At 41.5% G+C, this 72,089-nt stretch overlaps 1 protein-coding gene across 3 annotated transcripts; it reads right to left on the minus strand.

Annotated features, from left to right (window-relative positions):
* Nucleotides 1-507: 507 nt before the first annotated feature.
* Nucleotides 508-32,288, minus strand: LOC122556491. 3 transcript variants are annotated; one of them, XM_043703182.1, is made up of 7 exons: nucleotides 32,201-32,288; nucleotides 27,802-27,866; nucleotides 26,018-26,113; nucleotides 14,910-15,251; nucleotides 9,839-10,114; nucleotides 1,084-1,422; nucleotides 508-1,004 (listed from the first exon to the last, which is right to left on the minus strand). In XM_043703182.1, exons 1-7 carry the CDS (start codon nucleotides 32,215-32,217, stop codon nucleotides 727-729), a joined length of 1,413 nt encoding a protein of 470 aa, XP_043559117.1. In that variant the 5' UTR covers nucleotides 32,218-32,288; the 3' UTR covers nucleotides 508-726. The 3 variants fall into 3 exon arrangements, with proteins under 3 accessions (XP_043559117.1, XP_043559116.1, XP_043559118.1); XM_043703181.1 differs by lacking the exon at nucleotides 26,018-26,113 and having other exon boundaries at nucleotides 712-1,004; nucleotides 27,802-27,909; XM_043703183.1 differs by lacking the exons at nucleotides 26,018-26,113; nucleotides 27,802-27,866 and having other exon boundaries at nucleotides 712-1,004.
* Nucleotides 32,289-72,089: the final 39,801 nt, after the last annotated feature.

A 72,089-nucleotide genomic window follows, 5' to 3' on the forward strand; every position in this document is an offset into this window, starting at 1 on the left:
TTAAATGTTTTTGACAGAAAGTTTAGTATCTGTTCTGAGAGGTCTCCATTCTGTTCGTGTGACAGAAACACAAAAGTCAGAGAAAGACTCAAGTTGAACTTTCTCACCTTCCCTATGGTTAGGGGAATATTCCAGAAAATTTCAACCCATTGCCAAAGGACAATCTATCCTGACCATTCTACTGTTGGCTGGGTCATTGGAACTTCTCCTGCTCAAACATTGGCCTAGCCATCAGATGTCCCTTCCACAACCTTCATTATGATGCTTGATAATTATTAAAAATATTCCTGGACTATTTTGCTCGAAATCAGTGTGGCCTCAGTAGCTTCTAACACATGGTTCTGCGATACCATGAGTTAAAGAGAAGCACATTTGTTAATGTCCCAAAGTTTGCAAAGGTAAGCTGCTTCTAACTTTACCTTCATTTACAATTTTACCTTTTATACACATTATTAGCTTTCACTGAAAATTTGATAGAGCATTATGTCTGAACGTTTACCACTCTGACAAATTTTCACCCACTTTCCAAATTCACATCAATGTGATAATTGACTGATTGTACAATTTGTCTTACAGACAGTAAGGTGTTATCTCAGGGAAAGTTGCTGATAAGCTGCACCATTGTAGAAGTTCATCCACAAGATCTTGTAGTTACGGCTGCCACTAAATGCAATAAGTGGTAAGAACATTTCCTTTGAATTTTATGTATTAAGAGCAAGATCTGAGTCACTTACCACTGACTTCCAAATAGTATGGGACTGAAACCTGAGGCATGTTTTGTTGAAACAAAACACACATCCACTTTCCTCTGCCTCTGTCAGCTTTCTCAATAATCAGCCTCAATGATTTCTCTTTCCTATTCCTCTTATTCAATGTCTTTTCTTCAATAATTTTACCATCGTTATTGATCCAAACAAGTCTGATTGATTCAGTTACATGAGAGACAGAGCAGGTCAGGGTAATGGAGTCTTCCTCAATCTCTGCATCAGAGGGTTCCGCTGTGACTGTGTAAACCAGAAAATCATTTTAAGTTTTAAACAATGACTTAATCAACGAAAGCAGCATCAATATTTTGTCCCCTACCTTTAACTGTGATTAATGTAATGGTCACTATTTTATTTGATTGCAGGAAACATGTATAAACTCCTGCATCTTCAAACAGGACTGGGACAATCTTCGCATTGAAGTTCACACCATTAAACTTTGATGTTGTGGGGACCAGTCGATTCCCAAAGTGAGTGCGATCTATATTGATGGGCTGAGATCTCGTAGCAGATGCTATTATTTTCTCCTGATTCTGAGCAGCTGACCTCCATCTCCATGCAGCAGTTTCAAATTGGTTATCAAAGTGCTGACAAACCAGTTTGAGCTCACTGTGATCTGTGTCTGAGCGATAAAGAGTATAACTCTTTATAAATAAATCTACAAAAGAAAGACAGAGAACCACATGTTGGAACATTATGTGGAAGGACAGGGAAAAGGTAAAAAAATGATTATTATTGTATTGAAATACTAGTGTTGATCATTGAAACGTTGTATCATCACATTTTTGTCAAAACAATGTACTACTTGAACATTGCCAACTTAGATGAGATCAATATTAGAAAAGACCGACTTTGAATGATTTTTCAATAATCTTTTCTAGTTTTAATATGTTGGCTCCCTTTGAATGATATCAAGATTTTCTTAGGTTAGATTGCCTACATTGTGGAAACAGGCCATTCAGCCCAACAAGTCCACACAGACCCTCCAAAGAGTAACCCACCCAGATCCCTACATTTACCCCTGACTAATGCACCTATCACTATGGGCAATTTACCAAGGCTAATTCAACTGGCTTGCACATCTTTTGGATTGGGGGAGAAAACTGGAGCACCCGGATGAAACCCACACAGGTATGGGGAGAATGTGCAAACTCCACACAGACAGTTGCCCGAAGTGGGAAATCGAACCCGGGTCCCTGGTGCGGTGAGACAGCAGTGCTAACCACTGAGTCACTGTGCCACCCATGGGACACTGGGAAATTTCATAAGATCAATAGTGGACAACTGAGTGGAATAGGCTGCAGATTAGTGTGATAAACCCCAAGTGATGTATTGGACAGGAAGTTCAAAGGGAGAGCAAGATGGGACATTTGATTTAAGAAGCATCCTGACAGAAATAGGAATAGACAGGGAAAAGAAGGATTCAGAATGCGTAGATACAAAAGGTTTCAGATTTCACAAGGCACCCTGTGTCAGTATAGTCATGGTGGGCTGAAGGGCCTATTCCTGTGCTTTTCTGTTCTTTGCTTTTTGTGCTAAGACATCAAATTCCCAATATCTTAACACTGAGCAACAACATGTCATAATTGGGTTGCTGAAAGGAACAACACGATATTCCAGTATCAGAAATGGCAAGGGGAATATCAGGCAGGGTGGAATTATTTAAACAACAGGCAAAAGAAATCAGATTCTCATCATAGAGTTAAACGCCACTGAATAAGTTCTGCCTCCTCACTTATTGGATCGACCATCTCACCTGCAGGTATTGCAATGTTTATCTGCATTTCATTCAAACCATAACCACACATTGCAGCCCTGATTCCCTCCTACATTTATTGGCTACACTCCCAATCCTGTCCCCAATCTCTTGATACTCCCAACTGTTCGCTCCACTGCCAAATTCCCAAGAACCTACCTGCCACTGCCTGACTCCCACAAACATGCTCACCTTGGCTTCTGTGCCCAATACTGTCCTCTGTTCGATGTGCTCAACTTTTACCCTCTTTTGACAGTTGCCCTCATTCCAAATCCTGCAGATATAAGTCCAGGATCTGTCAAAAGCCCCTTCTAACTTCGTTGAAAGGCTACCCAACAAAGAAGACAATTAGTACGAGTGCACGTTTTGGCATTCTGGCTGGATGTCCAAAGGAGAACGTGTGAGAAGAGATGGGCATAAGGGGAAGGATGCAGGGAGATGATGGCCTTATGGTATTATCACCTGAGTCAAGATTAGAGTGGTGCTGGCAAAGCACAGTAGGTCAGGCAGCATCCGATGAGCAGGAAAATTGACGTTTTGGGCAAAAGCCCTTCAGCAGGAAGCCCTTCATGATAAAGAGCTTTTGCCCGAAATATCGATTTTCCTGCTCCTCGGATGCTGCCTGACCTGCTGTGCTTTTCTGGAACCACTCTAATCTTGACTCTAATCTCCAGCGTCTGCAGTACCCACTTCTGCCGTATTATCACCTGAATATCAATCCAGACACCCACCTTAATCGCCGACAGATATGCAGCCGCCGCAGGATCCACGGCCACTGGGACCAGCTCCATTTCTGCCCGGCGCGCCACTTCCACCCCCGGAGTTGCCGTCGCCACAGCCACTTCCGCCCTCGGAGCTGCCGTTGCCATAGCAACTTCCACCCCCAGTGATGCCACTCACCTGCTCAAAGACCACACCGCACGCTACACTGCCCCCACGTTGATCTCTGCCCCCTGTTAATCTCCGCCCCATGACTAACTCCGCCCACACGACCAACTCCACCCCCATGACTAACTCCGCCCCATGACTAACTCCACCTCCATGCCTAACTCCGCCCCCACTCCCAGCTCCAGCCCCACACCCGGTCCTAGCTCCCAGCCCTGCCATATTTTCACCATCCCTCCAGATCTCCCCCTCTCTGAGGATGAACGATTCCTGAAGAAAGGCTTATGCCTGAAATGTCGATTCTCCTGCTCCTCGGATGCTGCCTGTCCTGCTGCGCTTTTTCATCACCACATTTTTTTCAACCCAAATTATGATCCAGATTCAAATCCCACGATGGCAGATGTTGAAATTTGAATTCTAATAAAAATCAAGAATTTAGCATGCAATGATGACCATGAGACCAATGATCAAGCCAGGAGGGTGGCAAGAGAGTGAGAGTGAGGCTTTTTGAAGAGGGTAAATGTTCAAAGCAGTATTTTGGAGTAGACAATAAGCATTTGTAATGATGGACTGGTTAGCTCAGCTGGTAGGGCATCTGATTTACAATGCACAGGGATGTAAACAGAGCAGACTCAATTCCTGCATTAGCTAAGGTTCCACAAATGTTCCATCCACAGGAGGGAGGTGAGAACCAAAACAAATGGGCAATGTTTCCTATTCCCTTTCGCCTAATCGACACTGAAATAGTGAAAACAAGTGAGATAATTTAAAAAAAAACAGAATATCTGATATTGAGCAATTAAGTCCATAATATAAAGTCAAACCAGTAAAGGCGCTTTGAAAAAAGGCAGAAATAAAATATGATGAAACTGGGAGACATATATATGGTTGTTTGCTGCAAATCTGGGTTCTTGGAGTTCTAGACTGAAGGTACCTTACAATAAGTGCAAACATCCTGCCCTGATTTGCCTTCCCAAAATGCAGCACCTCACATTTTTCGAAATTTAAATTCCATCTGTCACTCCTCAGCCCCTTGGCCCATCTGATCAAGGTCCCATTGAACTCTGAGGTAACCTTCTTCACTGTCCATTACACTTCCAATTTTGGTGTTATCTACAAACTTACTAAGCGCACCTCCTATGTTCACATCCAAGTGATATATATAAATGACGAAACTGAGTGTTTGGAGTTGACAATTGGCTTTTGAGGGAAATATTGTAGTATCCATAATTGTGAGATGAAGCTGGGAAGAGTATTCCACATTTAATGATATGGTGAAGCAGTCTGGGAAGAGGGTCAAAACGTGACATGGGCAAGAGGAAGCAATTGATTGGCTGACTAAGGTTATGTTGAGTATTTCATTTTTCTCACTTATAATTTGTAGACTTTTAGGTTGAATTTAGAATTTCTAAGTGATATAGTACACAGGTCTAGAAATGTAATTTGATATTCAGGCAATCTAAATAGTCATGATCATTGTCATGGCATAGAGACATACAGTCAGAAAGATTTAATTTAAAGGGGTAAGTCTTGGAAGGAGCGCTCAAGGCCGAAACGTGCTCCACTTGCCCCATGTGGAAACTTAGAGTCATAGAGTCCTGGAATTGTACAAAATGGCAACAGACCCTTCGATCCAACTCATCCATGCTGACCAGATATCTTAAATTAACCTAATCCCATTTTCCAGCATTTGACCCATATCCCTCTAAAGCCTTTCTAATTCTATACCTATCCAGATGCCTTTTAAATATTATAGTTACACCAACCTTCACCACTTCCTCTGGCAGCTTGTTCCATGCATGCATCACCCTCTGTATGAAAAAGTTGCTTCTGAGGTCCCTTTTTAATATTTCCCCTCTCACCCTAACCTATGCCCTCTAATTTTGGACTCCCCCACCCCAGGGAAAAGACCTTGACTATTCACGTTATCCATGCCCCTCATGTTTTCATAAACTTCTTTAAGGCCACCCCTCAGCCTCCGTGCTCCAGGGACAATTGCCCCAGCCTACTCAACCACTCCCGATAGCTCAAATCCTCGAACCCTGGCAATATCCTTATAAATATTTTCTGAATCCTTTCAAGTTTCACAAGATCCTTTCTATAGCAAGGAGGCCAGAACTGCACTCAGTATTTCAAAAGTTGCCTAACCAATGTCCTCTAGAACCACAATACGATCTCCCAACTCCTATATTCAATTCTCTGACCAATAAAGGGAAGCATACCAAATGCCTTCTTCACTATCCTATCTACCTAGAACTCCACTTTCAAGGAGCTATGAACCTGCACTCTGAGTTCTCCTTGTTCAGCAATACTCCACAAGACCTTACAATAAGTGCATACATCCTGCCCTGATTTGCTGGGCCAAAATGCAGCACCTCACATTTTTCCAAATTTAAATTCCATCTGTCACTCCTCAGCCCCTTGGCCCATCTGATCAAGGTCCCATTGAACTCTGAGGTAACCTTTTTCACTGTCCACTACACTTCCAATTTTGGTGTCATCTACAAACTTACTAAGCACACCTCCTATGTTCACATCCAAGTGATTTATTTAAATGATGAAAAGCAGTGGACCCAGCATGATTCTTGTGGCACACTGCTGGTCACAGGCCTCCAGTATGAAAAACAACCCTCCACCACCAACTTCTGTCTTCTACCTTTGAACCAGTTCTGTATCTAAATGACTAGTTCTCCCTGTATTCCATGTGATCTAACCTTGCTAACCAGTCTACCACAAGGAACCTTATCAAATGCCTTATTGGAAACAATATAGATCACATCCACTGCTCTGCACTTATCAGTCCTCTTTGTTAGTTCTTCAAAAAACTTAATAAAGTTAGTGAGACATGATTTCCCACTTGGACACAGTTCCAGTGCCTGGGACCAGAATGTGTGCAAGAAGTGTATACCAGTACAGCTCCTGGAAGCCTGAGTTTTGAAGATGGACTGATGGGTAGGGACTGTGTGGAGCATCAGACAGGCTGAGAGTACTATTGATGACATGTACAGAGGGATGGTCATACTGGAGGCTAAAACTCCACAGGCAGGGAGGGGATGAATGACCACCAGCTGAGAAAGCAAACTAGGCAGGCAGTGCAGGAGTCCCTTGTGCCCATTCCCCTGCAAAACCAATGTACCACTTTGGATAGTGTTGGTGGAAAAGGCTTCTCAGAGGAAATATCAGCTGCCAGATTCTTAGAGTCACAGAATCCCTACATTGTGGAAACAGGCCATTCAGCCCAGTGAGTCCACACCAACCCACCAAAGAGCATCCCACCTAGACCCACTCTATCCCCAAAACCCTACATTTTTCATGGCCAATACATGCACAGTATGGATAATACATGCACAGTATGGGTAATACTTGCACAGTATGGGTAATACATGCACAGTATGGATAATACATGCACAGTTAGGGCGGCACGGTGGCACAGTGGTTAGCACTGCTGCCTCTCAACGCCAAAGACCTGGGTTCAATTCCCACCTTGGGCCACTGTCTGTGTGGAGGTTGCACATTCTCCCCGTGTCTGCGTGGGCTTCCTCCGGGTGCTCCGGTTTCCTCCCACAGTCCAAAGATGTGCAGGTCCAAGTGAATTGGCCACGCTAAATTGCCCGTAGTGTTAGATGAATGGGTAAATATAAGGGAATGGGTCTAGGTGGGTTGCTCTTCGGAGGGTCGGTGTGGACTTGTTGGGCCGAAGGGCCTGTTTCCACACTAAGTAATCTAATCTAAAAGTATGGGTAATACATGCACAGTATGGATAATACATGCACAGTATGGGTAATACATGCACAGTATGGATAATTTAGCATGTCCAATCCACCTAACCTGCCCATCTTTGGGCAGTGGAGGGAACCGGAACACTAGGAGGAAATGAATGCTGACACACGGAGGACATGCAACCTCCACACAGACAGTCTCCCAAGGGTGGAATTGAACCCAGGTCCCTGGTGCTATGAGGCAGCGGTGCTAATCACTGAGCCACCATGCTGCACCAAATTGGTTGCATCACAAAATACCAACAAAGAGCCAGGGATGATGGAGATCTCAAACAAAATCAGAAATTGCTGGCAAAACTCTGTAGGTCTGGCAGAATCAGAGGGAAGAAAGTGGAGTTGATGAATTGAGTCCAGTGAGTCTTCATTGGCTCTGTGCCAGTCAGAGGAGAAGCAGTAGAATGTGGTAGATAAATATGCAACTGGAGAGATGGTGCAAGGGGTGGAAGGCTTCAGATTCCTGGAATACTGGGAACAGTTCCACACTGAACAGTTTGCACCTGGCTAGAGCTGGAACTGATGTCCCAGGGGAGTATTTGGTGTTATGGTTGGTGAGGGTTTAATCTAAAATGGTTGGGGAAACAGCACCCTATAGAGGGAGACAGAACAAAGGGAAACAGAGACAGAAACAAAATGAAAAATGGAAAATAAGAAAAGTGATAGGCAGAGAATTCAAGGGCAAGAGTCAAACAGAACTGCAGTGAAAAGTAATATAAACAGGACTAAACATGTTTCAAAAAAGGATTTCCGAGTTTGTCTCTCACTGCATGAATATTCACAATCAAGTCAATGAATTATGCAAATAGATATAAAAAAGGTTTGATGTAGTTAGGATTATGGAGACCAGAGAAGGGAACTGAATATTCAAGGATATTCAGTTTTCAGAAAGGACAGATAAAGAGGAAAACAAGGTGGGGTAGCATTGCTAGTTAAAGAGTATTGATAAATAGTGAGGAAGGATATTCTCTTTGGTGAAGTGGAATCTGTGTAGGTGGTGCTTAGAAACACATTAAACTGCAGTGATTCTTTAGAGAAGACACTAAACGGGAAATTAAAGATGCAAGCAGGCAAGGTACTGCTGTAATTGTGGGTGATTTTAATCAGCATACAGTTTGGGCATCAACAAATCTATTGAGGAGGAATGCCTAGACTGTGAACAAGATGGTTTTCTGGGTGAAGAATTTAAGAAATCTACAAGAGAACAGGCCATCCTAAACTGGGCAAAAGTGAGGACTGCAGATGCTAGAGATCAGAGTCTAGATTAGAGTGGTGCTGGAAAAGCACGGCAGGTCAGGCAGCATCCGAGGAGAAGGAAAATCGATGTTCCGGGTATAAGCCCTTCAGGAATCGAAACACCGATTTTCCTGCTCCTCGGATGCTGCCTGACCTGCTGTGCTTTTCCAGCACCACTCTCATCCTAAACTGGGTATTGTGCAGTGAGAAAGGAATAATAAGCAATCTGTCTGTGTGAGGTCTGTTGGGGAAAGGTGATCATAATATGACAGGATTCTTCACTAAGATACATAGTGATGTAATTGATGCAGAGATTAGCATTTTAAATCTAAATAAAGAAAAGTATAGTGGTGTGAGAGATGATACATTGGCGAACATTACTTAAAGGGATGACAGTGGATAAGCTGCAGCAAATACTTAAAGAGTGTTTGAGGAACTTCAAAACCGTTCCTTATGTGGCCCAAAAATAAAATGGGAAAGTTGGCCTGACCATGGCAATGAAGGAAAAATGGAATAGTAATAGATACAAGGATGGGAAGTACAGGAACAGATTTTGCAGCTATTGTACAGGGGCTTGTGAAGACTATATCTGGAATATTGTGTGCAGCATTGTCTTCATTGTCTGAGGAGGGCAGTCTGGATTTCAAGGGAGTGCAAAGAAGGTTAACTAGACTGATTCTGGTGGTGGAAGGACTAAAGAATGAAGAGAATTGGATCAGTTAAAGTTACATTCACTGCAGTTTAGGAAAATGAAAGGTGGCGTTCATAGAAACTTATATAATTCTAACAGGACTAGACAGGGGAAATGCAGGAGGTACGTTCCTGACGGCTGGGGAATCCAAAAGTGGGGTCACAGTGTAAGGGTATGATGAAGGTCATTTAGGACTCAGAGACAAGAAATGTTTTCACCCAATGAGTGATAAGCCTGTGGAATTCTGTCACAGAAAGCATTTGATGCTTAACTACTGAATGTTATTAAGTTGTACTTAGGGCTGAAGGGATCAAAGGGTAAGGGGGGGAAAGTATGAACAGGGTACTGAGTTGGATGATTAACCATGACAGCATGGAATGGCCAAGTAGGCTGGAAGGTCAGAATGGCCTATTCCTGCTCTTGCATTCTATGTTTCTATATTTCCCTCTCCATTCACAGCCATTGATTCCCTGCCATTCCCTGTTCCCTTAGTTCTGCTCCAAACTCAACATTTATTTGAAGCAACTGGAATCATTGTGAATAGCAGAAGAACTCAGTGAAAAGTGTCAATGACAGGAGAGAAGTCAGATTTAGATCAATGTTGAAATGTGCAGTGGGAGCCCTCATTCTGACTGACAACATGAATGATAATTGGCATACATGGATTCACGTTATATGTAACAGTTTTATACCAGTAAATCTTTAATATTTGCAATGAGGAAATGGCACTTACACTTGGAAACATGAAAATCTCGATTCACTTTGAGAACCATGGATCCATTTTCCTGTACTTCACACGCATACATCTTCTTATCCTCCATGGTAACGTGTTTGACCATCAGATAGACTGTGTTATTCACTCGGATCTGATCAGTTTTCCCATTGCTCTGCTGAGATGAATCTCTCCGTTTCCATTGGAGACAGACTGTATCTGAGTGTTTGGAGATGGTACAGCTGAGGGTAACATCACTGTTCACCCTGTGGTGATGGTACTGGGGACCTGATGCAACTGTGGAAAATATATCAGGAATGATTAGTGTTATCCAATGCAGGTACAATCCAATGATGAACGTTTAATTAACCTTCATGAGCACTGGATCTTTTCTGCATTAAGAACAAATTACACACGGATAATCTCATCAGTAGAATATCACAAACATTCAGAGTCCTCCTCCGATAGTGTGAGAGAGAGCAGAGGCAATGAATTGTTGGAGTGTTTGGGGTCACGGTATGGTTATATCATTTGGATGGTATTTGTGGATGTTGACAGAAGGTGATGGTAGAGCATTGTTTTTCCAGACTGGAGACCTGGGATCAGTGGAGTGCCACAAGGATTGGTGCTAGGTTCACTACTTTTCATCATTTATATCATGATTTGGATATGAGCATAGGAGGTATAGTTAGTAAGTTTGCAGATGACACCAAAATTGCGGGTGTAGTGGACAGCGAAGAAGGTGCCTCAGATTACAACACGATCTTGATCAGATGGGCCAATAGGCTGAGGAGTGGCAGATGGAGTTTAATTGAGATAAATGTGAGGTGCTGCATTTTTGGAAAATCTTTGAAGGACTTCTACACTTAATGGTAATAACCTAGGGAGTGTTGCTGAACAAAGAGACCTTGGAATGCAGGTTCATAGCTCCTTGAAACTAGAGTCGCAAGTAGATAGGATAGTGAAGAAGACATTTGGTAAACTTTCCTTTATTTGTCAGAGCATTGAGTATAAGAGTTGGGAGGTCCTGTTACGGCTGTGGGCGGCACGGTGGCACAGTGGTTAGCACTGCTGCCTCACAGCGCTGGAGACCCGGGTTCAATTCCCGCCTCAAGCGACTGACTGTGTGGAGTTTGCACGTTCTCCCCGTGTCTGCGTGGGTTTCCTCCGGGTGCTCCGGTTTCCTCCCACAGTCCAAAGATGTGCAGGTCAGGTGAATTGGCCATGATAAATTGCCCGTAGTGTTAGGTAAGGGGTAAATGTAGGGGTATGGGTGGGTTGCGCTTCGGCGGGTCAGTGTGGACTTGTTGGGCCGAAGGGCCTGTTTCCACACTGTAATGTAATCTAATCTGTACAGGACATTGTTTAGGTCACTTTTAGAATACTGTGTTCAATTTTGGTCTCCTTCCTATTGGAAGGATATTGTGAAACTTGTAAAGGTTCATAAAAGAATTACAAGGATGTTGCCAGGGTTGGAGGATTTGAGCTAATCTCTGAATCAATTACATCTCTCTATCTTACTGAAGAATTCTGTCATACTATGATCACTTTTCTCCAAGTGATCTCACACAGACAGATTGCTTATTATTCCTTTCTCATTGCACAATACCCAGTTGGAGGCTGAGGGTGACCTCATTGAGGTTTATAAAACATGAGTGGCATGGATAGGATAAATACACACAGTCTTTTCCCTGGGGTGGGGGAGTCCAGAACTAGAGGGCATAGGTTGAGGGTGAGAGGGGAAAGATATAAAAGGGGCGTAAGGGGCAACTTTTTCATGCAGGGAATGGTGCATGTATGGAATGAGCTGCCAGAGGAAATGGTAGAGACTGGTACAATTGCAATATTTAAAAGGTATTTGGATGGGTATATGAGTAAGAAGAGTTTAGAGGCATATGGGCCAAGTGCTGGCAAATGGAACGAGATTAGGTTGGGATATCTGGTTAGCATGGACAAGTTGGATGGAAGGGCTGTTTCTGTGTTGTTCATCTCTGACTCCATGTTTCTATGTTGAGAGCATCATTGACTGTGGAAGATGAGGTTGTGATTGAAAGGTAGCACCACATCATCAGGCATGGAGAGGTCTCCTGTTCTATTCTGTGATGAATACACAAACCCACACAGGAACTGGACACCTGTGCAATAATCCAAATCAGGGCCATCACAGCTCTAGAAGCAACTTCAATCAGCCTCCCAAAATGTTCCTGAGCATGGCTCCATTTATTGGCCTCCATGATGAATGGCCTTTGACAAGAGTCTTGTTCTAAAACTGCTCTCCATCACATGCAGTCTCACTTGCCAAATGACAATAATAATCAGATCTTAGTAAAGACATTGTAAATAGAACCATCCATTAGCTCCTAACTTTCAAACACTCTGGTTCCTCACCCCTGTGAGCCATGTGAAACTCTGGGACTGGGCTCTGATCAGTGTTCCTAGTGTGTGAAATCTGACCTAAATGGGGCAGTGTTTGATCATTGATCTGGGAGAGAAAATCCAATTCACATCATTGTTGTTGTAATGATGAGCCATGTAACTACAATTAAAGTGAGGACATACTGAATGTAACGTTCTAATGTAGAGACCAAGTTTGAAGTCATCCATGGAAGTAAGCATTGTTTCGGCTTGGGGTAGGTCAGTGTTTCTTGCAAGGTTATGTCATTGACAGCTCATTATATATGCGAGGAGTTTGCAAATCTTGTGGCAGGGTTGTTGAAATACTTGATGTCCCCACCTGACTTGTTCAGAGTCAACAAACCATTGTTAAACTGGGTTTGGACAGACTATCATTCCCTGCAAACAACAGGGATCACACAGGATCTTGGAGTGTCTGACTGTCATAGAATACTGCCCCGGTCAGCCTACCTCCCCATGAAGGGCAGCAACTGAATCTCCCAAGAACTCCAGATCTCTGTTGGAGAAACGTGGCAATATTCTCCTTTTCTCTGGCGGCTTTGGAATTACTGTCCTTCGACAGGCAGGGCAGATTTAAAATGCCAAAGCTCATCTGAGTGCACAATGAATTTTAAAATATGGCACATGGGCCATGGACATGGGCGTTTGGTGAGTCATAAATTTTTTTGGAAAGGGCAGGTGGTAAGTTGGGGTTATATTCAGGCAAAGGGGTGGCATGAAGGGTGGGCAAAGTCATTATTTTATTGAGTTAGGTAAGATACAGTGAAAGATTTCACTTGGTCTCAAAAAAAGAAACCTTCCACCAAATAAATGAAACCAACATTCCGACAAAAATCATATGATTCAGCCCCAGGCACCTTTGGCTAGTGAAAGGAAACTGCCCAACAACATCTTTTGGATTGGTTTCATGTGGTAGTTTGTCACTGAAGTGAGCGAAGAGATATCAATTGATTCCCAAACCTTCCAAAGTAAGTGAGACCACTCTTTCTCTCTCCCTCTGAGAGTCCAACACAGATATCATTCAAATACTAAGAAAAACGCTGCTAACTCAAGCTAAAACCGAGGTCCAACTGAATGGCTTCTGAATGAAACATCATCAAAGTTCACAACCGCATGATACCATCACCAAAAAAAAACAGAATGTGGGAAAGTCATTTAATTTCCCATTTTTGGGTTAGGGTCTGTTGCACAGACTTTGTGTCATTTTACTGATATTTTCCTTCATGATATTCCTTTGAAAACTTTGTCTTGTATGTTCTGTGAATCCAATTTGCTTAGATTTAAATTGGGCATAGTTTAAGTTTGCATATTTTATAATTATTAATCTCTTCTTGCCATTGTAAATTTGTTGGAATAAAGACTTTTTTTGCTTATTAATGAAACTTGGTGTGAATTTCTCTTTTTTTAAAAAGAGGGAATGTGATGGCCTTGTGCGATTATTGCTAGACTATTACTCTGGTGACCAGGTAATGTTCTGTGGACCTGGGTTTGAATCCTGCCGTGGCAGATGGTGAAATTTCACTTCAATAAAAGTCTGGAATTAAGGCTCTAATGATGAACATGGAACTGTTCTTGGTTATCTAGGGAAATCTATCTTGTTTATTAATGCCATTTAGTGAATGAAACTGTCATCCTTACTTGGTCTGGCCCACATGTAACTCATAACCCAAAGCAATGTGGTTGACTCTTAACTGTCTGCTAGGAAATTAACGCTGGGCAATATAATGCCAGTAACATACACATACTTTGAATGAATAAAAGAAAGATAGCAATCATAGTCAGATGTGAACCATTATTGGATTAAACTGGTCATCTTTCACAGTTATAATAATCATGAAGTTGATTGCCAGCTTGATTGCCAATGCACTCTTCCCATCAGCTTGTCACACTTAAATTGTAGCTGCCCTCTTTACAATTGAAACACTAAATGAAGAAATTTAATTCAATCACAGGATTGATGGCAGGGGAGGTGATCAGTAAGATGACCCACCAACCAAGCCAAAAATCTGTTGGCACTGAGCCAACAAAGTATCACATTGACTGCAGCAATTCAAGAAGATAGTTCGCCATCACCTTCCCAAGGGGAACCAGGGATGGGCAAAAAATGTTGACCCATTCACTTACTGAATAAAATATTAGTCTTGGTGGGAACAGGAGCAGGGGAAGATAAATTCCAGGATCAGGGCAGGACTGAAAGCAAATATGACAGCTTGAGTGAGACGGAAATTCGGTGGAAGGAGAACAATGTAAGAGTTTTCCATGTTGCAATGATCCCAACAGTGACGGCAGAAATGAGAAAGAAAATGCCACATGCTCTTGTGGATGTGCAGATCACAGAACAGAAATATGTAACAATCAATACCACAGTGAAAATTACTGTAAGTAATCAAATAGTTTGGTTAAAAGCTTAAGCACATGTTACAGAGAGTATGACTTGTGCACAGACTCATGTAAATTGTTCCAATGGCCATTTCTGCTGAAATTGTCAACATGGTTTTGCTCATTTTGACAATTTCAAAAGGAATGATGAACAGAATGTATCCCCTTGTATTTCAGAGAGGGGTGCACTCTTTGCACTGTGTAATAAAAGCTCATATGTAATGAAACCTCTTCATTACATATGCAATTATTTACAGACAGTCAGTTTATTGAATCTTTCTAAAAATGTCTCACTCACCTTTGATCCCGAAAACATTGTATTCTTTCAGGATGATTTTAATCAGCTGTGTCTGAAACAGGGTGAACAATCCAGCAAAATTAAATGTGAGATTTGTAAGCCGCAGATTAATGGAATCATAATCCCAATTTATCCACTGGTGCAACTTCTTATTTTGATAGTATTTACTCTGTTTTGAATCTCTCCAGCTCCCAGAGATTTTCTTAAAAGTAACCAGCTGCTTTTTTTCTTGCCCTGAGTGTGGTGTCCATTCCCACACAACAGGACCCCGTCCAGGATTGTCTGGTCCTTTTAATGAAATGTCATTTTGTCCATCCACAAAGTAAACAGTATTTGAGTTTCCTGTTGGAAAGATGAACAATGGTAGCTTCTAATATCCAATCACAATGCTTTCAACTGATTTATGTCACGATTAATTGTACAAAATATTTGCTGGAGAAAAACAATAGGCCCCACAACATGTTTTGAGAAAGACACAGAGTTAATATTTCAATTTCTCTGTAACTCTTCTTCGAATCTTCCTGTGTTTCTCTCTTGACGCTAGGTCTACAAGGAACATTGTCAGGGTGAACACCTGTGAGTGGTAGATTAATTTGTACTGGACACACTTATAATGGGTCTCTAGTTTGTTCCCCCTATATAATGGAGTTTTCTAAGGTGAGAGGAGAATAGGCATTTCCTGGGTCCACCTTCCCCCGTGTCTGGAATGTGACAGGGACAAATCCACCTCTTGAAAACAGGCTTTTAGTGTTTTATCTTGAGGATCATATCCTTTTTTGTGTAAGTGACAACTGGTGTCAATTTATTTGGCTACTCCCAGTTGGCCTTTGGCGACATAAGTCACATCATCAGCCGGACATTCATCATGATCATTGACGAGGTAGTGTTTCCACATTCAAATCATGACGCGCAAATACTTTAAGGAGAACAGCAATATAATGTGATAGATGGAATGGGAGGTCACTGTCAGGGGAAAAAGTGATTGCACTGGAGACAGGACTTTGACAAACTCAGGAACAGAAAGCCTTGCCTCAGATATATCCAACTCATTGGGATGGGAGGTTGAGGTAAGGTCTGGGTTCAAGTCCCATCTGCTCAGGGGTGTGCTATAACATGTCTGAACAAGTTAATTAAAATTATCTCAAATATTCATTATTATTTCTGTCACCTATTCTTACACAATTCTTTCCTGAAATAAAAATCAATGTCAGAGAATCCTTCAGGAACAGTGACCTAACTCCAGCTTTTTCAGGAAGAGGTGACTCCCTGTGGAGTCAATGGTTACTGTTGGGTTTATGATGGGTAGTATTAGACATTGATAGCTAGTAGCTTTGTTTTCAGTTCAGAACAATCTAGGGCTGAGCAAGTTTTTTTTATGGAAAAAATAAGTTCAGCAAAGAGAAGGATTGAGTTCAGACCAAAGTCATGGGGATATTAAAACAATTCAGGAAACCATTCACGTCAGCTGAAGTGTTTAATATATGAAGCTTCCAAAATCAGGAGATCCCATCCTGCAAGGTAGTTGAACCAAAAAAGATGAGGCTTTCAGATTTGTGGTAAGTTCACATCAGCAGTCATGCACTACAATCCACAGCAAAGAGACTATAAGGAGTCAATTAAGCAGAAACTTAGAGTTGATAAGGTGAACTTCTATCTGCAACTTTTAAAGTTAATAAGATAAACCTCTGTCCGCAATCTTTCTTCCTTTGTGTCTGAAGATCTATTTAACTGCAGTCCACAACTAGATAACTTGTATTTTAATTTATTCTTTAATTATATACTGCTCTGTTTTTAATGAAAATTTGCAAACTTGAGAGGATGTGTTTCAGTGATGAAGCACCATGATCATTAATCACAACAAATGTACCATCTAGCAAGCCAGGTTTCATTCTGGGATCTGATTTGTTCTACAAAAGCATGAGTTGGGATTCTTATTTCCAATTCTTTATAATTTTTATCTAAAATTGTTGACATAAAAATATTGTTGTACATTTTTAATTCTAGTTTACAAACATTATGGTCTTAAGTAGGTAAATATTAAATATCATGCATGGTGAGGCCACTTAATATTTAATTATTTTTATGCACTTGACTTTGAAGGATTGCAGAGAGTCATCAATTGCATGTTCAAAACATAAGTAAAAAGTGACATGAATGACAAAATTTTCATGGATGATACCTGTATTAGCAGAGAGTGTATACCTATTCCTTTGCAATGAGAGCATTTATTGTGTGACCTAATGTCTGGAAATGATAACTGCTGGGGTTGTCCATAATTTATCCATGGACAGAGTTGAATTACTTACACTGAGGGAATGATTTGACAGGAGTGGAAGTTGTAGCTTTGCCAAAAGTGACAGAAAGACCAAATGAGGTCAAGGAACAGCAGTTAAAGAAAAAGCTACCAGGAATATTTCCTTTAAATGTAAAGACACAAGTAACAGTGAAATAAAAGTCCATCTTTGGAGGGAAAAGTAGCACAGAGACAGGGATATTTTGTTTAAAAACAGAAATTATTGGGAAAAAAATCAGCAGATCTGGTAACATCTGTGAAGAGAAAACATTTAGAGTTCCACAATTCTTCATCAAAAAATCAAACTCAACAAGAGGTGAGGTTAGAAGAAGGATAGATCTTCAGGGGGCCTCCAGGCAAAGCACTGCTGATAATTCCTGCTTTCTATTTATATGTTTGGGTTTCTTAGGGTTGGTGATATCATTTCCTGTAGTGACATCATTTCCTGTGGTGATGTCATTTCCTGTTCTTTTCCCAGGGGGTGGTAGATTGGGTCTAACTCGATGTATTTGTTGATAGATTTCCAGTTGGAATGCCATGCTTCTAGGAGTTCTCATGCATATCTCTGTTTGGCTTGTCCTAGAATGGATGTGTTGTCCCAGTCGAAGTGGCGTCCTTCCTCCTCTGTATGTAAAGGTACCAGTGAGAGCGGGTCATGTTGTTTTGTGGCTACTCAGACCCCTTGGTATCATGGTAGCCCACAAACTCAGCAACACACTAAAACAGCAGCTAATGAACTTGAAAGACCCTACACAGACAACAAGCAAAACTAATGTCATTTACAAAATACCGTGCAAGGACTGCAACAAACACAAATTGGACAAACAGGCAGAAAACTAGCCACAAGGATACATGAACATCAACTAGCCACAAAACAACATGACCCTCTGTCACTGGTATCCTCAGCGTGAGTCTTCTACTAAGTGTATCAAAGACACTAAGATGGAAAGAGGATGAAACAATGGTCTCCTTTGATGTAACAGCCCTGTTTACATCAATGAACATTAACTTAGCCAAGGAAACACTGACTACAAGATTAGAAGACCCAAAAACACATACACCAAACCCAACTAACTTCATCAGCAAAGACAGTATCTTCAAGCTAGTGGACCTATGCCTTACCACATACTTCACTTTCAACAGCAAAATCTACAGAACACCCATGGGATTAGATTATTTACAGTGTGGAAACAGGCCCTTCAGCCCAACAAGTCCACACCGACCCTCTGAAGAGCAACCCACCCATACCCATATCACTACGGGCAATTTAGCATGGCCAATTCACCTAACCTACACATTTTTGGACTGTGGGAGGAAACCGGAGCACCCGGAGGAAACCCACACAGACACGGGGAGAATGTGCAAACTCCACACAGACAGTTGCCTGAGGAGGGAATTGAACCCACGTCTCTGGCGCTGTGAGGCAGCAGTGCTAACCACTGTGTCACCGTGCCGCCCATATCAGGATCTCCGATATCAGGATTCTTAGCAGAGGTAGTTCTGCAGAGACTCAAACAAACAGCTCTGCCAACCATCCAACCCAAGCTTTGGGTCCTCTACGTGGATGACACCTTTGTCATCACTAAATGAAACAAATTAGAGGAACCTTTCAAGACCATCAATAACACCATTACTGGCATAAGATTCACTAAAGAGAAGGCAAATAACAACAAACTGCCATTCCTAGATGTCACAGTAGAGCAAACAGCCAGTGGGGAACTTCAAACCAGCATCTATGGGAAACGAACACATACGGACCAAATATTGAACTACAGAAGCAATCACCCTAACATCCACAAATGAAGCTGCATCAGAACATTATTCCAATGAGCCAACACACATTGCAGCACAGAGGAACTACGCAGAGCAGAGGAAAATCACCTATACAGTGTATTCAAAAAGATCAGGTACCCAATGAACACAGCCCGCAGATGTCTCAGCAACAAACCCAAACAAGCAGACAAAACACCTCCAGAAACCCTAGCCACTCTCCCCTACATCAAAGTCATCTCAGAAATGACTGCCAGACTATTCAGACCCCTTGGTATCATGGTAGCCCATAAACCCAGTAACACACTAAAACAGCCGCTAATGAACTTGAAAGACCCTACACAGACAACAAGCAAAATTAATGTCATTTACAAAATACCATGCAAGGCCCGCAACAAACACTACAATGGACAAACAGGCAGAAAACCAGCCACCAGGATACATGAACATCAACTAGCCACAAAATGATATGACCCTGTCTCAGGATCATAAGACAGAATTTACAGCAAAAGATCATACTGTCATGTATGTAACTGATACAATATATTGAGTAAACCTAGATTGCTGTTAAGTCTAAACTTTTTTTTAGATTTCCTACAGTGTGGAATCAGTCACTTCAGCCCAACCAGTCCACACTGATTCTCTGAAGAGTAACCCACGCAGACCCATTTCCCTCTGACTAATGCATCTAACACTATGGGCAATTTAGCACAGCCAATTCAGCTAACCTGCATATCTTTGGTCTGTGGGAGGAAACTGGAGCACTCGGAGGAAACCCATACAGACACGGGGAGAATGCGCAAACTCCACAAAGACAGTCGCCCGAGGCTGGAACCAAACCAGGGACACTGGTGCTGTGAGGCAGTAGTGCTAACCACTGAGCAGCTGTGCCACCTCAAAGCAAGTAGATTTGTTTTCCTCCACTAGGGGGGCCTGCATAATTTGACAGCTAGCTCATTTTATACTGGAAATATTAGGGCATTAAATATGTTGCATTGACAGTAAAATCATATACAGAAATTATTGTAGTATGTTGTGAAAATCTTGCATTCTCTGAATTATTTAGTTTACTGTTAGCAAAATGTCAAAAAATAACAAGAAGTTTAGCCTCCTTAGTTCAGCTGCTGCAGTAATGTGGAAATACTTGTTAAAATTGTACATGTATTAGAAGGATATAATCAATTGATACCAAAATTTAAACTTGGCTTGTATTCCCTTGAGTTCAGAAAGTTGATGTCAGACCTAATCAAGATGTTTTAAGTGAGAGTAGAATTCAGCAGCGGAAATTTAACACCTGATATACACAGAAAGTATTCATTCTGAACGCGGAGTCTAGTCAATGGGGAACTATCATGAATGCCAGGGATTTTTTTTACACAAAGGGTAGTGAACATATGAAATTTTCTTCCCCAAAATATTGTGAATGTTGGGTTATTTAAAATATTCAAGGCTGTGATTAGCATTTTAGTTAGCTAAAATGTGTCAAGAGATTCAGGTTAAAATTGGATAAATGGAGTTGATCTGCTATTCAATTAGATCATGATCTAATTGAATAGCAGAACAGGCTTAAGGAACTGAATGGCATTGTCAGATTTTGATGTCCTTAATTTTACCTATCTATTTAGTTTCTAATTTTTGCTGGGTTTTTTTCTTTATCTCTCCTTTAAATTTTTATTAAAATTATTTGGGCTGGCATAAAGGCTGATTGGTTATCACTACTGCCTCACAGTGCCATGGACCAAGGTTCGTTTCCACCCTTGGGCGACTGTCTGTGTTTGTGCATTCTCTCTATGCCTGTGTGGGTTTCATCCGGATACTCGGTTCCTCTGGCAGTCCATGGATGTTCCAGTTAGATGGATTGCCAATGTTAAATTGCCCACAGTGTCCAGCGGTGTGTAGGCAAGGTGGGTTAGCGATTGGAAATGCAGTGCTATGGGGATAGGAGGTATGTCTGGTGGGCTGCTCTTAAAAGGATTGGTGTGGACTTGATGGGCTAAATGGCCTGCTTCCACACTGTACAGATTCAGTGATTTCAAATATTGTATTCCTTTTGTTTTTAGTGTTCTCAAAGACCACTTATTTTCTATGTCTCTGAACTCCCATTGTCTGTTTTGTAAGGAAAAGTAAGTTTGGAAGCATGATTGTCCAGCTGAAAGTCTACATTAAAGGCTTTTCTTTTAGAGCTGAACTTGTGCAAGGAAACCATAAGCAAGAGTACTATTTTTGCATATTTAGTTTGCACCAAAGTTACATTGAGATAATTCATCGATATTGCAGAAGTTAGATGGAATATTTTCCAATCCCAATACTTAGCTGACTATAATAAAATAAAGTTAAAAATCACACAACACCAGGTTATAGTCCAACAGGTTTAATTGGAAGCACACTAGCTTTCGGAACAACGCTCCTTCATCAGGTGATTGTGGAGGACTCGATCGTAACACATAATTTATAGCAAAAATGTGCAGTGTGATGTAACTGAAATTATACATTGAAGAATTGATTGTCTGTTAAGCCTTTCATCTGTTAGAATACAGTGATAGTTTCACTTCTTTCATGTGTAAATCACAAAACCCTTTTTTTTAAAAGTTGCATTCTCGGGTTAGCTGTTAACAATGGTGATAGCTAGACAATATGTTGAAGGTGTTAGCGCCCAGTGTTCTCTGTCTATGACCTGATGTTTAGATTGATTCCAATCTAAAAAGTGAGATAACAGAGTTTTACATAAATTCATGCAGTGAAATCTGGCTCAGAGATAGGGTCATTACTACCATGCCACAATAGTCCCAACTTCTTGGTTCCAGATTTTTTTTTAATCAACCTGTCCATGGATGTTATGGCACACATCTGTAGTGGGTGGGACTGGAACTTGAGCCTTCTAGCTCTGAGATAAGAACACTACCACAATGACACAAAAGCCATTTTACTGCACCTGTTATTCCCAAGTTTGTTCAATATATTGTATCAGTTACATGCATGACGCTTTGGATCTTTTGCTATAAATTCTGTGTCTTATGATTCTAATCCACAGCTACCTTATGAAGGAGCAGCGCTCCAAAAGCTGGTACTTCCACATAAACCTATTGGACTGTAACATGATGCTGTGTGAGTTGTAAATCAGGAAGTAGCAGGGAAAGAGGAACTTTGCAATATTACAATGACAAGTGGTATTGAGCTAACTGATATGGGTTGATATGTCTTTAGATCCAGATGAATTTCATCCTCAGCTTTTAAAAGAGAGTGCTAATGAAGTCATCAGTGTTTTGACACTAATTTCCCAAAATTCCCTCAAACCAGGAAAGTTTCCACGAGATTGAAATGAAACAAATATATTCTCCCTACTCAAGAACAGATGGAGACAGAAAACAGGAAAGTAAAGGCTCATTATGGATGAATAAATTAACCTTATTGTGACATGTACTCAAATTAGTACAGTGAAACATTTATCAGTCACCAGTTACAGCACCATCTTAGGTACAAAGGTATGTGGGTACAGCTTCTTCAGGTACAAAAGTAGTTAGTGCAACAATATCACAAACACGTGGTAGCATCTTAGGTAAAATCCTTAGTAATAGGGTAGAGACATGAAAAAAAAAGTTACATTAGAGTGATATACCGTATCACCAAAGGTAGAAAATCAAGTGACATAAATAAAACGAAAAACTTCATGGTATCTCTGTAAGGGTTTTCTACATCAGATCAGCACATGGTTTAACCACTGGCTGCTGTCAAACAACATACTGGATCACAGCTGCAACATTCCACACTGGGTCACTGCTGTCACACTCCACACTGGGTCACTGCTGCATCCACATTCCACTCTGGGTCACTGTGTCCACACTCCACACTATGTCACTGCTGTCAAACTCCACACTGGGTCACTGCTGTCACACTCCACACTGGTTCACTGCTGTCACACTGCACACTGGGTCACTGTTGCTACACTCCAACTGTGTCACGGCTGTCAAACTCCATACTGGGTCACTGCTGTCACACTCCACACTGGGTCACTGCTGTCACACTGCACACTGGGTCACTGCTGTCTCACTCCACACTGGGTCACTGCTGCATCCACATTCCACACTGGGTCACTGCTGTCTCACTCCACACTGGTTCACTGCTGTCACACAGCGTACTGGGTCACTGCTGTCTCACTCCACTCTGGGTCACTGCTGTCACACTCCACACTGGGACACTGCTGCAATACTCCACATTGGGTCACTGCTGTCACACTCCACACTGGGTCACTGCTGTCGCACTCCATACTAGGTCACTGCTGTCACACTCCACACTGGATCACTGCTGCTATACTCCACACTGGGACACTGTTGCTACACTCCACACTGGGTCACTGCTGTCACACTACACTCTTGGTCAGTGTGGCCTCCACATTCCACCCTGGGTCCCTGCTGCTACACTCCACACTGGGTCACTGCTGTCAGACTTCACACTGGGACACTGTTGCTACACTCCACACTGGGACACTGCTGTGACACTCCACCCTGGGTCACTGCTGCTATACTCCACACTGGGTCATTGCTGCTACACTCCACACTGGGTCACTGCTGTCACACTCCACTCTGGGTCACTGCTGTCGCGCTCCATACTAGGTCACCACTGTCACACTCCACACTGGATCACGGCTGCTATACTCCACACTGGGACACTGCTGCTATACTCCACACTGGAGCATTGCTGTTACACTCCACACTGGGTCACTGCTGCTACACTCCACACTGGGTAACTGCTGCTACATTCCACACTGGGTCACTGCTCTCACACTCCACACTGGGACACTGCTGCTATGCTCCACAATGGGTCACTGCTGCTACACACCACTCTGGGTCACTGCTGTCACTCTCCACTCTGGGTCACTGCTGCATCCACATTCCACCCTGGGTCACTTCTGTCACACTCCACACTGGGACACTGCTGCTATACTCTACACTGGGTCACTGCTGTCACACTCCACACTGGGTCACTGCTGCTACACTGCACACTGGGTCACTGCTGTCACACTCCACACTGGGACACCGCTGTAACACTCCACACTGGGACACTGCTGCTATACTCCACACTGGGTCACTGCTGTCACATTCCACACTGGGTCACTGCTGTCACACTCCAGACTGGGACACTGCTGCTATACTCCACACTGGGTCACCGTTGCTACACTCCACACTGGGTCACTGCTGCATCCACATTCCACTCTGGGTCACTGCTGTCACACTCCACACTGGGACACTGCTGCTACACTCCACACTGGGACACTGCTGCTATACTCCACACTGGGTCACTGCTGTCACATTCCACACTGAGTCACTGCTGTCACACTCCACACTGGGACACTGCTACTACACTCCACACTCGGTCACTGCTGCTATACTCCACACTATGTCACTGCTGCTACACCCCACACTGGGACACTGCTGCTATACTCCACACTGTGTCACTGTTGCTACACTCCACACTAGGACACTCCTGTCACACTCCACACTGCTGCTATACTACTCCCTGGGTCACTGCTGTCTCTCTCCATACTGGGTCACTGCTGCTATACTCCACACTGGGTCACTGCTGCTACACTCCACACTGGGTCACTGCTTTCACGACCACACTGGGTTACTGCTGCTACACTCCACACTGGGTCACTGCTGTCACATTTCACACTGGGTCACTGCTGTCACACTCCACACTGGGACACTGCTGTCACACTCCACACTGGGACACTGCTGCTATACTCCACACTGTGTCTCTGCTGTCACACTCCACACTGGGTCACCGCTGTCACACTCCACACTGGGTCACTGCTGTCACACTCCACACTGGGTCACTGTTGCTACACTCCACACTGGGTCACTGCTGTCACACTCCACACTGGGACACTCCCGCTATACTCCACACTGGGACACTGCTGCTACACTCCACACTGTGTCACTGCTGCTACACTCCACACTGGGTCACTGCTGTCACACTCCACACTGGGACACTGCTGTCACACTCCACACTGGGTCACTGCTGTCACACTCCACACTGGGACACTGCTGTCACACTCCACACTGGGTCACTGCTGTCACACTCCACACTGGGTCACTGTTGCTACACTCCACACTGGGTCACTGCTGTCACACTCCACACTGGGACACTCCCACTATACTCCACACTGGGACACTGCTGCTACACTCCATACTGTGTCACTGCTGCTACACTCCACACTGGGTCACTGCTGTCACACTCCACTCTGGGACACTGCTGTCACACTACTCACTGGTACACTGCTGTCACACTCCACACTGTGTCACTGCTCTCACACTCCACACTGGGACATTGCTGCTATACTCCACACTGTGTCACTGCTGTCACACTACTCACTGGGACACTGCTGTCACACTCCACACTGCGTCACTGCTGCTACACTCCACACTGGGACACTGCTGCTATACCCCACACTGGGTCTCTGCTGTCACACTCCACACTGGGTCACTGCTGTCACACTCCACACTGGGTCACTATTGCTACACTCCACACTGGGTCACTGCTGTTACACTCCACACTGGGACACTGCTGTTACACTCCACACTGGGACACTCCTGCTATACTCCACACTGGGACACTGGTGCTACACTCAGAGTGGGAGACTTGTCACTGGCATCCTTGCTTGAGGCCTCCGATAGTCAAATCCACCTCTGAGGCCAGTAGTCGGAGACTGGCTTCAGGTATCTGAGGGCCAAGAGAGGTGGGTGAAGGGAGGAAAAGAGAGATAAAAAGGAAAAGAACAGGTCAAGTGGACAAGCTTCAGCTGGAGTTTCCAGTTCTACAGCTGTCTTACTGGAATAGTTTGTCATCTTTTGTGGAAAATGTGTCACATATTGAAAATTGCATATTACATTTTAAAACGTAGATTGTGACCTGTAGAGAGTGATCCTCGGGAAACACTGTGCACTCCTCCCGCTTCAGTCGGAATGTGATTAATTTGGAATATAGTCTGCAGAATGAATGTGACATGTTGGAATGTAGGGAGATGGTGCTTTTGTGGTTTTCTCACCTGACCTGTAGTGCAGAGCCTCCAAATTAATTATCTGGGGTAATGTCTTCAAATCCCACTTTAACAGATGATGAAATGTGAATTCAATTAATAGATCTGAAATTCAAAGCTAACTGGTTACATAATAACATATGAAATAGGTGCAGGAACAGGCTATCTGGCCCATCGAGCCTGCTCCGCCATTTAACAAGATCATGACTGACCTTTTCATGAACTCAACTTCCTCAAGCATCTGCTCACCATAACATTAATTCCTTTACTGTTCAAAAATGTATCTACCTTTGCCTTAAGAATATTGAATAAGAAGACTCAACTGCTTCATTGGGCATGGAATTGCACAGATCCACATCTTTGTGTGAAGAAGTTCCTCCTCAACTCATTCCTAAATCTGCTCCCTCTCATTTTGAGGCTGTGCCACCTAGTTCGAAATTCATCCACCAGTCAAATGCCTTCTGGAAATCTAGATACCCCACATCCACTGGTTTTCTGTTGTCCACTGCATATAAAAATGTCTTCGAAGAATTCCAATAAATTAGTTAAATGTGACCTGCCTTTAATAAACTCATGCTGCATGTGTCAAATGGGACAATTTCTATCCAGATGTCTCGTTATTTCTTCCTTGATTATAGATTCAAGACTTTTCACCAATACAAAGTTAAGCTAACGAATCTAAAGTTAGCCGTGTTTTGCCTAGCTCAATTTTTAAACAGTAGCATCACATTTGCTGTTTTTCAATCTGCCATAACCTCTCCGGAGTCCAGCAAATTTTGTTAAAATACCACAAGCGCATTTGTTATTCATCCCATCATCTCCTTTGGGATACATTCCATTAGGACCAGGAAACTTGTCTACCATTGGCCACTACAGCTTACCTGCTCACCGGGCGGCATGGTGGCTCTGCTGCCTCACAGGTTTGATTCCAGCCTCGGGCGACTGTCTGTGCGGAGTTTGCACATTCTCCCCGTGTCTGCGTGGGTTTCCTCTGGATGCTCCGGTTTCCTCCCACAGTCCAAAGATGTACAGGTCAGGTGAATTGCTCATAGTGTTAGGTGCATTAGTCAGAGGGAAATGGGATCAGAGAACTGGTTGGGCCGAAGGGCCTGTTTCCACACTGTAGGGAAGCTAATCTGATATGTCTTACTGATAATGACCATTACTAGGTCCTCACCTGCCATTTCCACCTTGTCATCAATTATTGGCATGTTATTTGTGTCTTCCACTGTGAAAACCGACAGAAGTTACCTGCCCATGAAACTGTTGGTGATTGTGGTAAGAACCTGAAGTCTTTTTGGGACTTTCAATCCTAACCCAACCTGGCCTACATATGAAACCACTATGGTTAACTGTTTAACGGCCAATGAAACTGCCTAACGAACCATCGAGTCATGTCACCCTGTTACACAGTTTGATAAAAGAAATTAAACCGGAAGGATCATCCAGCACCAACCAAGGTAATGGATACAACAATGGCAAATTCAGCCATGTTAACCCACCGTAACCAAACCTCCCTGACGTTTGGGAGCTTCTGCACAAATTTGAATACTGTCTCAGATAATTAAAAAAACGATCAATCTTATGGACAGGAGGGGAGGACAGGAAGAATCATTTAATCCAGCTCTCCCTCTTGATTATTACAAATTGTCAGCAATTGTCAAGTGATCTTACATACCTGAATTAATGCATTGGGTTTTTACTTCTTTTCAGTTTAGTAAATGTGCTAATTAATGAAATACAGCAATAGAGTAAAAGAATATGAATGTTCCCAGTGGAAATTTGACACTTACTTTCTGTGAAAACAGGTGGAAGTAGAACGATAAAGACACTGAGTATCAAACCAGTCGGCATCGTGCTGTGGAAAAGCCATAGAATCATTTCTGAGTTATTTCCTTTTCCTGTAATAAATACACACGCTGATATTATTTTAGAAACAGATCAGAATCCTCGGGTATGAAACTTAAGTATGTTTCTGGTCTCCCTGCTATACGAGGGATGTTGTGAAACTTGAAAGGGTTCAGAAAAGCTTTCCAAGGATGTTGCCTGGGTTGGAGAATTTGAGTTATAGGGAGAGGTTGACTAGGCTGGGCCTGTGTTTCATAGAGTGTTGGAGGCTGAGGGGTGACCTTGTAGAGGTTTATAAAACCATGAGGGCATGGATAGGGTAAATAGACAAGGTTTTTTCCCCAGTGTGGTGGAGTCTAAATCTACAACGCATAGGTTTAAGGTGAGATGGGAAAGATTTAAGAGAGATCTCTGGACAACTTTATCATGCAAAGGATGGTGCATGAATGGAATAATCTGCCAGAGGAAGCGGTGGAGATTGGTACAATTATAACATTTAAAAGGTATCTGGATGGGTGTATGAATAGGAAGGGTTTAGAAGTATATGAGGAAATGCTGACAAGTGGACTAGATTTACTTAAGATATCTGGTCGGCATGGACGTGTTGGACTGAAGGATGTAGTTCCATGCAGTATGTCTCTATGACTCTGTGACTCTATGTTTCTTCGACATGTTTAATCCTTCAGAGAGTGAAAGATGCCAAACAAACTGTGGGAAAACAGCTTGCTGAATGATCACAAAATTGTCACAGTGCAGATATAGGCCATTCAGCCCCTTATGCCTGCACTGGCTCTTCAAACAAGCATCATTATCTCAGTTCATCATTTTAATCTCTCAGTCCCCAGCCTCATAAAATTTCCAACTAAAAATAAACTAACTGAATTGGCAAGACAATAAAGAGAAGTGTCATTACTGATTATGAAAAAGTGAAGTTGGAAAACCTCACCACAAAATATATAATTCACCCATTAGCCTGCCTACCTGTCAGAGTTGAACAGCTGCTCATATGGAATTGATGTGTGATTTGGGTGAGGCTAATATGGGGGAGAGGTGAAGCATGAGGAACACTATTGAAAGGTCATTGAACTTTTTCCTCATTTTACCCAGATTCTCTGGCCCTGACAGCTTGCTGTCAACTCTGACAATGTGTTTGGATAGAGGGCTTTCTGACACTTCTGTCACAAAGCTCGTCCATTTTTATGTAAAAGTTATTGCCCATTCCCCTACACCTAACACTACAGGCAATTTAGCATGGCCAATTCGCCTAATCTGCCCATCTTTGGACTGTGGGAGGAAACCAGAGCTCACCCACACAGAGAACGTACAAATTCCATACAGACAGTGCCCAAGGCAGGAATTGAACCCAGGTCCCTGGTACTGTGCTAACCACTCTGCCACGTGGTTCTGGTGCCCAAAGCAGGGACTACTGGATTTGGTAAGGCCTGGAGCCTGGACCATTGGCAGTCATAGCATCTGGAGAAGAGGCTTCTGACTGTGCGCAATCTGGAGCCTGGAGTGTTGGCAGTGACAGTGCCTGGAGCAGGAACTCCTGGCTGCATTGGTCCTGGATCCTGGAGTGTTAGTGGTAGCACTAGCCCGGACAGGGTCTCCTGACTGTAGTAGGTCTGGAGCCTGGAGTGTTGGCAGTGACAGTGGCTGGAGCACTGGCTGCAGTGGTCCTGGATCTTGGAGTATTAGTGGTAGCAGTAGCCCGGACAGGGTCTCCTGGCTGCAGTAGGTGTGGAGCCTGGAGTGTTGGCAGTAGCGGTGACTAGAGCGGGGACTCCTGGCTGTCGTCTGCTTGGAGGTCTTTTTGGTGGAGGTTGGGTGTCGGCTGCAGCAGTTACAGTGCCCAGAGCAGTGACTCCTTGAGACCCTTACAGAGAACATGCAGAAGCTCTGGAGCCATGTATGAGGCCCAGTTTGAATAGAAGTTGAACTCTTGTTTAAGTAATTTCATTTTACTCTTTTTGTAACTCAAAATGGTCGAAATGTGTGGTGTTGAGAAAGCACAGCCGGTCAGGCAGCATCCGAGGAGCAGGAGCATCAATGTTTCGAGCAAATGTTCTTCGTCAGGAATGAGAGGGTGGTCTAAGGGGGCAGAGAGTTAAGTGGGGGTAAGGGTTGGGGGAGGTGAGGCTGGGGAGAAGGTATCTCGGAATGCGATAGGAATATGGAGGTGGGGGGTGATGGTGATATGTCAGAAAGGAGGGTGGAGCAGATAGGTGGGAAGGAAGGTGAACAAGTTGGACAGTTCAAGAAGGTGGTGCCGAGTCAGAAGGTTGGCTCTGGGATAAGGTGGGGGGAGGGGAAATGAAGAAACTGGTGAAATCTACACTGATCCCATGTGGTTGGAGGGTACCAAGGCAGAAGATAAATCGTTCTTCCTCTCGGCGTCGGGTGGCTAGAGTTTGGCAGTGGAGGAGGCCCAGGGCTTGCATGTCCTTGTCAGAGTGGGACGGAGGTTTAAAGTGTTCAGGCACAGGGCGGTGGGGATGTTTCATGTGTCTGTCCCAGAAATGTTCTCTGAAATGTTCCGCAATTTGGTGTCCTCAATGTACTGGAGGCCACATGGAGAGCAACGGACACAGTGGGTGACGTGTGTGGAAGTACAGGTAAATCTCTGTCAGATGTAGAAGGATCCTTAGGGGCTTTGGACGGAGGTGAGGGGAGAGGTGTGTGTGCAGATTTGCACTCCCTGTGGTGACAGGGGAAGTGCCAGAGGTAGAGGGTGGGTTGGTGGGGTTTGTAGACCTAAAAAAGGAGTCACGCAGGGAATGGTCTCTGCGGAATGCAGATAGGGCTATGGAGGGAAATATATCCCTAGTGGTGCGTCTTTTTGTCGGTGGCGGAAATGGTGGAAGATGATGCATTATATCCTGATGTTGGTGGGGTGAAGCCTTTTTTGACCAAAGCTTCAATTTCTCCAGTCTGCTAGCATTCCTTACACCTACCAGCCTTGCCCTCAATGCTACAGTAACATATAGCCTCTGGACTCTCATTCTTTAATATATTGCCCAAACTCACCATGGGTTTGTCTAAGTGCCCTGGCTGCAATTGTGTTATTAATCCAATGCAGGACATGGTTATCACAGTCTTGTTTAAAAAGCAGCTAGATCCTTCACGAGTCTTCACATGCTGAAAATAGCGGTTCATTTTTAAATGCAGCATTAACATGTTCCTTTATTGCCTCATGTTAATTGTGTGACCAAACACAGGAGCAATTAGACAAGCTAATCAATTTACTGTTTTCCAACATTTTAAAGATGCAAATGACCATATAATCCTTCTGATCACACATATTCAAAAATAAAATTCCCGGAGTGGTGTTTCTGCATTGTTGCTGCAGCTCAGAAGAGAATTTCAAATTTCAAAAATATTAGACTATCACATATACTGTGCTGGAATAGAGGTCTTTTGATAACTCAATGTGACAATATCAAGCTGTGAAATACCATTGCTTTTATTTCCAAGCCAACACAGAGCAAACAAGTTTCAGGCAAACACTAAAGACAACTTAAATCTTTACTTTTTACTGTTTCACAACCATTGGAAAAGCTGACCTGGAAATAAGTCTAGTTGCCAAGTTCATATGAAGAACTATCAATCAACTGTTTTTCATTATAATTGTCTCTTCTCATACATTGTATTTTAAGACATTTATCTCTCATTTTATTCTAAAACATTTAAAAGTAATCAGCATTATGGATTTGTCACATGGCTGAAAAGCTGAGTGAGAATTATGAATCGTAGAATCCCAAAAGAGTGGAAGCAGGCCATTTAGCCCATCAAGTCTACATTAATTCTCTGAATAGCATATCACCCAGCCCCACTATTACCGTGTCCCTGTAACCCTGCACTTTCCTTGGCTAATCCACTTAACCTGCACATGTTTGGACTGTGGGTGGAAACCCACACAGACATGTGGAGAATGTACAAACTCCAGCATCAAACCCAGGTGCCTGGTGCTGTGAGACAGCAATGCTAACCACTGAGCCACCGGAGAATCAGAATTCTACATGGCAAACCAAATCCATTTAAAATAAAACAGAATTACATCAACCTGGCAACAAGTAGAAATGGGTATATGTCTGTAAATCTACAGAAGACAAACATTTGTTTGTAAGAGATCTCTTACATTTTGTTTTGTGACGAAGATGGAGCAATATAAATCGGTACTTGATGCCTTTGTTTAGTCTAAACAGGAACTGATAATAGTATAAACCATCTTGGAAAAGTAAAAGTTGAGGAATTAGAAGATCTTTCATCAATTTATTAATTCACACAAATCACCTTTAAATCATTCCTTTAAAAAGAATTATGATTTCAGTAAGATTTGCTTACCTTGTGGGGAAAAGCATTTCTGTTGAAAACAAAAAGCTGAGAGACCAAGCAGTAAATCTCCCAGCACAGAACACATTGGACTGAGACTCTGAATACTGACAAAGTCAATGACATTTCTCTTGTGTAATCACAGAAAAGGCGAGCTTCCTCTTCCTTTGCAGCTCAGGGTGCAGTCAATGCTGAGCTGGGCTAATCCTAGCTGAAACACAAAATCTGGCTCAAAATAGAGAACATTTGACAGCTCAAAATAGGAACTTAGGATTTCATAAGGCAGCAGAGGAAAGTGGCCAAGCAGAGGCTGATAGCTAAGTTCGGTACCCATAGGGAGGGCCTCAACAGGGACCTTGGGTTCATGTCACATTACAGGTGATCACCATTGCACTACACACACAGATATTCCTACACACACACACTCTCACATATACACGGACACAGGTACATACAGACGCGCACACAGACACCTACACTCACCTTATATACACACACTCCCATACATGCACCCCCTCAGTACATTGCACTTTGCTCAAAAACTGCATACATTCATGTAGAACTCTGAGCTCAAAAACTGCATGAATTTATGTAAAACTCTGTTATCTCACTTTTTAGATTAGAATCAATCTAAACATCAGGTCATAGACAGAGAACACAGGGGGCTAACACCTTAAACATATTGTCTAGCTTTCACCATTGTTAACAGTTAACCCGAGAATGCAATTTAAAAAAAAGGGTTTTGTGATTTACACATGAAAGAAGTGAAACTATCACTGTATTCTAACAGATGAAAGGCTTAACAGACAATCAATTTTTCAATGTATAATTTCAGTTACATCACACTGCAAATTTTTGCTATAAATTCTGTGTTACGATTGAGCCCTCCACAATCACCTGATGAAGGAGCGTCGCTCCGAAAGCTAGTGTGCTTCCAATTAAACCTGTTGGACTATAACCTGGTGTTGTGTGATTTTTAACTGATTTCATAAGGAGTAGCAAAGGATTTACTTTTGAGATCTGTTATTTTATATGCTGTGGAACATCTCTATGACACAATACAGTTTTCTGATAGATAGGTTGTTCAACCTCAAAGCCAATATTTGGACATTGCAGCTTCTCTACAAATAAGGACTAGGACTCCTGCTCCCCACCTGGCCCATTAATGCTGACACTATCCCAAATGCCATTTATAAGTTTGCTGATAAAAGAGGACTCTATCAGGCAGGCTACACTGCTTTATCCACGTTTCATTTTAAAGCATTAATTCATGACATGGCTCCTTCAGCAACTTGCAGCAAGCTATTAGGTGCACAGATGGCATGTTGGATTTTGGTGCTAGAGGATTTGAGTACAGGAGCAGGATGTTTGACTGCAGCTGTTCTCACCTCTTTTAAGCGCAGATTCAATCTCCTTACCTAAGAAAGGATTTAGTGTCACAGAGGGACTGTAGTAAAGGTTCACCAGACTGTTTCCTAGGACAACAGGTTTGCAATTGGAGAAGAGATTTAGGCAATTGGGCTTGCATTGACTGGAGTGCAAGAGAATGAATCTCAGTGAAATGCATAAACTTCTGAAAGAGCTGGACAGATTACACATGGGGATAATGTTTTTCCCAACAGCAAGAGTCAAAAACAAGGAATCATAATCTCAACAAACTGGCTATGCCAGTGATGCTGAAGGCCTTAGTTCCACAGAATATCCTCAAACTGGCTCCTTTCAAACCTCAACTGGGGACACATTAGGCACCTCCTAAACGCCAGTTCATCCGTGTATTCGTAAGGTCACTGGCTCCCTCAGTGTGTCTAGTCCAGTACGGACCCAAGACAGCCAGAAGGAAGAATCTTTTTTTAAAAATTCATTTGTGGAACGTGGGCATTCCTGCTGGCCAGCATTGATAGTCCATCATTGTTTGCCCTTGATAAGGTGGTGGTGAGCTGCCTTCTTGAACTGCTGCAGTCTACTTGCTGTGGGTTGACCCACAATGTCGGTTGGGAGAGAATTCCAGGAGTTTGACACAACGACTGTGAAGGAACGATGGTATATTTCCAAGATGGGGAGGTAAGTAGCTTGGAGGGGAACTTGCAAGTGGTGATATTCCCAAGTACTTCTGCCCTTGTCCTTCGAGGTGGAAGTGTTCATGGGTTTAGAAGATACTGCCTAAGGATCTTTGGTGAATTTCTGCAGTGCATCTTGTAGATAGTACACACTGCTGCTATTGAACCCCGGTAATGGAGGGATTGAATGTTTGTAGACGTGGTGCCAATCAAGCGGCTTGTTTTGTCCTGGATGGTGTCAAGCTTCTTGTGTATTGTTGGAGCTGAACCCATTCAGGCAAGTGGGGCATTTCTATCACACTCCTGACTTGTGTCTTGTAGTGGTGAATAGACTTTGGGGTGTCAGGAGGTGAGTTACTCACCGCAGTATCCCTAGTCTCTAACCTGGTCTTGTGTTTATATGGTGAGTCCAGTTAATTTTCTGGTCATTGGTAACCCCACGGATGTTGACAATGGGGTAATACCATTGAATGTCAAGGGGTGGTGATTAGAGTGTCTCTTATTGGTGATGGTCATTGTCTGGCATTTGTGTGGTGTGGATGTTGCTAGTCACTTGTCAGCCTGGATGTTGTGCAGATCTTGTTGCATTTGAGCATGGACTGCTTCAATATTTGAAGAGTCATGAATGGTGCTGAACGCATCAATCATCGGCGAACATCCCCACTTCTGACTTTATGACAGAGAGAAGATCATTGATGAAGCAGCTGAAGATTGTTCGGCCTATGACACTACCTAGAGGGACTCCTGCAGAGATTCCTGATGCTGAGATGACTGACCCTCCATAACCACAACCATCTTCCTTTGTGCCAGGTATGACTTTAACTAGCAGATTGTTTGCCCTCTGATACCCATTGATTCCAGTTTTGCCAGGGCTCCTTGATGCCAAATTTGGTCAAATGTGACCTTGATGTCAAGGGCTGTAACTCTCACCTCATCTCTGGAATACAGCTCTTTTGTCCATGTTTAAACCAATGAAGTAATGAGGTCAGGAGCTGAGTGACCCTGGTGAAACCCAAACTGGGCCTCACTGAGCAGGTTGTTGCTGAGCAGGTGCTGCTTGCTAGCCCTTCCATCATGTTACCGATGATGGAGAATAGACTGATTGGGGAGTAATTGGATGGTTTGGATTTGTCCTGGGTTTTGTGTACAGGGTATACCTGTGCAATTTTCCACATTGTCGGGTAGATGTCAGTGCTGTAACTGTAATGGAAGAGCTTGGCTAGGAGAGCAGCAAGTTCTGGAGCACACGTCTTCAGTACTATTGCTAGAATGTTATCAGGGCCTATTGCCTTTGCAGTATCCAATGCCCCCAGCTGTTTCTTGATAGCACGAGGGGTGAATCGAATTAGCTGGAGATTGGTATCTGTGATGCTGGGGACTATTGGAGGAGCCCGAGATGGATCATCCGTTCGGTACTTCTGATGGAAGATTATTAATGCATCAGCCTTAATTTTGCGCGGATGTGCTGGGCTCCTCCATCATTGAGGATAGGAATATTTTGGAGCCTCCTCCTCCAGTGAGTTGTTTAATTGCTCACCACCATTCATGAACTGGATGTGGAATGACTGCGGAGCTTAGATCTGATCCGTTGATTGTAGGATCATTTATCTCTGTCTATCACTCACTGTTTATGCCTTTTGGCATACAAATAGCCCTGTTTGGTAGCTTCACCAGGTTGACATCTCATTTTTAGCTCTGCCTGATGTTGATCCTGACATGCCCTCCTGCACTCTCCATTGAACCAGAGTTGATCCCTTGACTTTATGGTAATGGTTGAGTGGGAAATATGACAGGCCATGAGGTTGCAGATTGTGCTGGAGTACAGTTTTGCTGTTGTTGTTGGCCTACCTTGCTTCATGGATGCCCAGTCTTGAGCTGCTAGATTGGTTCAAAGTCTGTCCCATTTAGCAGGGTGATAGTGCCATGCACACTATGCAGGTTATTCTCAATGTGAAAGTGGGACTTTGTCTCCACAAGGACAGTACAGTGGTCACTTTTACCTATACTGTCATGGACAGAGTGACAGGGAACCTTATTTAAACTTGTAAGATTCAGAGGGGGCATGATAACGTAGACGCAGAGATGTTGTTTCCCCTTTCGTGAAAGTCTAGGAGCAGGGCACGTAATCTCAGAGTAAGGGGTGTCCACTTATAACAGAGAAAAGGAGGAATTTCTTTGCTCAGTGGGGAGGGAATCTCTGGAATTCTTTAATGCAGAGGGCATTCGAGGCTAGATTATTCAGAATATCCAAGGCTAAGATGGACAGATGTTTAATCAAGAATGGATCGTGGACTATGGCAATAAGGTAAGAAAGTGGAGTTGAGGATTATCTGATCACCAATGATATTATCGAACAGTGCAGTAAACTCAATGGGCTTAATGGCCTATTTTGCCAGCTATACCTTGAGTTCATGTAGTTGCATGGATTCCAAAGGCTTATGTGCTGGACTTGACTCTGCAGGAGCCTGTTCCCCCAGTCCTCTGAATGGGCCTGGATTATTCCTTCTCCAGCTGCAGGTCTGTGTCAGTGTTATGCTCACTTGTATGTGACCTTGAACTATTCTGGAGACATGACCGCTGAGGAGAAGGTCTCTGTGCTGGTGAAAGGTGGGGTGTAATGCCTTGGAAGTACTTTGTTGGAAGGTCCTAACAGCATCTCCTCAGAGGTCCCATTATGAGAGATGGGACTGAGACTGGAGCTTTTCCTCATCCAAACATGGCATAAGTCTGGGATCCAGTGAAAAACATAATGATTGGTTATTGCTGCAAGGCACCACACTTCCTGAAGGTTTCATTCAGATGTTGCTGGTTTAGGGACAGCTTGGAATAGCTGCTTGGAGGATCTCTCGCAATATGACTGTAAACATCCAAACCCTTTTCCCACGTCAGCTTGTTTCCCTTTCTCTCATAGGATCATACAGCATGGAAACAATTTCTTCAGTCCAACTTTTCCATGTCGATCAGACATCCCAATCTGACCTGGTCTCATTTGACAATATTTAGCCCACATCCGTCTAACACCTTCCTATTCATATACTCATCAATATGCCTTCTAATGTATAATTGTAGCCACCTCTTTCCCTTCCTCTGGCAGCTCATTCCATGCCTGCATCTCCCTCTTCATGAAAATGTTACCCCTCAGGTCCTTTTTAAATCTTGACCCCCTCACCTTAAACAAATGCCCTCTAGTTTTGGACTCCCCCTGACTAGGAAATAAACCTTGGCTATTTACCCTATCCATGCCCTTCATGATTTTACAAACATCTATTTGGTTGTCCTTCAGCCTCCAATGCTGCAGAGAGAATAGCCCAAGCCTATTCAGCCTCTCCCTATACCTTAAACTTTCCAGTCCCAGCTACATCCTCGTAAATCCTTTCTGCATCCTCTTAAGTTTATCAGCATCCTTCTTTTACAAAAGGTGACTAGAATTGTATGTAATATTCCAAAAGTGGCCTCTCCAATGCCCTGTACAGCCATAACATGATGTTCCAAATTTTATACTCAATGTCTGACCAATGAAGGCAAGCATGCCAAATGCCATCTTCACCACCCTATCTCCCTATGGCTCCACTTTCAAGAAATCTGCACTCTTAGGTGTCTTTGTTCAAGGACACTCCCGAGGGCCCTACCAATAACTATATAAGTCCTGCTCTGGTGTTGTCAAAATGCAGCACCTCATACTTATCCAAATTAAACTCCATCTGCCAGGTCTTGGCCCATTGACTTACCTGATCAAGGTCTTGTGCACTAAGGTAATCTTCTTCACAGTCCACTACACCACCTATTTTCATATCATCTGTAAAGTTACTAAAAAAGCCTCCCATATTTCCATCAAAATTATTTATTTGAATGACAAAAAGCAGTGGAATCAGCACTGATCCTTGTGACACAAAAGGCACACCTTGAGGTCACAAGCCTCCAGCCCAATAAGCAACCCTCTCTCTCCAAGCTTCAAGTCAATTTTGCATCTAGTTAGCTAGCTCCCCCTGAACGCCATGCAGAAGAGTATTTAAATATGATAAATGCTGGCCTTGCCACTGTCACCCATTTCCCATTAAAAAGCAGTCTCCAATAGGGGTTCTTGGATTTTTGATAACTACTACCATTGGATAAATCCTGAGTGATATCGCTTTCAGGATCTGGAGACTGCAGCAGCCAATATACATTGTGCATTCCTCCGAACAGGGAAAATCATGCAACATATAAATCCAAACAAGAAGCATCATTATGTAGGGCTATCTTGATAGATGTCATAAGACAGAAAATGAAAAGGTCTGCTGATAAATCTAGATTCAAAGGCAGACATTCAGTGGTCTCACAGATAGTCAGATGGACACAGTTCTTCATTGATGATGGCAAAGATATTTGTGCCAGTGGAAAATTTGGATTGATAGCTGTAACTTCCACTCAAACATCATCCTGAATTATATGGTGAGGTTTTTGTATAGGAATTGAATCCATGGCCTTTTGGTGTGTAGGTGACAAATCTCCTCAGCCAAGCTGCACCCATTCAGGCAAGTGCTGAGTATTCCATCAAATCCCTATCTTGTGACTTGAAAATGGTGGTCAACCACTTAGGAAATAGGAGGTGAGCTACTGACTGCAGAATTCCCAGCCTTTGACCTTCTCTTGTAGCCAATATTTATATGGCTGCTCCAGTTCAGTTTCCAATCAAGAGTAATACCTGCAATGTTGATAAGGGGAAAAGCAACAATGGATTTGCCAGCAAATATAATGGAGTGATGTATAGATTCTCTCCTGTTTGAGATGTCTGACACTTAATTAGTGTGTAAGGTTTAAGCCACACATCGGTTCATGCCTGGATGTTGCCCAGGTTTTGATGCGTTTGGATACAGGACTCCAACAACCATAAACATCTTCCTCTGAATAGGTATGACTCTAATCGACAGAGAGTTTTCCTAATTCTCAGTGATTCTGATTTTGCTGGTGTTACTGGATGATATTCTTGGTCCAATGAAGCCTTTCTATCAAGGATAGCCACCCATTTCATCTCTGGAATTTGGATCTTTTGTCCATCTTTGGACCAAGATTGCCATGAATTCACAAGTCAAGTGGCCATGGAAATATCTGAACTGAGCATCAGTGAGCAGTTTATTGCTTTGCAAGTGCTGTTTGGTAGCACTATTGATGACCTTTAGTGCAAACTCTATGACTTTTCTGTGAAAGGGTGAGAACACACTTTGTGGAACTGAAATTTGTTGAATATGGTAATACTGATTGCTTCCTTTCAGTTTACCCTGATAAAATGAAACTGGTGAAGAAAGCAATAGCTAATTATTTGTAAATATAGACACACTTGGTCTATGTATTGAAGATTAGAAGGTTTACTTGTATGGATAAATCATTCTTCTACATTTTGACACAATTAACTATGTGTTATAGCTTCAAAATGCTATGTACAAATCCTGTATTGATTTATTGCTTTGAAGTATTGTCTACATGGTTTTGCTGCCCTTTTTAGGTTGCATGTCTCATTTTGGAACATCGAATCAGGAATTAAAGAGAGACAAATTAATGGGAACTGACAGTTTCCATCTGAAGTTGTTATAGGAAGTAGGGGTAGGCATTGTTCTTGCCCTAGCCATAATCTTTCAGATTTCCTTGATACAAAAGTCATCCCTCTGAATTAGAAAATTGCACATCATCTGCTTTTAAAGAAGGGCATAGGACGAAAACTGGAGAATTACAGACCAGTGATGCTAATATTGGGTTGTGGGAAAATTGTTGGAGTTTGTAATCAAGGATTGCATAACTGAATGACTTGAAAGTTTTCACTTATTCAGGGAGAGCCAGCATGGATTCAAGACAAGGTAGGACATGTCTGACAAACCTCAATGAATTTTTTTTTGAAGACATAATGAGGGTAATGGAAAGGAGGAGGTCTCCGAAAGCATTTGATCAAATCCCACAGGAAAGTCTGTTTACTCCAGCAGAAGCCCACAGACTTGAGGGCAACTTACTGACATGGCTGGGAAATTGATTGAGTGGCAGATGATAGAAAGTAGTGACAAATGGATGGAGAATTATATTGGCAGGGCATGAACAGTGGTGTCCCACAAACATCTGTGTTAGTGGCTCAATTATTCACATTATTTGTTAATGATTTGGATAATAGCATAGAAAGTAATATATTCAAATTTGTTGATGATGCAATGTTAGATCACATTCTAGTCAGTGCAAATGACAGGCCACAATTATAAAGCATATTGATAGACAAAGTGATTGGGCAAAACTGCGGTGAATGCAGTTCAATGTAAGCAAGTGTGAAGTCATCCATTTTGAATGGAAAGAGGATAGATTCGGATACTTTTTAGATGGTATGAAGTTAAATATGGTGAATGGCCAAAGAGACTTGGGGGTTCAGAGGCATAAATCCTTAAAATGTCACACACAGGTGGAATATAATAAAGAAATCTCAAGAAATGTCGACCTTCATATTGAGAAGACTGGAGGACAAGGATGCAGAAGATATGCTGCAGTTGCACAAAACCCGGTTAGACCCTGCTCGGAGTACTGTGAGTAGATCTGCACTCCATACCTTATTAATGATATATTACTCTTGGAGGAACGACAACATAGGTTTACAAGAATGATTACTAGAAATCAGAGGTTAAATTCTGAGGAGAAACTAGACAGATTGGTCTGGTTTCTATTGAATTTAAAAGGTTAAAGGATGATCTGGTTGAAGTCTTCAATTTATTAACAGGAGCAGACAGGGTAGATAAAGATAAACTACTTCCATGGTTGTGGATTCTAGAACGAGATGCGATAGCCTGAAAATTAGTGACAGATCATTCTAGGACCAGAAGAGATATTAGTGTCATGGATAAATCACCTTTAATTTAGTTACTTATTAAGAACTTTCTATGATAGCATAGAAAGTAATATATTCAAATTTGTTGATGATGCAATGTTAGATCACATTCTAGTCAGTGCAAATGACAGGCCACAATTATAAAGCATATTGATAGACAAAGTGATTGGGCAAAACTGCGGTGAATGCAGTTCAATGTAAGCAAGTGTGAAGTCATCCATTTTGAATGGAAAGAGGATAGATTCGGATACTTTTTAGATGGTATGAAGTTAAATATGGTGAATGGCCAAAGAGACTTGGGGGTTCAGAGGCATAAATCCTTAAAATGTCACACACAGGTGGAATATAATAAAGAAATCTCAAGAAATGTCGACCTTCATATTGAGAAGACTGGAGGACAAGGATGCAGAAGATATGCTGCAGTTGCACAAAACCCGGTTAGACCCTGCTCGGAGTACTGTGAGTAGATCTGCACTCCATACCTTATTAATGATATATTACTCTTGGAGGAACGACAACATAGGTTTACAAGAATGATTACTAGAAATCAGAGGTTAAATTCTGAGGAGAAACTAGACAGATTGGTCTGGTTTCTATTGAATTTAAAAGGTTAAAGGATGATCTGGTTGAAGTCTTCAATTTATTAACAGGAGCAGACAGGGTAGATAAAGATAAACTACTTCCATGGTTGTGGATTCTAGAACGAGATGCGATAGCCTGAAAATTAGTGACAGATCATTCTAGGACCAGAAGAGATATTAGTGTCATGGATAAATCACCTTTAATTTAGTTACTTATTAAGAAGTCTCATAGACAATCAAGTTCAGAAACAATGATTTAATTTTTGTTGCATGTAAATCAAAATAAAATCCCTCAAATAAGCAATTTAAGCCTCACAACTCAACCTAGGTATTACTTGATTAATGGTGGAAATTAAGCATGATTCCAACAAACAGGCTCTCTCTCTGGAAGTATCCAGGGTTTGATCCTGGAGCTGTGTTGGGTTCTTCAAAGTTCTGCTACTGAATTGTTCTGGTACTGGTTTCTTACATTGATTTTTGTCCTTTAGGTCTATGATGTGACATTATTGATTCTTCAGATTCTTTCATCCAAATTATTGCAAGTCTGTTGCTTGTCTTCTTATCAGAAATAGCTTCCAGTTCCTTGGTCCATTTGGCATTGACTGTCTGAAGTGACAGCTTTCCTGTCATTGTGGCTTGAAGCAGCCATTCATCAAGCAGTTGATAAAACAATTTTGTTTACGTAGTTTCCTTCTCCCAGAAGGGCTAATTACTTTCAATTCCTGTATAATTTTGTCCTTATCCCATAATAGTTTATTCTAGACAAAGTAATTAGTGGTTCCTTCTGTGTGTGTAACAGTTTATCTTTGTTGATTCCTTCAATCCAAGAACAATTACTAAAGCACTAAAGTTTATAATATTACATCAGGAAGTACTTCTACACCCAAAGGGTGATCGACACTTGGAACTCTCTTCCACAAATGACAGTGGGAGCTGGATAAATTATTAACTTTAAATCTGAGATAGGTCTTTTTGTTAAGCAAAGGTATTAAAGGATATGGGCAAAAGGCAGACCCGTGGAATTAGGCCACAGATCATCGATAAAGAGTGTAAATCACTCCGTATAAATCTACAAAAGATGGACAAGGAAACACATGCTAGAACTTTACACTTGTGGAAGGACAGAGAAAAGACAAAATAATAATTGATTATTATTGCATTAAAATATTTCTGTTTTGATTTTTAAGACATTGTATCATGATATTTTTGTCAAAACAATGAACTATCTGAGCATTATAAACTTGGATAAAATCAATATGTAGAAAAGAGAGACTGTAATAAAAATCATTAAATCTTTCCTCATTTTATGTCATGTTTCTTTCCCTTTAACTGATATCAAAATTTAAGAGGCATCTTGACAGATGTATAAATGGGCAGGACTAGACACATACAGTTCACAGAGAGGCAAAAGGGTTTTAGCTGCAAAGACATCATTTAGCAGCGCAGGCTTGGTGAGCTGAAGAGCCTGATCCTGTGGTGTATTGTTCTTTGTTCTAAGACATCAAATTTCCAATAGTCTGATCCTAAGCAAGAACATTTATTCTGTCTGGCCATGGTGGCTGCAGTTTAACTGCAATTTTGGGATTGCTGAAAAGAGCAATGCAACATTCCAATTACAGTAATGGTGAGAGGAATATTGGGCAGAGTAAAATTAGTTGAGCAGCAGGCAAGAAAATCAGACTTTCATTATTGAATTAAACCTCTGTGATGATTCAAGTAGTGGCTTGATCTTCTCACCTGCAGGTATCACGAAATTTATCTGCATTTCATTCAAAGCACCACACATTGCAGCCCCGAGCACCTCCCACATCCGTACTCTCCTTTGGCTACACTCCCAACTCTATCACCAACCACTTGATGCTCCCAACACTGCCTTCCACTGCCCTATTCCCACAACTCTGCTCTTCTCTGCCTGATACCCCAAAGCTGCTCTCCTCAGCCTGATTCCTCCAAACATGCTCTCCTCAGCGGACATACAATTTTCCATTCCCTCCGTGACTCCCTTGTTAGCTCCATGCCCCCGCCCCCCCCCCCATAAACCCACCGTCCGCTCCCGGCACCTTCTCCTGCCACCGTAAGAAGTGCAAAACCTGTGCCCTCATCTCCCCCCTTACCTCCATCGAAGGCCCCAAAAGATCCTTTCACATACAATAGAGATTTACCTGTAATTCCACACACGTCGTCTACTGTGTCCATTGCTCAAGATGTGGTCTCTTCTACATTGGGGAGACAGGATGCCAACTTGCGGAAAATTTCATAGAACATCTCTGGGACACATACACGAAACAACCCCACCACTCTGTGGCTGAACATTTGAACTCTCCTTCCCACTCCGCCAAGAACATACAAATCCTCCTCCTCTGCCAAACCTTAACCACCCGACGCCTGGAGGAAGAATACCTCGTCTTCCGCTTTGGGACCCTCTAGCCACACGGGATCAATGTGGATTTCACCAGTTTCCTCATCTCCTCTCCCCACACCTCATCCCAGAGCCAACCTTCCAACTCGGCACTGCCCCCTTGACCTGTCCTGACTGTTCATCTTCCATCCCACCTATCTGCTCCACCGTCCTCTTTGACCTATCTCCTTCGCCCCCAAATTCATCTACCTATCACATTCCCAGCTACTTTCCCCCCACACCCAGCCCCTTCCATTTATTGCTCAGCCCCCTTGGGCTACAAGCTTCATTCCTGACAAAGGGCTTTTGCTCGAAACTTGATTCTCCTGCTCCTTGGATGCTGCCTGATGGACCCTACTTTTCCAGTCTTTGACTCTGATCTCCAGCATCTGAAGTCGTCATTTTCATTGAGACAGATCTTGGAAAACCGCACCCTTCATGCACTCTAGCTCTTATTTCCCCAGTCTCCAAACTCAGGACCTCAGCTGTCAGCTCTTGGCCTCTTAGAAAAGGCTCATTGACAACTTTCTCCTTGCCTGCACTGACTTTCCTCAGGAATTGCCCATTCCTCTTCCAATCACAAGCGGTTTGTCACTCACGTTGATTGTTCCTAGGTTCAGTAGTGAGCCAGCAGCAAGCAAGTGAGACAACTCATTTGTAATTGGAGGGGCACCTACTTTTAACACCTGTCCATTATATATCAGGGGACAAATTTCTCTGATTGATGAAAATTCTCTTTGTGTGGTGTCTCCTGGGTGATTTGAAGACTTTCAGGGATGGATCAGAACACTTCCCCTGTGTATTTTATGCTTTGACAAGAAACTGTACACTCTATACAGAGGAAAACAAAGATGGAACTGAAAGGAAAAAATGAGAAATGAGCAAAGTGAATTGCAGAGAATTCAAGAGAAAGAATCAAATGGTTGTGGTGAAAAATAATGTGCACAGGACTAAGGGTGTTAAATAGAATAGCCTCAAAGCTTTGTGGCTGATTGTGATTTGATTGTGTTTGTTCCACAAGGAACTAGCTGTATAAATAGCTATAAACAGGTAAGATAAAGATCAGATATTGGAGTCCAGAGATGAGAACTGAATATTCAGCAGTCATTCAGTTATCACAGAAAGGACAGATAAAGAGGAAAAAAGACGTGGGGTAGCATTGCTATTTAAAATGGAAATTAACACAATGATGAGGAAAGATATTCACTTTCATGAAGTGGATTCTGTATGGGAGAGCTTGGAAGCACCTCAATCTGCAGTGGTAACATTGGGGAAGGAATTAAACTGGCAATGTATAGACAGTATTAGATCTAAGCAAGGGAAGTACAGGAGCAGGTCTTGCAGCTACAGTAGAAGGACTTTGTTAAGTCTACTCCTGAAGTATTGTGGGCAGTTTTATTCTCCTTGTCAGAGGAAGGCATTTTGACTACTGAGATAGTGCAAGGAAAGTTAACGAGACTGATTTCTGTGATGGAAGGACTAAAATAAGAAAAGATACTGGACCGGTTAAGGCTATTTTCACTAGAGTTCAGAAAAATGAGGGGTGGTGCTCATAGAAACATGTAAAACTCTAATAGAATGAGACAGGAAAATGCCGGGAGGATGTTCATGATGACTGGGGCATCTAAAACTAGGGGCCACAGTGTAAAGATATGAGATAGATCATTTAGAACTCAGTTGAGGGGAAATGTTTTTGCCCAGTGTGTGGAAATCCTTTGCATTTCTCTGCCACAGAAAGCATTTGATGCTAAAATATTGAATTTTTAAAGGAGTTAGATATAATTCTTAGGGTTAAAGGGATCAAAAGATAAGGGAAGAAAGTGGGAATAAGGTACTGAGTTGAATGATTAGCCATGACCGCATGGAATGGCAGAGTAGTCTGGAAGGGCAGAGTGGCCTACTCCTGCTCTTGTATTCTCTGTTTCTTTATTTCCCTCTCTATTCACGGCCATTGATTCCCTACCCTTATCTCTTCCTTTAGTTCTGCTCCTAACTCAATGTTTATTGAAAGCACAGAATGTGTGGCAACTGGAAACATTTTGAACAACAGCAGAACTCAATAAAAAGTGCCAATGAGAGGAGAGGTGTCAGATTTAGTTCAATGTTGAAATGAGCCCTCTATCTGATTGACATGTGGATTTTCACACTAAATGAAACAGTTTTATGTCATTAACTTTTTAATATTCACTGTGAAGGAACTGCACTTACAGAGATCACAGAAAAATCTAGTTTCACTGTGCGAATGATGGATCTATTTTCCTTTGCTTCATACATATGCACTTCCCAACCTCCACAGCAACGTATTTAACTATCAGATAGACTGTTATTGACTTGGATCTAATCAGCTTTCCCGCTGTACTGTTGAGATGAATCTCTATGTTTCCATTGGAGACAGACTGTATCTGAGAGTTTGGAGATGGGAATGACATCACTGCCCACTATCGGATCAGGGCTGATTCAGAATGCAAAAGCTTGTCCAGTTACACAGAGGCTTTTCAAATATGGAGCCTCTTCCGGCCTCAACGAAAGGCTACCTGGCATCTCCTAGGTAAAAACAAGGACTGCAAATGCCAGGTAGAGAGTCTAGATTAGAGTGGTGCTGGAAAAGCACAGCAGGTCAGGCAGCATCCGAGAAGCAGGAAAATTGACGTTTCGGGCAAAAGTCCTTCAGGAATAGAAGGCTTTTGCCCGAAATGTTGATTTTCCTGACCTGCTGTGCTTTTCCAGCACCACTCTAATCTAGACTCTCTATCCGGCATCTCCTGCCTTAAGTCAGATCTTGGCAAATACATGCACTCCAGCTCTTGTTCCCACAGCCTCCAACCCCAGGACCTCAGCAGTCAACTCTTGGCCTCTCAGCAAAGGCTCCTTTGATATCTTCCTCACTGCCTGTACTGAGTTTCCTCACTGCTCATTGCTCTTCCAAACACATGATATGGAGGAAGTGCTGCTCCTTCATCAGATGGTTGTGGAATATAAAATCATAAGACACAGAATTTATAGCGGAAGATTGCAGTGTTACACAGTGATGTATTGAACAAATCTGATTGTTAAGTCTTTCATCTTTTAAAATGGGTTGCAAGTTTCAGTTCATTAATATGTAACGCCCAGAACTTCTTTTAAGTCACCGTCTCAAGATAACTTAAGGTTTTATAACAAAAGGTGACATCTCAGATCAGACAATGCATTAATGGTTTGAGGTCAGAGTCTCTGTGTATCCCAATCTTGAGTCAGACTGGTTCTATTTCCAAAGTGGAATTTACAAAATATTACATGTATTGACTGCTTGCATTGACTGCCTGCAGATTGTGCATGTTTGAGCAAAATATAATGTATCTGCAAATACAATTCTGCTAATAGATTTACGTGTGTGTGTGCATGAGAGGGAGAGGGAGAGAGTGAGTGTGTGAGTGTGAGTACGTGTGAAAGAGTGTGTGCTTGGGTATGTGAAAGCTTGGTAAAGTGTGTGTGTGTGAGAGAGAGGGAGAGAGAGAGAATATCATGTACTCTTTAGTATCTGTCTCATTCTTGGACACATGCATCTCCATTAAGAATGGGCACCTCAGTACCTCACTCTACCACAAACCCATGGATAACCTCACAATGCTGCACTTCTTTAGGTTCTACCCTAATCGTATTAAAACAGCCAACACCTACGCCTACACAGGATGTGTTCAAATGAAAAGGAACATGATGGATACCTGAAGGTGCTCAAGAATGCCCTTATTAAAAAAAGGTATGACGCTCAACTCATCGATCACCAGTTCTGACATGCCACAGCGAGGAACTGTAATGACTGCCTCAGGAGACAGACATAGGTTGCACTCCATAGGGTACCCTTCATTGTCCAGTACTTCCCGGGAGCGGAAAAACTACACCATGTTCTTCGTATCCTGTAACACATCATCACTGAGAATGAGCTTCTCACCAAGGCCTTCCTTTACTTCTCACCTTTAAGTAACCACCAAACCTTCCACAGATTATTGTTCACAACAAACTGCCCAGCCTTCAGGGCAACATTGAACACAACACTGTACAACTCTGTCATGTCAACCACTGCAAAATGTGTCAGAGTGTCAACATGGATATCACCATTACCATAGGGACACCCCCAACTGTGCATGCAGCAGGTATTCATGTGGCCCAGCCAACATTGTCTATGTCATAAGCTGCAGGCAAGGGTGCCCTGAAGGATGATACATTGGCAAGACCAAGCAGACACTACAACAACGGATGAATGGACACTGCACAACAATCAACAGACTGGAGCGTTCCCTCCCAGTCAGGATGCACTTCAGCGGTCAGGGACATTTGGCCTCAGATCTTCATGTGACTGTCCTCCAAGACAGACTTTGGGATATTCAACAGCACAAAATGGCCAAGCAGAGGCCTGATAACCAAGTTTGGTACCCATGAGGATGGCCTCAACCAGGATCTTGGATTCATGTTACGCTACAAGTGACCTCACTGCACTATACACTCTCTCTCACACACACATACATACTCACACACTCATGCAGACCCTCTCTCTCATAAATGTACACACACAACCCCCACACTCATACCCACACACACACTCTCTCACAGGCTTATACTCCACCACACCCAGACAAACGCACTTTATCAAGCTTTCACTTATGCAAACACATCTCTCTCACATACACTCACACTCACACACATATAATCACATGCACACACTCACTCTCTCTCTCATGCATGCACACACACATGTCTATAGGATGAATTTGTAAATGCAGAATTATATTTGCAGATACATTCTATTTTGCTCAAAAAATGCACAATCTGCAGGCAGTCAATGCAGGCAATGTAATAATTTGTAAATTCCACTTTGGAAATAAAACCAGTCTGACTCAAGATTGGGATAGAGACAGACTCTGACCTCACACCTTTAATGCATTGTCCGAGCTGAGATGTCACCTTTTGTTATAAAACCTTAAGGTATTTTGAGAAGGTGACTTAAAAGATGTTCTGGGATTCACATATTATGAACCAAAACTCATTCTAAAAGATGAAAGATTTAACAACCGGGTTTATTCAAATATCACTGCATGACACTGTAATCCTGTGCGATAAATTCTGTGACTTATGATTTATACTCAACTATGTGATGAAGGAGCTGCACTCCCAAAGCTAATGCTCCAAACACAGCCATTTTCTAACTCAAGTTGACTGCTGATAGGTTCAGGAAGAGATTGCCTCATGGGAGTGTTGCAAGACGATTAACCGTGTGACCCAAGTAATGTTCTGGGGACTCGGATTTGAATTTTGCCATGGCAGATGAAAATGCAATAAAAGTCTGGAAAAAAGGTTGTAATGATAATAATGAAACTGGTTTGATTGATAAGGAGGAGCCATCTTGCTCAGTCATGCCTGTTAGGGAAGAAAATCTGCCATCCTTATCTGGTCGGGCTTGTGGTTGATTCTTAATAGCTGTCTGGGCAATTATATTGGCATATATTGCCCACACCGATTCTTTGAACAAATAAGGGAAAGGTAGCAGTCAGGGTCAGACTAAAACTATCCTCGTGATTAAATTTGTCGTCTTTCACAATGATGACAATCAAGAAATTGATTTCCAGATTGATTTCCAGTGCACCCTGCCTAGCAGCTTGTGACAGTTAAATTGTATCTACCTTCTTTAAAATTGAAACTTTAAATGAAGAATTTTAAATTTTAACTCAATCACACGATGGATGAAAGGGAGGTGGTCAGTAAGATGACCCACCAACCAAAAATCTGACGGCACTGAGCCATACCACGTCCATCATATGGACAGTAATGGTTCAAGGAGGCAGTTCACCTCCACCTTCTCAAGGGCAAAGAGTGATGGACAAGAAATGTTGACCCACCCCCTGAATGAATAAAGCATGAGTCATTGGTGGGAACAGGAGAAGACAGATTAGATTACTTACAGTGTGGAAGCAGGCCCTTCGGCCCAACTAGAACAACCCATCCAGACCCATTCCCCTACCTAACACTTATCCCTTCACCTAACACTATGGGCAATTTAGCATAGCCAATTCATCTAACCTGCACATTTTTGGACTATGGGAGGAAACCCAGGCAGAATGTGCAATCTCCACACAGATAGTTGCTTGAGGTGGGAATTGAACCCGAGTCTCTGGCTTTCTGAGACAGTAGTGCTAGCCACTGTGCCATCCTTGCGATTTCAGGCGTAGAGCAGGATTGAAAGGAAATATGACAACTGGAGCAAGACGGGGAGCAAGTTTGAAGAGAAGCAATGTAAGAGTTCCCCATGTTGCTATGATTTTAACAGTGATGATGTTCATGGCAAAAAGAAGTCACATGTTCTGTAGATCACAGAACAGGAATCTGTCGCAAACGATACTACTTCGATAATTACTGTTATTCGCCAATTAGTTCAGTAAAAAAAATCAGCACATGCAACAGAGTGTGACTCCTGCACAGACTCACTGTTATATGAACTGCTCCGATTGCTGTTTCTGGTAAAATTGTCAACACAGTTTTGTTCATTTTCACAATTTCAAAAGGAATGACGAACAGAATGTATCCCTTGGTGTTTCAGTGAGAGATGCACTCTCTGCCGTACATACTTACACTTTCTTCTCGGCTCCCTATTATATATGCAATTATTTACAAGAAATCAACATATTAATTTTTTCTAAACATAGTCTGACTAAACTTTGAGCCTGAAAATGTTGTATTCTTTATCAGGATGATTTTATTCAATTGTGTCTGAAACAGATGAACAATCCCGCAAAACGTGAGTTTTGCAAGTCTCAGATTAATGGTACCACAATCCAATGTTATCCGCGGGTGCAACTTGTTATTTTAATAGCATTCACGGTTCTGAATTCCATCAGCTCCCAGAGCTTTTCTGAAAAGTAAGCATCTGCTGTTTTTCTTGCCCTGTGTGTGGTTTCTATTCCCAGCCAATAGGACCATGTTCAGGATTGTCTGGTACTTTTCATGGAATATGACCTTGTCCGTCCACAAAATAAAAACAATTTGAGTTGTCTGTTAGAACTACGAACAATGGTAGCGTTTCAGTCACAATACTTCAAATTAATTTATGTAACTATTAATATCATTATTTCATTTACAATTTTGCGTCTTATTCCATTTAAAGAAGCATGTTCCTTCCTTGGAGTCACTGTTGTAGAAAAAAAAGCAGTACACTTCCATTAAATGTTCAGTTTATCGATGAGGAGAGCAACCTAAAATTGCATTTTTAATGAAAAAAAATCCAAAATCAAAGGAGAGGAAATGGATAAATCCATGTGACAAAAGGTTATGCTTTTTCTCAAATAATGGCAAATTACTGCAGATACTGGAGATTTGAAAACAGAGAATGCTGAGGAAACCTAACAGGTCCAGCAACATTTGCGGAGAGAGAAACAGAGTTAACGTTTCAAGCCCAGTAGAACTATTCTTCAGATCTTCCTCTACTTATGCTGTGACTTTTTGCCCGCAAGGAAATTTATCAGGGTAGATACACGCGAGTGGGAGAGGAATTTGTAAAGGACACACATATAACAGGTCTCCAAGCCTGTTTCCCCTATAACAGGATTCCCTGAGGCGGGAGGAGAATAGGTATTTCCTGTGTGCACCCTCCCCTGGGTCTGGAATGTGACAGAGACAAATATGCGCTTGGAAACCGACTCTTAGTGTCTTATCTTCAGGATTCCGTCCTTTTTTGTGAAATTAGTCTCAATGCACCTGAATACTTGCAGCTGGCCTTTGGTAACCTCAGTCACATCTTCAGCCAGAAGTTCACCATAATTATTTAATTGACACATTCAAATCAATATTCACAAATCCTTCAAGGAGATCAGCAAAATCATGGGCTGGATGGAATGGGAGGTCACTGTCAGGGGAAGAATGATTGCACTGTAGACGGGGATTTGGCAAATTCAGGAACTGAAAAGCCTACTTCTGATACCTTCAGCTCATCAGTGGTGGGAACCTGAGATGAAAGGCTCTGGTGAAGGGAGGTTGAGGTCAGGCTCAAGATCTGGGATGAAGTCCCACCTACTCAGAGGTGTGTTATGACATGTCTGAGCAAGTGGATTAGAATTTATCTCAGGTCTTCATTATTATTTTCGTGACTTAGTAATTTACAATGTTTTCTAAAGCGGTCAGGTGTTTTCCTTTCTCTCTAAAATAATAAAGTTTTTTTACTAAACCAATTGGCGAGTAACAGTAATTACCGCAGTAATATCGTTTGCAACAGATTCCTGTTCTGTAATCTACACATCCACAAGAGCATGTGGCTAATAATTCAGGAACAGGGATCCAAATCCATCTTGTTGCCGTGAGTCACTGTAGAGTCAATGGTTTAGATCCAAAAACAGAAGTTGCTGGAAAAGCTCAACAGGTCCGACAACATCTGTGAAGAGAAATAAGAATTAACGTTTCGAGTCTGAGACCCTTCCTCAGAACTTGAATGGCTTAGATTGTCGTGACAGATAGGATTAGGTATCAGTTTATTAAAAATTAATACATTGAACCACTTCTAAGCAGTTATTTTATTAGTATAGTACGATGCTTAATGGTATATGCTATTCCCAGCATGCACTGCGAGTTTGACAGTACCCTATCCATGTTTCGGGTGTCCCAGCCAGCTTAATATGAATCCGCTGGATAAATAGCACATGACATCGGGAGCAGAAACAAAAATTGTTGATAAATTTCAGTTCTGCATCGATAGTGATGGTTCCTGCAAATTCATTTCACAAGGGGAGAGGGGAGGCATTTCTCGGCTTTTCCTCGATGAATGATTTACTGGGTGAGTCTTTCTAATCGCTGTCTCACTCCTAAAAATGTAAGTGGACTGTCGTTCGTTGCGAATGTAAGGCTGCACCCCTCAATCTTTATTTTACTCATATTTGGGACATGGCCGTCGGTTGGCACTGATTTTGCATCCCTACTTGTGCAGCTCTGAGTTCCAGGCTTCAGACTCCTGGAATTCGATGTCATCTTGAGTAAAAGTTTAGAAAGTACAAGGCCTTTAACCAACCTATTCAGTTACTTAAATCACGTTTAAATCAATTCTTTTAAAAAAAGTGATGAGGCTCTCAGTACTGTCAAAATCAGCAAGTTTCTGTTGTGAAACCACAGAAAAGATGAACTTCCTCTTCCTCTTCAGCTCAAAGTTCAGTCATCACTGAGTTGGGCTAATTCTACTTGAAATACAAAAGTTGTCTAAAAGTGGAGCACAATGCACAGAAACTACAGTTTTCTAATAGAAAGGCTGTTAAACCTCAAAGTCAATGTTTGGACATTCCAGCTTCTCTACAAATTAAGGCTGAGTAGGGCTCCTACTCTCCTCTGGCCTCTATTGCTGACGCTTTCCCAAATCCCAGGGACAAGATCATTAGCAGGGTTGAAAGCTTCAATCACAGCCTTAATGTTAAACTGCAATGTCTCTGATCCACTCCAAAACTTAGCATATGATCGATCCAGGCAGAAGAAGGTGGGAGAGGGAAAATCAGGAACAATATAACCAGTTTTTGAAGTAAATAAATCTGAAAGGCACAGATCTATAAAACAATCCTTGAAGCAAAAGTTTGGCTTTAATGTTAAACTGTGATGTCCCTTGTCCATTTTAATTGTATTTAATTTTATGAGCTTTAAATTTTCCTCACAAGCTCTTTTGGAGAAGCTGCTCAATTGATTTCCGAGAGTGTCCATAAATGTTCCCAAAGTAATATAAATTTTTCTGTGCAATTTGCTGTAAGTTGAACCAACCTAACAACTAACCAAATTTTATATAAAATATGAAGTGATTTTCAAAATAAATCCAGGCTGATGGATGTTACCATTAACTTCTCAGAGCTTAGAGCAGGTGGTGGTATCACTGACTGAGGGGAGAAAGTGAGGTCTGCAGATGCTGGAGATCAAAGTTGAAACTTTATTGCTGGAACAGCACAGCAGGTCAGGCAGCATCCAGGGAACAGGAGATTCGACGTTTCGGGCACAGGCCCTTCTTTCCTGAAGAAGGGCCTGTGCCCGAAACGTCGAATCTCCTGTTCCCTGGATGCTGCCTGACCTGCTGTGCTGTTCCAGCAATAAAGTTTCAACCCGTATCACTGACTGAGCAATCCTGAGACACAGGCTAATATTTTGTGTTGACATAAGTTCAAATCTCAACCAGCAGTTGATAGAATTTCCATTCAAGTACTGAGGTTGTGAAATTGAACCTAGCCTCAAAAATGATAATCATGACAGGAAGTTTCCTGGACTGCCTGAAGCTTTTATAAGGATGGGGTGGGGGCACATGCAGCATTTCTGCTTCCTAATTAAAGTTTTGACAATTTAAGTGCTGAGAACTTTTTGAACAGGTCAGGTTTCCTGTCCATAATAAGCAGGAACCAGTTTTTCATTCATTAACATATTATGAATACTGATTAATTCCTCAGTCCACTGGAATTAGATTTGTGAATGCTATTTTGTTACCTACAAATCTTTTTTAAAAATGTACTGCCACATTCTTCTGCATAAGCAAGTGTTCCTTCTGGCAGAGTACACTGCTCCATCCAAGCTCCAGTGGGTAAAGCATTAATCTATTGCATGGCACCTTCAGAAATTTGCAGCAAGCTATTAGGAAGACAGATGGTATGTTGGCCTTTAGCACAAGAGGATTTCAGTACAAGAGCAAAGTTGCCTTAGTGCAACTGTTCACACCTCTAAGTGCAGGTTGGATATACTTACCTAAGAAGGGATATACTTGGTACAGAAGGACTGCAGTAAACATTCACCAGACATTTTCCTCGGACAACTTGTTTGTCATTTGAGCAGAGATTGGGTCAACTCTGTATTCACTGGAATGCAGGAAAATGAGAAACAATCTCATTAAAAGGTATAAACTTCTGAAAGGGCTGAACAGATTGGACATCAGGATAATGTTTTTCCCGTCCACAAGAGTTTTGAATAGGGAATCATTGTCTCAAAACGCTAGGTAGGTCAATGATGCTGAATGTCATAGGTTCCACTGAATTCCCTGTAGGGTGCTGCTTTGCAATCAGTTATTTTCCTAATGTTTGAGCAGTTCAAATTGGTTCCAGATCTCTGGTTCTGGACACTACTTATTTATGAGAATATGAATGAAGAAACAGGAGACAGATGTTTCAGGGTAAAAGAATCTCTATTTATTTAAGATATTATAATTTCCTTTTGTATAAGAAATGGATAACTCAGTAAATTCTAAGTTAATACAATGAAATGCACAGGAAGACACTTGTACTTAAAAACGCACAATGCAAAAAAGATTACCATGATTAGAGATTCTTTGCTGACATACAGAAGACAAACAGTATTTATATCTAGACTTTTAACCTGAATTCAAACCCATTGGGTCCCAATGCGCTGGCACCACATGCCTTCCCCTCCCTACCAGCTATGTTAAAATTTTAGGGCCTTGAGTTTGTGTTTGCCATTCAGAACATGGTTTTAAAGTATGCCTGGCTGTTCTGGCCTGCTGTACCTGGAGCCTCAATGAAGATTTCAGACTTTTTCAGATTGTGTTGAGTTTGCTGATACAGTAACACACATGAGAATTTTATTGTGCTTATCTGGTGGGTAACTGATATTAAAAACTGAAAGAACTGCAGTTGCTGTAATCAGAAACAAAAACAGTCATTACTCTGTTCTGAGGAAGGGTCAGTGGACCTGAAATGTTAACTTTGATTTCTCCTCACTGATGCTGCCAGACCTGTTGAGCTTTTCCAGCAACCTCTGTTTGGGTAACTAATATTCTTCATTTTTGATGCATTTTGCGAGTGGCTTTTTCCTTCAGGTTGTGAATGAGGGCTTGTGGCTTTGGTGGATTCAGATGTGGATTAGGTTTGTCTAGTTCACATGGTCATGGTTGGTCATTGAGGTTTTTGCTGTCAGTGTTCTTGGTTTCAAAATGCCTGTGTTCAGATGTTATTGTTCAAATTTCAACTCAAGTGAGTCAATTATACTGACTGTAGGCCCCAACATCTCCATGCCAAATCTGTAACTTTCATAGTGCTCTTGATGTCCTCCACTGAGTTTAATTGCTTTCCAATGGTTAGAGTATGTGTGTAGGGGTTTTTATCAAAGTTCAACGTCAAATATCTCTGTAGGCTCCTAAGTGTCTGTGCTGTATAACCTGAGATGTAACAGCTGTCTCAGGCTAGGGTCTGTTGGTTTTGTTTGATTGTTCTTTTGAAGAAGAGGTGTAATTTGAGATTCCATCCTGAATAACAGTCCCAGACAACAATGTCCATTTTGCTGGTTGTGTTTGTATTTCCCACAGTACTCAGTCCAGCACTCCCTTTTTCTTTTTAAAAGTTTTGGAAGTCCAGGGTTCTGCCCAAAAATCCAGGGTTTTGTCCATACGTTTTAATATTGGGTATTTTTGCTCAACCTTACTGTATCAATTGATATAGATGTGTAATCAGGCAAACAGTGGTTAACTGCTTGTCTTAAGTAAATTAACTCCTCACTGTCCTTCTATTGGTTAAATGTCTGAGGTTTGCCCAGGCTTGCACTCATCGCCTGTCAAATGAGACTGATGTTTCAAACTTTGATGCACTTGTCTGTGTTTCTGTTTTCATCTGACCAGGAGATAACACCACAGCAAGACAATAAGTATCCACTAGAATGTGTATGAGATATCACTTGATGTTTCATTGCTGAGACAGTTCAAACAATTCAGTTCCAAAGAAGAGTCATATTGGATTTGATTAGTTAATGCTGTTTCTCTGCAAAGACTTTGCAAGAGTTACTCCAGCACTTCCTACTTTTACTGCAAATCTCCAGCATGTGTAACATGTTTTTTCATTTAACTGATTAGGTGTTACCTCCAGACCTTGTAGAAATGACATCACTTGGACAGGGAGTTTATGTTGGGAGAAGATGGATATTGTACCACAACCCATTATTTAATTCAAAAATAGTCTGCGTGAATAGCCATTGTTTTCAGATCTTAATCAATCTCCCTGGCCCAGTAATGTGTTCCCAGATGATACAAGGCAAGACAATGGTACTTGGCTTCATTGAATTTCAGCACCCCTGTTTATTAGTTACTGCAAAAGACTAACATCTTGTCTCCTGTCTCTCACTCTTGCAGATTTACATGATAAAATGTACGCACTTTATTAGTCAGTCACTGATCACATGAAATTCAGCTGATTTGTGAAGTTGATTCTATGCTAATTAAAACTAAATGGAACTGGTCTTCACAGTTAAGGAATCAAGATAAATAAATAACTTCCACTTACAAATTATCAGCATAAACAAGGCCAACTCTGAGATTTGACTGATCCCCTCAGTGACCAGTATTTACTGACAAGTTTTTCAGTGTGCAGATTGTGCCTTCCTTTTGAAGATGCAGCGGTTTTTACAGATTGTTCTCAGGGATCAGGTCATTATTTTGACCATTAATCTGGTCGCAATTAAATGTAGGAGACAGAATGTTTCCACTGTTTTCAATGATCAAGTCATTGTTTCCAACCTAAATGAATATCTTGATCACACAGTCACAGTGGAAGCTTCTTATGCAGTGACTGAGGGAGACTCCGTTACCCTGACCTGCTCTGTCTGTGATGTCACCAAATCAATGAGACTTGTTTGGATTGATAGTGATGGAATAACTGTTGTAGAGAAAACATGCAAGGAACAGGAGCAGGAAGAGGATAATATAGAGCTGATAACTCAGGAATTTGATAGAGACAGAAGGTGCTGGAAATGTATTTTGTTTTGTCAAAACAACCTCAATGTTTTAATTCCTTGTTATCTGAAAGTTAACAGTAAGTGTCTCAGATTTTATTCCAAAGAAAGTTGTAGTTACTTCTTTTAAAATGATAATATCTAACTTGTCATGTTCTTTTACATGCCACATTACTGAGGATTCATAACACAGCTCTGCAAATTAAAAACATGCTAAGGTATGAAATGAAGCTGAAAATGAATACTTGGTGTCGATTCCTCCTCTATAAGGTAACTATTAAATGTTAAATCCCCTGCCCAAATTAATATATCTTCCTTGCTATAGACTGGAACTTGGTAGACTTCCTTGCATTCCATTATGATCTTTGTATAATGATTAAAAAATGTGACGTTATTCTGACTCTACCCATCATTTATATATTAACCATAATTATCCACGGTATGGGTGGCACAGCGGCTCAGTGGTTAGCACTGTTGCCTCACAGCGCCAGGGACCTGGGTTCGATTCCAGCCTCAGGCGACTGTCTCTGTGGAGTTTGCACATTCTCCCCGTGTCTGCATGAGTTCCTTCCAGGTGCTCCGGTTTCCTCCCACAATCAAAAGGTGTGCAGGTTAGGTAAATTGGCCATGCTAAATTACCCATAGTGTAGATTATTAGTCAGAGGTTAATATAAGGTAGAGGGAATGGGTCTGGGTGGGTTACTCCTTGGAGGGTAGTTGTGGACTTTTTGGACCAAAGGGCCTGTTTCCACACTGTAGGAATTCTAATTAATCTCCAGCATTCTTTACCTCCTGCACAGGGATGTCTAATAGTTGTTTTCAAGCTGTCAACTTCACAGCACACAATTCAACTAGCCCCTCAGTCACTAACACACACAGACCAGTGGCTGCAGTTTGTTTTTAACCACAATTTTAGTCTATTTTTGGAAAAGTGAAATAGTCTGTAGTTTGGTACATCATCCTCAAGGGATAGTTTTCTCCTGAGAGTTGTGGCCAACCACTTCTTATCTCTGTAGCCATAGGGGATCACAGGCCAGTTTGCTTTGAACTGTGACTCACCTTTTGAAGGGAAAGAAATTCTCACTCTAAAGTGTTAATTGATGAGTAGTGAGAATTCGACTTAACCAGATTGATGGTTTTGAGTACAGCTCAAAATCATCCACTCATTTCCTAAACAGTGGGATTACAAATCATTGTGAACAATAACTAAAACCCAGGCATTGGAGAAGAAGTCTACATTGACATGGAGAGTAATATGATGGTAAATGGTCACTGGATTTCATGGCCGATTGTATTCAGTGTTCTGTTCTATAGATTAAAATCTTGACCATGTTCAGGCAATGGCACTTGATTCAATTGAGCACAAATGGACCAGTAGTCCATCTGCAGAGTAAATTTTCCAATTATTTTATATATGACTTGATCTAATGCTACATTATTTTTCCTAAGATTTTGCATTCAAATTTTAAGTGAATTGTGCAAGAGAAAAATATTATTGTCATTGTGAAACTTTCTGATAAATGCAATTTTGTTGAAATTATTTATATCAGAATAGTTTTAGTTTGAAAATAACGTCCACTTTCAGAGCTGTGGCTGTTTCACGCTTTGATGGCACAGCACAGCTGAGACTGGGATCTCACCACATGGGGGAATTCAGCTGTGAGTTTGGTTTCATCCAGTATAGCCTACCCAGCACTTTTATATAGAATACATTTAGTGTGCAGAATTTATGATTCAATTATTTTCCGTACTTCCATTTTCAATCAGAGTTCTGCTTAATTTAATTCACAGCAACCAGACTGACCGAATTTGCTGCAAATTGTCAATTCCGGACACAAAATGTGACTGAAAGAACAGAAATTTGGCACTGTGGTTCCTGAAGTTTAATGTAGAATATTTTCATTTTCCACATCCTTCATTGATTCAATTTTAACTGAGATGGAAAGTAAGACTGCCATTCATAGTGAGAGCAAGATCAGTTTCAGTCATTTGGATCATCACCATTTCCAGTTACATGGTTATTAAACTAGCCCTTGCTGTTGGAGTTAGTTTCTACTTGAAGGGCCATGAATAGAGTTGGAATTCCTTTAAGTTTTAATGTAAGTTCTGAATTTCCAGCCAACTGTCTCTGAGAAAACTGTGTTTGAACAGACATTAATGAACTGAACTGAATTGTGATATGTGATTAATAAATTGTTCATTGAATACAATTTTTAAAAAATCATAATTGGTAGAGAGAAACAGATCAATTTATCAAAATTGGATGAAATATTAAGTCTTGAATATTCTTCCTGACTTAACTGTCAGAACCTTCCTTATTTCTAAGAAAGAAATCAGGAAAAACAAAGAGCCCCTTCCCTGTTTGTCAATGAATGGACAGTGATGAAACAAGGAGGTCATTCTTTGAACAGTTTTCATTGACTCTCACAAATGCTTGTCTTGGAAATTATTATGTTTAAAACAAGTCAGGAAGCAATATTTGAATAGTTAAAGCAGGAACTTTAAAAATTACAATGAACTGAAAAAAACCTTGTGATAATTTCAATTTATTTAATGTGTGCTGCAATTCTTGATGTTAATGATCTAATGTCATGAGAAAGCTTCAGTAGAGTTGAGACTCTGAAATAAATGAGTCACAAAGTAAATCACTTCCTCTGTGGCAGGTTTGGTTTTCCTGATTTACTAATGTTTGAGTCTCAGTCAGTTCAAAATAAACAACAGTTTGAGAGAGACTTGTTGAGTCTGTGTTCAAGGAAGGAGAGTTTCAAGGCTGTGTAGTTTGGCTGAAATGAGAATTATGGAAATATCTTCCAACAAAGCATTCTTCCAATAATATCTGCCAGGTTTGTTCCTTCTAAACACTGAAGCCAATCAGCTAAGTATCATTGCTAGCTGGCTGATCCTGTTATGGCAAGACCCAGGGAAGGTTTCCCAGGTTACTACAGTTCCAGATGGGATAACCCAAATTGTTAAGCTCCTTGGTGAAAAGAAAGAACTGGGACCATTTGTTATTCACTCACTCCCTAAATTAATCACAACAGGCTAACCTCACAAAGAATCCCTTCCCATGTGAATTAATTTGATCAAGGAGTATTCATTTGACAATGAACATATGACTTTGAGATTCTTGGCTTTGAGGTGGATTGAAATTCCTTTGTTCTGTTTAGTTTTGGCAGTGGCTATCCGTCAGACCTCCGAGCCAGCGAGAACCTTTTCACTGCCTTTACTCTGTACAGTGTAGGTGGTTGGGTTTAATAGCTTGTCTTAGAATTGTCCCCTTCAAAGGACATTGAAGGGGACTCATCAGGATGCCAGGTCACTAACACAAACAGAGCAGGTTGAAGCTCACTTTTAACCCATGTTCCTGTGTCAAATGGGAAAAATATCTCACCCAGATTGCTGTCTTTTTTTTTTGCCATCATGTTTATAGACTGACTTACTTACAGGTAATTATGGTTTGGTTTGTAAGCCTTTCCTTGCTTTCAAAATCTACCCCTTTGTAGCTTCTGGGACATTCCTGAATTTTTCTCTATTTATCCAGACAGTGTGAAAATACTATGGCTTTAAGAGGTGCATTTTGTCCTGGTTTCTTTTCAGAGAGGGATTGAATGAGAGGTGCCATGTGAAGCCTTGCTTTTTTTTAAAGTTGGAAGAATAGAAGCAGCCTGGATGGGTGTGGCTGGCTCTCTCAGACCAGGTTACTAACTTTTTTTAGTTCCTTACATTTAGCTTTAGGCAAAAGTTGCCAGGGTTTTGAAGAAGCCATCTTTTCCCTCTCTTGGTTACAGCTAGAAACTAGGGTTGCTCTTTGCTGCTAGCTTACCTGTGAGACAAATCTATTTTTCTGAATTTGCCTTTTTGCCAACAGGTGTGTTTATAGGATATTACTATATTGGAAGCATTAATTAGTAATAGTTAACAGAATGTTAGACACATTGAGTTATTTCAAGTTCTTTTTTCTTTTGTTGTATTTCAAATACAGTCTCCAAACAAATTGTGTTTCACTTAATATTGAGTAGTCTAATCATCAAATTGCATCTGCAACACAACACATTACATCTTCCTTTGAAATTAGAAAAAGCTTGTGTCTAGGCTGCCTTCTTAAGATATTTTGTGGGGGTCTGCTCTGGTCCATAACAACAGACATGGAATTCACATTTGCAATCATTTTGTTGGCCACATGTCCGATATGACCCTTGCTTTTCATTTTAAAAAAACATTTTTTGTAATTTAAAATTCTCATTTGTGAGCGACCCTATTGGGAAATTTCTAAATTTCCTGTCAACCTTTAAGAACTTATCTCCCCAGAAACAGGAAAAATTAGCTTGAAATGATTCACAATGAATCAGTGATACTTGAGTTAAATTCTGTTCCTTTGTGTATTCTGTACAATTCCTGTCTACAGTTTTCTTTTTTTCAATGTTTACCCTTGAAGGATTAATTTAAAATAATTCTTTGCCTCTTGTTAGAAATCAAACAGCAGGAATCTGTCCGAGGCAAGAAGATATGAAGAAGCTGTTGGATTACAGATCCTGAACTCTGGCTCTGATTGGTAATCGTGGTATGAATGATGTGGCACAGATGTTCCTGTGCTCAGTGAGATTTTTACTCTTGTGAAACAAAATTGATCCAAACTTGAACCTTTTCATATTAGTATTATTGGGGATATATTTTGTGATGATATTTTTCTGTTGCTGGATTCATTTGTGTTGTAAAGTGTACACACCAGTTGTTCCAATCTCCGTATTTCTGATTTAACTTTCAAAGTACTAACTTTCAAGGTGATTATATGAAATTGTGTTGAATGGTAATTGATGTGGATGTTGATCAGAATTCCTGATCTGCATTCTGCTGTGACCATTTTATATGTCTAGGGACTGATGATTGTGATGTAGGATTTGTGATCTGTATCAATTTTAATATCATTGATTTCTGTAAGTTGATTAGTATATTCTACTTTATCTTCATTTCTTTTGCTTAACAAAGTTGTTTCCTGGTTAATCACAAATGTGCCTGATTTTGTACTTGTGTTTCAACCTTGCTAAAATGAATGACATTGTGAGCCAGTGATATAGCCATGTGTAAAAGTTAGAAAAGTTGCAATATGGATTTGTAACTGAGTGATGTCAGCTGGACTCTCTTTGCAGGTGAGTTGAATAGAATAATTCTGTTTTAGCATTCACCTTGAGAATTTTCAACAGAAGTTTAATGCTCAATGATCAACTCAAATGAAGGCACCATGTCCTCTGAATCTTTGAGAGTCATTGACGCAAAGTGATAGTGAAATCTCAAGAGAAAGTTATCTCCATGCTCTTCTGTGAGAATCTGTTTACCATATCACCAACAGTAATGAAAAGAAGAATAAAATAATCTTTAAAATAAATCACTATGATGGAAAGCTTGGAAAATTAATTTTGCAAAATAAAGTTGAAATGACAACAGTTTTTGGGGCTGATTTATCGAGAGATCCTCCCAAAATGGATTGTTTGCTGATTGTATTGCGAGGTGCTGATGAGAAGGAAAGGTCAAACAAGTTAAAGGAATAGAAGATGAATGGTAGGACCCTCAGAAGCATCAAGGATCAGATGGATCTTGGTATGCACGTAAAATAGATCCTTAAGTTAGGAGGACAGATGGATAAGATTATTAAGATGGCATATGGCATTCTTTCTTTGGTCACTGTGGTGTAGAATTTAAGAACAGGGAGGTTGTGCTAGAACTGTATGCAAGGCTGGTTATGCAACAGCTACAGTATTATGAACAGTTCTGGAAACCACATTGTAATAGGGATGTGATTGTACTGAAAAGGGTTCAAAAGAGCTTTACCAGGGCTGGCAAGTTTCAGTTATGAAGAGAAAATGGACAGAATGGAAACCAAAAGAACTGTTTTCCATAGTGAGGTTAGGTGCATTAGTCAGGGGTAAGTATAGAGTATTACAGTAAGAGAATGGGTCTGGATGGGCTGCTCTTCAGAGGTTCAGTGTGGACTTGTTGGACTGAAGGGCCTGTTTCCACACTGTTGGGATTCTATGATTCTCTGATAAATGGGATTAGAATAGTTTATGTAGTTGTTTTGACTAGTGCAGACTCAATGGGCTGATAGTCATTTTTCTGACCTGAAGATCTGTCTGACTCCATTGGTTCAGAATGGAATGAGTGAGTATTTCATGTTGGCATTGAATCACTGCTGCCCCCTCTGTCCTATCACAGACCTTCCCCTTTGTTCTCACACTGTCAGTACATGCCTGACCTGCTTGTCAGGAGAATTCTCAAGGTCAGTAACTAAATTATTTGGATCCAGTTTATAATTAATTTTAAGAAACACAGTTTAAAAATTTTGACACTTGAATTTCATGGCTGTTTGAGGTGTGTTGAGAAGTGTATGCATATGTTGTTGGAATGATATATCCTGTGCATACATGTATAATGGGCATGTGTGTATATATATCTTGTGTGTGGTGTCATGTGTGCATGTGTATGTGGTCTGTCTTTATATATTGTGTATGTACCATAGTTATACAGCACAAAAACAGACCCTTCGGTCCAACCAGTCCATGCTGAACATAATCCAAAATTAAACTAGTCCCACTTGCATGCTCTTGGCTCATACTATGTTAAATATGAATTTATAACTATAAAGTAATACATGTTGGGATTTTGCGTAAGTGTAAGGTCTGGGTTGTGTGCTTGTGCCAGCCTTGCGTGACTGTGGCCTGTCAGGTGACAAAAGATGAAGAAAGATGGCAACGGCACAACACGATGGTCTGCAGCAATCCAGAAGACAATTGTGGGAGAGTCTGGTTTAGGGGTGATAATCTAGGCTTAGTGTAATTGGTTATGATAATGTAACAGGAATAGGGCATGGCTTTTAGAACAACATTAACATAAACATTAGAGTACTTTCAGGGTTGTCTGCTCTGATGGCTGCAGCTTTTGTTTGCAAATAAATGTTTATCTCAAGGAATTCTCTGCATCTTCTGGTTATTCCAAACAGGTGTGATCAACCACAACAGAATTGGGGCTGCAAGCAGGGTCGGAAAGTGACCTACACAAAGGATGCAGGCCATGGGTGCATCCTGGTCCATTGCGGACCCTCCCAAGCCTGACAGAATAAAGGCCGGCCACCCACAAAACAAGATAAGCATTTTGCTGATAATTCAGATTAAATTCTGTTGAGTGAGGTAGATCTTTAGGGATGCAGAAGTGCAGAATAGCTGCTGAAAGGTCTCTCCAATCCAAAGAGCCAAAGAGTCCGGTAATAAGTTAAAATTTGAGGAGAACTAAGAGGATTGGTTAAGAATACTGTGCGGTGGGGTAAGTAGGAATAGAAAGTAGAAATTGTCTGTCTGATATAAAATTCCACATGGTGTTAGTAAGTTCCTGTGGATACTGTCTTGCTGCCATGTGGGTCTGCAGGGGCAGGTCGGTCTGAGAGAGAGAGAGAGAGAGAGAGGAACTCCTGACTCGGTGTTGATTTCCTAGCTGCTTGCAGAAAGGTGTGTTGTGTCTGTGTGTGTGCGTGAGAGTCTGTGCTGATTTCCCAGCTGCTTGCAGTAGGGTCTGTGTATGTGTGAGAGAGAGAGAGAGACTCTGAGTTTAACACTTTGTGATCTGGTTTGAATGCACATTTGCCTGTTGGTGATTGAATGTTTGTATCTTGTTCTTTGGAGCTCGAGATCCAAGAGTGTTTTGATTTTTAATTTGCACTTTGGGAATTTAAGATAATTTTCTTTTAAGGTTTTGTAAGGAACCATCAGTGATTAGTAAGTTCTGCAGATACCACCCTAGAACAGTAAGAGTCTGCATAGGCAGAACGAACGAGGATATATTGTCTCTATTAATTAGTTGAAACTAAAGAAGTTTAGGGACTGACCGATCGATAAGAGATGATTACAAACTGTAGAATTAGGGAATACTCATAATAATTGATGAGGCGCTATTGGACTTGTTAGGCAAAGAGGAGTGAACTCTGAGAACAGAGGCAATAGATTAGCTGGACTGAAATATATGCCAAGATGAATAAAAGAACTGCGGTTGAAATATTGGGTTAGAAAAAAATTACGTCATGAGGATCTCTGAGAAATGGGGGAAAATGAACTAAGAATTTATTAACTAAGTGGCCAAAATCAGGTACCTTAAATATAAATGTGTGATGAAATGGAAGGAATAATTAAAAATCGCAAACCAAAAGATGATTCTAATAAAAGGAATTGGAAAAGGGAACAGGAGATAGAAATTTCTAAAACTTTTCAGACAAGAGGGAGAGAAACTGATAAGAGCATACCAGGTACCTGTAATTACCAGGCAAGCCGCCAAAGAGCAACAAAAGCAGTCTGAGAATGCTGACGGTCAGGACCACGAGTCTCTTTTGTTTCCTGACCTGCAGGAGCTAGATGAACTGACACCTTACTGGAACACAGAAAACAGAAAACAATGTCCTTTGATTTAAGGGAATAGTGGAAATAGGAGGAGAGATTGACTGATTGGGTTGAGGATGAGAACGATAATGCTAAAATGAGCCAGAGAAGGAGGAAATGAAGGAGTTAATCAAAGGAAAGGCAGCATGAGAGAGAATTGTTACGGGAAGCAGTGGAAAAAACTAAAACACAGGGAGAATTTGGAAGAGGAACTCGGGTTACTGCAGTCATTATGTGAATAGCTACAATACAAGGAGTTTCTAAATTATAAACAGAGTATTGATGGGGGTCAGAGGGAACGTGACCCTTGGAAGGGGCAAAAGGTTTTAGAACAGCGTGATTGGAGGAGTGTCTGAAGGGGGCAGCACAGGATGGATGGGATGAGTAAGAGATAGGGTCAGGATCTGAAAGGGGACTCCCTAGATGAGGATGATAGCAGGGAGAAAGAGACCTCACATGCAAAACGAATGATGCCTTTGCTCGTAAATCGGGCAGAGGGTGGGGAAGAACAGTCATAATATGTTCCCTGGGGAACCCAGGATCTGGAGGGGCTGAGAAATGCATTGTCCAGTATATACGAGGGTGGAGGGAAGTGGATTAGAAACTTTTAAGATGAAAACACAGGACGATTGTTGGCTATGGGAAATTTGAAAGGCATTGCTATCATTGGTGACAGGGCTCCCGAAGTTAGGTCGTGACTAATGCAGAGGCACGAACAACTTGTTTTGAAAATATTGTTAAAATTGCAGTTGGAATGGCTGAGAGGTATTTAGATTTTGCACACTTGGTTAAGCAGCCATGTATCACAGCCAAGATTTGAGGCTAAGCTCCCTAACTTTGACTGTTCTGAAATGTGAGTGCCACGTTACCCTTCCAAGCAAGGATTAAACAAAAGCTATAAACTGATATAGAAAGAAAGTTGGAAAATGTTCGTGTGTGTGCGTGTGTGTGAGAGAGTGAGAGACTGAAATTTTGCAATAAAAAAAGGTAACGTTAATGAAATATTAACCCACCCATTCTTCTTACAGACCATGACTGCTCTACTGTCAATTTATAACTCCTCATATTTTATGTTTACATGACAGCCAATTTTATTTAAATTCAAATCCATTTAATATGGAGGAAGACAACATTACAATTTGACACCAGTATAAACCTGCTCTCAAATTCCCCAAAATTTCATGCTACTGGCAAAGATCAATTTCACACCTTTTACCTCATTGGACTAATCAAAGATTTGACTAAAGGCAGTAAAAGCAGTAGCACTGCAAATCCTGGCCTTAGTTTGTATCTGCTCAATTTTTAAAAAATAATAATCTAACTCTAACATTGAGGAAAATCACCTCAGACTTTAACATTTGCCCATTGAGTGGAGGGATTGCATGAACTTTATAGAATTTAATTTTTAAAAAATTAGAACTGCAAGTGCAAAGATAGAAAATTTCCCAAACCAATAATATTATTTTCAGAAAATTATACTGGCAGAATTAATTTTTTTTTTGTTTTGGATTCGTTTGTTTCCACTTAAGATTGCTGCATCTCGTTGGTGATTATAGAGTGCTAGTTTTAGGTTTTTTTCACTATATCAATTTCCCTCCCTTACTGAGAACTGCAGTTTTGGTTGAACATTATGTTGTGAAAATCATGTAACAAAACTTAATATCGCATTGGTAATATGTATCTTTGGATACGGCCATTATTTGTACATTAGGAGTATTTTGTTACCATGTGAATAGATAAGACCTTTTAATACAGCTGCAGTCATTTCACAGCCCTTAACATTGTAAATGAGCAATGACTGGTCAGAACCACATAATGTACCTAATCTGGGATTTAAATTAAGAGACTAGAACCAGGTAATTACAATGGCTTTCAGAGTTGGAAACTGTGTACATTTTAAAATTTATAATTGATATTTGAATAAATGAATTTCCACTTTATATTGATGACTTTTAAAATGTCTTAGTCACTTGTTTAGTTTCCACTTCTGAATTACAGATAATGATTATATTAGTTATTTTTTTAATAACTAATTGTATTAGCCCTGAATCACAAAATCAGTATTAATTGGCAGATTGATTGGTTTTATACCTGAACACATTGTCAGTGATCTTTATCTGTGTCATTGCCTCATGGTTACTTTGAATCATGGATGCATTAATTAATTATTAATTAAAGAATGGAAGGACAAAGCTGATAGCTTACTGGCCAGTTGAAGGAATTATGCATGTGATAGGGGATAGAAGTATGTACAGTAAATAGAACTCCCAAAAGCTGGGAAAAGTTAAAAGCTGACTGAATGAGTAGATGAAGAACAAAAGGAACAGGAGAAACCATGTAAGGCCACTAAGACTGGGTAATATATAAAAGGGTTAAAGCAACAATGCCGTAAAAAATAACTTGCATTTAACTTGGAATCCCAAGTCTATATCAGGCATATCAAACCTATTTGAGGATGGGGATGATGCTGATAGGGATGAGGGATGTAGATTTTATGCCAGGATGCCCATTGAGCCCCAATCATCTCCTGATTGTCTCCAGCACAACCCATTATTACAAACCTTCCCTTATTTTGAAAATGAAGCATCCAGTCTTCATAGCTGATATCGTAGGGATGAGTGGCCTGAGCCATCATCAACCAGGGACCATCCCAGGAATCAGAGTAATGTTAATGAAGCATGCCCCCGACCGCAAGAAGAAACCGGCCCAATTTGCTCAATATGTCCAAAGAATGTAAACGCAGCAAAATTCTGGGATAGCCTGAATGCGAATGGCTTGTGTTATAAGACTGAAACAAGTGGCCATCTGTCTAACTAATGTGGTCTCTAGCCCACAATTGAAAAATAATCGAAAAGCTGACTCACCTTTGTTTAACCCTATGCTTTTGCTATGTTTTCCTTCTGGTGTCGCTGACATGATCCAGACAAACAATATGAACTAGTCCAGGATTTTTCAGTCGCAAATGAGGTGAGCGGTGGTTTTCTATTGGGATTGCCAGAACCAGACTGAACCACGATGCAAGTTACAGGTAAAGCCAAATGTGTCCAGCACCCTTGCGATCCCAAATGCTGTGTGCCGGCCCTGTGAGGGTTGATTGGGATCAGAATACCCACTGGGGGCGGAACCTACCTCAAATACCTGCTCAGTGACCATTGCTGAGCAACCCTTTCCCGAGGTGAGCCGTGAAGTGGGAGAGGCAGACCACAGTGCTACACCTTTGAGACTGGGAATAAGACAGCAGATTGCATCCTGTCACAATGTAAGGTATACGCTCGGAATAATGTTGGAAAGGGAATATCGGCCCCTATAGGTTACATACCAGTGCCCAAAGGACCGTTTAAATATTTGGTGATTGACTGTGTGGACATGATAAAGACGGTGAGAGGGAAAAGATATATGTTGATGGTGATTGTTAGATTCAGTAGATGGGTGAAAGCAACACCCTCTGAAGACACAGGTGCTGGAATGGTTGTGAAATGGTTAACAAATGAACAGAGGTCAATGTGATAGGCAATGCCCCAATACGATTATATCTTGCAGAAGAAAGTGCTGCCTCCTAAACAACCAGTGTTACCTCAACTGTACGAGCAACATGCCCAATTGCCCATATTGGTGTTTGTTGTACCAGGCATCTCCCTATTATGATCGAAGTGAACTCATCTGAAAATGTAATTGCAATACTCCTTGGTCTACCTTCAAAGACAACCACACGTTACCAATACAGGCCCTTGTCCTCCATCACCATTTGGGCTTTGAGTGTTTTATGCAACATGGTGACATCCTAGTTCGCCACTTTGTGGGAAAGTGCACCTGGACATGGAATGTCACACCCAGCATAGTGACTGTTTGCAGGTGCACCACCCCAGATTGTAAATTAGATGCCCAGCTTATCCTGCTGGCAGGTACCTGGTGGTCATGTGGCATGAAAGGGGGATTGAGGCCAACACATCCCCTGGAATGGAGAGACACCTGCACCTGAGTGATGCTACTACAGGAAATTGTTATATCCCTGAAAGCTCAGGTTGACACACCACTTCAGTGGATACTGCATGCCATAGGAGAGATTATGTCCCTGACTCTGCGATCGCATTGACAGTACAGAGCAGCCAAGGGGCATCCCGAATGAATTCAAGGCCAGAAACGAGATTGCTGTGGGCTGGGAAGCACTTATCCCTACCATTGGTGTTAGCAAAAATGTTGAATGGATTAATATATTTACTAAAACCAGCAGAGGTTTGTTAATTACACCGATGATACCCTCTCAGCCTTAGGTAAGCATTTGGATGCACCCAGCACAATCGCATGACAAAATACGCTGGCCTTGGACTGGCTGTTGGCTGAGAAAGGTGATGTTTGTGTAATGTCTGGGGAATGTTGCTGTACCTTCATACCTAATAACACTAGTCCAGAGGGGTCATTTACTAAGGCAATGGCTAAGCTGAGAAATCCGAGAAGAGAGCTTAAGGAAAATGCGGAGTCTGGTCATCAGTTCTTTCGCTGGTTAGACAGCATCTTGGGAGGTTGGGGGGCTTAGTTTGCCAGGATTTGAATCGTCACTACTATTGTGTTGCTTGTGCTTGCCTTTGTGCTATGCTGTGCTTGACCTCTCATTGTCTTTTTTCAGTGCGCATTGCTGCAAAGCAACTCCTCGTCATGTCGGTCTGTTCTGAGTCACCTCCCATTGCAGAAAAGATTCCAACGCTCTATTATTATGACCCACTGTCCGCTGAAGTGCAGATGGCATACAGGGATGTGACTTTTCAAATTTTATTTTTGTTTCTTTTTTCCTTCAACTTAGTCTGTCGGGGTTTTGGGGTCGATTTTCCTGTTCTAGACAATGGGGATGGGAGTTTGGCTCAGATGCTCCTGGGATGGAGGAAGAACTCTTTGAAAACTGAACTTCAATTTTTTTTTCTGCTCATTTTCAGGCCTGCAGATACATGAATTGGGTTCTAAAGGTCTGGCCTCACTGTGTTCTTTCTTTGTGTGAGATCAATAGGTCTCAAAGGGGGAATATAGTGTAAATATGAGTATATAATGCAAGATAATACATGTTGAGATTTTGCGTAAGTATAAGATCTGGGTTGCGTGCTCGAGTCAGTCTTGTGAAATTGCACCTGTCAGGTGACTAAAGGTTAAGGAAGATGACCATGGCACAACATGATGGTCTTCAGCAATCCAGAAGACAATTGTAGCAGAGTCTGATTGGTTAAGGGGATACAATATAGGCTTACTGTGATTGGTTATGCTAATGTAACAGGAATAGCGTGTGCCTTTTAGAACAACATAAACATTAGAGTACTCTTGCTGTTTGTTGTCTCTCAGGGTTGTCTGCTCTGATGGCCGCAACTTCTGTTTGCAAATAAAGGCTTATCATCTTGAGGAATTCTCTGCGTCTCCTGGTCATTTCTAAAAGGTGCAATCAACCACAATAATACCCCTCCAAACCTTTCCTATTCATGTCTTTTTAAACATTGTAGATGTGCCCACATCCACCACGTCCTCAAGAAGTTCATTCCGTATGTGAGCCACCCTCTAAGAAAAAAACTCTCATGTCTTTTCTAAATCTCTCTCTTCTCATGTTAAAAATGTGCCCCCTTGTCTTGAAATCCCCTATAATGGGAAGAGACACCTACCATTAACCCTATCTATACCTGTCATGATCTTATAACCCTCTACAAGGTCACCTCTCCACCTCCTATGCTCCAATGTCTTGTGTATACATTGTGTGTGTTTATATTGAGTGCTTGTATGCACATTGAGTGTGCTTGTATGCACATTGAGTGTGATTGCACATCTATCTGCTGTCCGTCTGTATTGCATCAGTGGAAACAGACTAACTCCTAATATGAGATGGAGATTGTAATGCATCTGATGGAACAATCATTGATATTCAAACTTAATGAATGAAA

Source organism: Chiloscyllium plagiosum, chromosome 14 (assembly GCF_004010195.1).
Source record: "Chiloscyllium plagiosum isolate BGI_BamShark_2017 chromosome 14, ASM401019v2, whole genome shotgun sequence".
Classification (NCBI taxonomy): domain Eukaryota; kingdom Metazoa; phylum Chordata; class Chondrichthyes; order Orectolobiformes; family Hemiscylliidae; genus Chiloscyllium; species Chiloscyllium plagiosum.

Bases quoted from the DNA above. Each gene is read 5' to 3' on its own strand.
- LOC122556491 (XM_043703181.1), bottom strand. From the start codon at position 32,276: ATGTGTTCTGTGCTGGGAGATTTACTGCTTGGTCTCTCAGCTTTTTGT. The intron at 27,910-32,200 runs GTAAGCAAATCT...TATTTATTACAG, and splicing joins GAAATGCTTTTCCCCACAAG to GAAAAGGAAATAACTCAGAA. The intron at 1,423-9,838 runs GTAAGTGCCATT...TTTCTTTTGTAG, and splicing joins AGATTTTCATGTTTCCAAGT to ATTTATTTATAAAGAGTTAT.